The sequence below is a fragment of the Alligator mississippiensis genome, chromosome 14 (genome assembly GCF_030867095.1).
Source record: "Alligator mississippiensis isolate rAllMis1 chromosome 14, rAllMis1, whole genome shotgun sequence".
NCBI lineage: Eukaryota > Metazoa > Chordata > Crocodylia > Alligatoridae > Alligator > Alligator mississippiensis.
The window spans coordinates 25,781,271-25,853,359 of record NC_081837.1 but is presented as its reverse complement, the minus strand read 5'-3'; positions in this window follow the sequence as shown (position 1 = coordinate 25,853,359).

Here is a 72,089-nt window from a genome sequence, read left to right as displayed (position 1 = left end):
CTTTCCCAGAAATCCTTAGCACCCCCACCTCAGACAGCTCATTTTTTTTGGTCAGCTTCTGGAAATGGGGGAGATTTTCTTTTTAAAGGGTGGGGTGTGGGGGGGAGGAGGGGGCAGAAGGAAAGAGGGCAGGGGGTCAGACTGTCACTTAGCACAGCAGACCACACAGCTCCAAATGGGCCATCTTTATTGTGCCACTGCCGTTCTCTTGGTCCTCCCTGAGACCCCTGCTTACTCTCCATTCTGTCCTCCCTCTGACTCCCCCTTTCTCACCAGCTCTCCTTCCTCGCTGCAACTCCCTCTCTCACTTCACAGATCTCTCAGAGCCTCTCTCTTTCTCCCAGGACAGCCACTCTCTCAATATAGCTGTTACAAAACTGTATTATTACCCTGTGGACAGCACTAACCAAAATGAAAACTTAGTTGGGGGAAAGGAATTAGAGAGCAGGGTCTGTGACCTGCTGTCATGCCTAGACTCCCTCTGCTCCTGGGGTGAAAAGGGCATATGGGATGAGTATCCTGCTAATGATACTATTTAAGGGAACTATCTGTATCAACGCATGCTCACACTGAGCCCCACAAAATATTTCCCATGACAAATGCCGGAGAGAACTCAGCCCCCTTCACCTCTTTTGTCACACCTCTGCATCCCTGATGTTTAAAATCCTTGTTATTTCCAACCTAAATGTATTCATGGCTGGTCTATCTCCATTTGTTCTTGTGTCAACATTGTCCTTGAGCTTAAATAGATTTTCTCCCTTCTGGTGCATACCCCTCTGATGTACTTAAGGAGAGAATAAGCTCTGAGCTGTCTCCCACTGGAGACACTGCTGCCAGTACAAAGAGGATTCTACCAGTTTCTCTCACAACCCAAAGCTTCAACATAGGACTGGCTGGAAAAAAAATGCCAATTATTTTTCATTTGGAGATTTGGAAAGAAAGTGAAAAAAATCAATTTTCCAAAAAACAAAGCCCTAAAGTGCTTCCTTTTTCAAAAGCGTATGCCTAAAAAATATTAAATTCCAGCAACAGTGTTCCAGTTCCAAAAATCAAGTGTCAAATATTTTTACAGTAAATTGAAAACTTTCCCTGAGATGTAATTTTGGATTTTATTGGTAATAAAAGGAAAAAAAATGAGTTAAAAATAGTTTTAAACCAAATTGCCGTTAGTCATTATATTGCAGCTGCGATTGAACTCTCTATAATCAGCGTGATGGAAATCTTTGCTGTCCATGGAGTTATGCTGACTTACATCCACTGGCCATCATTGATTCATTTTTCTTAAAGAATCTATGTAATTTTGATCAGGCAAGAATGCATTTGAGAAGGCCAAATATCTTTTATTGGACCAACTGCATGATTAGGATAGACAAAGGCAAGCTTATGGACATTACACTACCCTCCCTCAGACCTCTTTTGAAGAGGCAGTGGCATTTGTGGGGTGCCCCCCTATGAAAATTGCCTGTATTGTATAATATAATAAAATGTGAGGGTCCTTTCCATTGCAATTATTGCAACAACCTACACACATTCTAATATTGGCCCATGCAGGAGGTTAATAGTGCCACTGGCTAAGAAATGGGACACCTTTTGAATGAAGATTTTAATGAAAAATGTTCCTTTTGAAACAAAATCCATCTTTTTGGCAATGATTTTATTGAAAAATGGGATTTTTTTTCCACACATTTTTTACATCTTTGGGTTGCTTCTTAAAACTACAAATTTAGTTGAAAATGGAAATGTCGAAATATAGAGACTGGTCTTTGCATACATGTATACATATATAAACACACACACACATGCATGCATGCATACGTACATACATACACATGCGTGCGCGCGCGTGTGTGTGTATTATGCAGAAATAAAGGAGCAAAACCATTACAGTCGCAACGAAGAAATCCATACTGAGGTAAATTGGTACATAATATTAGTATCCAGAAGATAGCCATTTTGTAAGGGAAGTACATGCATTGTACTAACTACAGTGTAACTGTGGCAAAGTTATTTTCCTCATGTTTTGGAACAACACTGTAAATAATGGAATAGGGTTTTGTGGAAAATATTTGAATAAAAATGTATAGCAGCTGTCCAGTGGTTTAAAGTGGCATAGCTTCGCCCGAGCCTTGCTGGGGGTTGCAGTGCTGTGAGCCTCAGGCATTGGTGGAGGGAAGTGATTTTGTCATTACTCCTGTTTTTCTGATTGTCCGTTCAGGCTGGGATTCATTCCCTTATCTGTACATGCACCTCCCTAACTCCTTGTGTCTTAAATTAATATAATATTGATTGGAGGGATTACAGGTCATTCTCATTCTTGCATCCCTCACCACTTCTCTAACAGCTTCATCTAGGCGAAGTTTGACTGCTTTCAGCTGAGAAGCCCTGTCTGGTTGCTATAGCTACCAGAAGCTTTATTACTCCAAGGGAGAAGGAAAACACAGACTTCAGACTAAAGCCATTTCATGAAAACTTCTCTTGCTTTTGAAAATCTGTAGATGAGCCCACATTTTCAGTTCAAATTCTCCTTGGACCTAACACCCTGACCCCTGTCTCCAGGTTTAAATGATTTATTAATTGGCTTTCTCTAGCACTCACAGCAAGAGTCCACAAGCACCTCTCACAAATTCCTGAATGCATCCTCACCCTTTCTCTTGATGGAAGGGATGTGAGAAAGAGATGGCACGGAGGTACACAAAGATTATGGCTTCAACTTGAGTGCTCACTCAGAAAGTCTGTGGCAAGGCTGGGAACAAAGTTGATCTATAACCACAAGAATATCCTCCAAAAGTGCAAGTTTAGTCAAAGGTTCTACCAGTGACCTACCATACACTTATTCTGCAGTAAATGAGATCTCCACTGATTTCAGCAGCAGATGCTGATGCTCAGCACCTCTAAGAACCCAACCCACTGTATCTGGGCACTCAGAATCAATGGCTACTTTTTAAAAAGTGCCATGGAGCTAGATCCAAATCACTTATTGAACAATTAAGTATGATCCTACTGCACTTTGCCTGAGTCCTCAAAAATGTTTAATACAGGAGTTGGACAGTGTTTTCTGACTTAGTCTGAACGCTAAGATGATGGAGTGTTATGAAATCAGGTGTGTTCACTGTTTTTCAGGAACTTGAGCTACCTTTGTATTTCTCAATGAAGGAAACATTTCTTCCAGACCACTGCAGGAATCAGACTCGCCCTGAAGCATGAGTTTGACGACCTTCATCATCTGGGGATGGGACAAAGGGTCTTGTTACATGATCATGTTGAGCGGCTCCTGGAGCATTTAGCCCCTGGATTGTCCACACTTTAACACTTGAAACTAGTTTTAAGCACTTATTGGGCATATTTGCATTCACTTCTGACTGTGCAGTTGGCATGGGTTGTTTCCAACCCTGTGTTGCCATGGCAATGAGCTACTGTGCTGTAGCATCACTGTTAGTGCTCGCTGACACTACGTCACTGTAGTGATGAGCTACATCGCCATAGTTCATTGCTACGGCAACATAGCATCTCATTAGGCGGCTCAAAATTATACCACTCCAGGGCAAGATTATCTGTGATCTGTTCTACCCAGCTTGTGTTACACTAAGGTGTTTACCTTAGTCTAAACACCTCACTTCCCCGCCTCCCCCCACCTTGGCCTGGATTGGCCTCACTGCCTGCACCACCCCTCCACAGCACCCTAGATCCTGGCTCACTGCCCCCCCCTCCCCCCCCCCCCGCCATTAATTTGTGCCTGCCCACTCTGTCTGTACCAGGGGAGCAGGCAGGGAAAAGTTAACCTGCCTGCTTGAAATGACTGGTGCTCTTTGGGTGGCTCAGCCCCTAGAATACCAGCAAACCAGCAGCCCCAGTAGTGGTGGCTGGACAAGTAGGTTAACCCTCTCAAGCCTGCTTCCTTGAGACAGCGAGCCAGGCAGTTGCATGCAGGGGTGGGAGGGAGAAGGGAAGGGGGCCGTGCAGTGGGCAAGCCTGGAATGGGAGGTAGTGGGAGATTCTTACCTTTCAGTCCTCCAGGCCCCTGCTGGCCTGAATGCATGACTGCTCCAAATCTGAGCTAGCACTAACGCTGATCAGTATTTGTGTGGTCCATAGCAAAAGGTGCAACAAGGCCCAAAGTTTGAGAAGAGAGAGGGGTTACCTGGGTTTTGTAAAATATAATTCCCTTTAGCTCCCTCTTTCCAAATTTGTTTGAATCATCCACAGTTATGACTAGCACAACTATTATAATGATTATTAATTATTTTAATTAAGTAGTTCTAGGGGGACCCAAGCCCTTGGTGATCATATATATTTGGCTATCCAAGCTTTGTGAAAGAAAATAGAATCTGTATGTTACTGGACAAAAGCTGTGATTTGCAGCAAGTTTTTGGAAACAGCTCCAATGCAGAATAAATAAATCAATATATTAAGTCAATAAAGGTATAAAGGAACATGTGAGGTGGCCTTGCTGTTTTGAGGTAACTGTCCCTTGTCCCTCTACTCAGCAAACTCTGCTGAACAGATTTATTAGTTTTAATTAACAAGCAAAATAAATAAATAAAAAAGCTGGGAATACATCCAAATTCCAGTTCACAAAATCACTGATCTTTCTTCAAGATTGAGAGAGAAAGTGGGGAACTGACCAGAATATTAAAGGAGAGATCTGTGTGCCAAGAGAACCGTTCCTTCACCAAGCTTGAGTGTCTGCTGTTAGTACCAGAAAAGACTTGTTACAAGCTGGTTGAGGAGTCCCTGCTGAGTTCAGTTTTTTGTTTTGTTTTGTTTTGTTCCACCAAGTTTAAGGCTGGTTGAAACATTTTCATCACAACTTTTATTTTGGTGGGAAATTGGGTTTGGAATTAAACCATTACTTTTGCAAAAAAAAAAAGTGTCTGTTTTCCACAGAAACGCTGATATCTTTTTCTTGAAAAAGTGGACATACGAACGTTGCTTTTCAGTGAAAAATGTGATTTTTAAAATTCTGAACTACTGTGTGCTTAGAGATATAGGTTTACCATAGCCATGAGATTTTCATGAAGTGCTGTTTCACTTCATAAGAGAGGAGACCGTGATGAATCATGATGTACTCTGACCAGGTCCCCTAGGCCATAAAGAAGACTGGAAGCATGAGACACCTAAACTATAAGTCCTCTGCTTAGGGCATTAAGCTGGGAGGGAGGAAATCCTATGTACTGGTCACTGATCCCTGGACTGATGCTGTATTTTTGTCATTGGAAACTTTAGGAATAGGTTAGACAAACATTTGCCTGAGATAGTTTAGACAGGGATGGTGCTTCCTTGAAGGGCTGGACTACATGAGGTTCTGAGGTCTCTTCCTATTTTCTTTTATTCTAAAATTCAGGGATGTTCCTTTCCTGGTTTTGTTCCAGATTATTCACAAATACAAGCAGCTAGTTGTAAAGTATGGATTCAGATCTGGAAAGAGATGTCTCCAAAGTTCAAGGGTATTTGGAGCTGAGGCTATGTTTTCATCTTGCCTCTATTCCTCACAGATGTTCATTAAATGAATTTTGCAGAAAACACAGCATTTCTCTTAGGGAACAGCAGAGAGAACATTTTATCTTTGACTTCAGCATCTTCAACAAGTCCCTCGGGGAAGAGCACAAGCCAGTTTTATTAAAAATAAAAAACCCTCATGAATAGAGCTAACGCTTTGTCATCTGTATGTAACAGGAGCTGCTGGAGTCACTGAACACACTTCAGAAAGGCGCTTGGGGCGGAGCAGAGCTTAAATAAATGGCTGTAATAAAGACAAGCTATTCCATATAGTGACAGATCCACAGGAGCCATAATGTCACTTCCAGATAAAGCCCGTCTCAGGGCTCAAATGCACAGACAAAAGGAAATTTCACAATCCAGCTAAGTACTACAGTGTGAGGCCTTCATGAAACTATGGCTTCATGAGGTAGAAGACTATGAAGGTCTGCTCAGTAGAGACTGATCTTCATCCAAACTTCGGACTAGATGCTGATTTTATGTTCAGATTTGGAAAGGTTTCATTTGTCTTTTCTTGAGCTTTCCAGATTGAGTTAACAATGGATATGTATGTTTCAAGGGCTGACTCTGCATGTTGGCTAGCAGGAAATACGGGACATTTCAGAAGAAAGTTTTTGCTCTTGCCATTTTCATCTCACTTTTGCAAATGCAAGAGGCTCAACTAAAACTCTAAGTAAGGTTTCATGGTAGGGCTATGAAAAATTTTGCTGGCTGTTTCGTTTCAATACTGTTTCGTCTCGTTTCAAACTCCAAACAGTGAAACTGAAATGAAATGAAGAGCTTCAAAACAGCCTCAAAATGAAACGAGGGCAACCAAAACGTTTTGGAAGTTTTGAGACGTTTTGAGTTTCAAAGCTCAAGCTGAGCTTGCCTGTAGGGAAACAGGAAGTAAGAAGAGGGAGGGGGAAGAGGGGGAAGGACTGCTCTTCCATTAGCTGTGTGTAGCTGGCCAGTGACTGTGATCCTTCCCTGAGGTCTCTTCCAATCCCACTGCTCTGGGGGAGCGATGCAAAACACACAGTCACATTTCATTAATTTTGCGTATCAGCAGCCTGACGTGCAGTTTCCCAGAAACCCCGCTACCTATCTCCTTGAAACTTGGCAGGCTTCATGAACTCAGAAGGGGCTACCATCCCTGCAGGTTTAATCAAGATCAGGCAAGACATGACGAAGTTATAGGCCGTTTTGTGCTTCCCCATTATAGCCTATGGGTGAAACGTCAAAACAGTGTCAAAACACTGAAACAGTTTCAACGAAACAAAATGGAACAGTGCCTTCGAGATGAAACAAAACTCAAAACAAAACACTGGCCCACTGAAACTTTGAAATGGAAGTTGAAACAAAATGGTGCTTATACCCGCCTCCACTCGACTAGGTGTCCTCGCGCTGCATTTGCCCAGGACCAAGGTTTTGTGTGCCCTGGGTTCGCAGGTGCACCCCGGAGGTTACCCCGGCTGGTATCAGGGGGACCCCTGAACTCGCCTGTCATGACTTTGATTGAACCTTCAGTGGGGGGGTCTTCCCTTGGGGTATCCCTCGGCATTGGCGCGTTCCTCGGCGGGTAATCTCGGGGCTCCGTCCTTCCCTACACCCTGGCCACTCGCCACCTTAGGCCCTACCTCCTATGGCCTCAACGTTGTCCTTGGTTTGCTTCCCTCTCGCCCCCAGTGCGCCGGCCGTCAATAACGGTCTTCAGTCTGGGCATACTGCCTACTGGGATGCCAGCCTGGCCCTTCTGACCTGGTACCTGCTTCTCTCCAGTGGTCCGTGGGGTAGCCGTATCTATCACTGGCTCCCCTCTGTATGGTGCATCCGGTTACCTCACCGATGCTACCTCTTCCTTCACGGCTGGCTTCTCTGCTGCTCCTGCCGCTTACAAAGCAGCTGACTCCTCCACCAGCTCTGCAGTTGGGGATCTAGTCAACTCCTCCCCTGGCTCTACTGCCAGCGCTGCAGCTGGTTCCTTCCCCAGCTCGGCTGCCTGGGGCCCCGTCGGCTCGTCCTCTGGCTCTGTTGCCGGTGCTGTAGCTGGTTTCTTCACCAGCTATGCTAGCCAGGATCCCGTCAGCTCCCCTTCTTGCCTTACTACTGGTGTTGCCACCGGTTTCCCCACCGGCTGCGCTGATAGTTGCAGCGCTGACTCCTTCCCCAGCATTGCTGCTGGTGGCTCCGCTCCCTCTCTCAGAGCCGGGTCTGGTTCCGCCTCTTCCTCTCCCAGACTCTGTGGGTGGTGGCTGATCTCCCGCTCGCTGAGGCTTGTCCTTCCAGCCTCCTCCACTCAGCTGCCCCATTGCCTCGGTGGGGCCGCCTTTTGTTCCTCCCGGAAGGCGTCCCCCGCCCCCGCTGCTTTGCCGCAGCTGGATAAACGCCCGTCTGATAACCCGCACCGGCGTTCTTGGCGCGTGTGCCTCCTTCAGCCCTTCTGGCTCTGCAGGAGGTAAGCGGGACCCTTTGCTGCCCCAGGGGCCTTCCGGCGTCCCAGCTCCCCTGGGACAGTGCTCTTTCGCACAGCCCTATGATGGATACAGAACCAGTTTTTTAGCCAAGGTTCAAGCACAAGTCACAGTATTGGATCAGATCATCTTGGAATACCTACAAAATCAGAGGCCCAGTGATGTGGACTTTCTTTTTATAAAGATAAGGGACATGGGTAGAACTCAGGCCTTTCATAGATTCATAGAGTCATAGATGTTAGGGTGAGAAGGGACCTCAGTAGGTCATTGAGTCCAATCCCCTGCCCTGGGCAGGAAAGAGCACTGGGATCAGACAACTTCAACTAGATGCTTGTCCAGGTTCCTCTTGAAGACCCCTAGGGTAGGGGAGAGCACCAACTGCCTTGGAAGTCCATTCCAGATTCAGGCAACCCTTACTGTGAAGAAGTTCTTTCTCATGTCCAACCTAAATCTGCTCTCTGTCAATCTGTGGTGATTGTTCCGAGTTACTCCAGGGGGTGCCCTAGTAAATAGAGTGTCTTCTATTCCCTGCTGCCTTCCCCTGATGAATTTATAGGCAGCCACAAGATCACCTCTCAGCCTTCTTTTGAGAAGGCTGAAGAGATCTAGGTCCCACAGTCTCTCCTCATAGGGCTTTCTTTCAGGCCTCTGACCATACGAGTGGCCCTCCTCTGAATCCTCTCAAGATTCTCCGCATCGCTCCTGAAGTGCGGCACCCAAAACTGGACACAGTACTACAATTGCAGTCTGATCCATGCCGCATAGAGGGAAAGCATCACCTCCCTGGACCTGTTTGTCATGCATCTGCTAATGTAAGATAAAGTGCGGGTAGCCTGTTGATCACTTCATCACATTGATGACTCATGTTCATCTTGGAGTTAACTATAACTCCAAGATCCCTTTCCACTGGTGTGCTGCTGAGAAGGTCATCCCCCAGCCTGTAAGTGTGTTGGTGTTTTTTTTTTTTTGCCCAGGTGCAGCACTTTGCACTTGCCTTTGTTGATCTGCATCCTATTTTGTTCTAGCCATTTTTCCAACCTGTCCAGATCCACCTGGATCTGTTCCCTACACTCTGCTATGTTAACTTTGCCCCATAATTTGGTATCATCTACAAACTTGGACAGGGTGCTCTCTATCCCCTAGTCCAAGTCACTGATGAAGACATTGAATAGCACTGGTCCAAGGACCAAGATTTGCGGGACTCCACTGCCCACATCTTTCCAGGTTGATATCAACCCATTCACCACCACTCTCTGGGTGTGACCGCCAAGCCAATTTGCCACCCACCTGACCATGTAACCATCTAGTGGACTCCAAGATGAACATGAGTCGGCAGTGTGACGAAGCCATCAAAAAAGCCAATGGCACTTTATCGTGCATCAGCAGATGCATGACGAATAGGTCCAAGGAGGTGATACTTCCCCTCTATCGGGCTGGTCAGACCGCAGTTGGAGTACTGCGTGCAATTCTGGGCGCCACACTTCAAGAAGGATGCAGATAACCTGGAGAGGGTCCAGAGAAGGGCAACTCGTATGGTTAAGGGCTTGCAGACCAAGCCCTACGAGGAGAGACTAGAGAACCTGGACCTTTTTAGCCTCCGCAAGAGAAGGTTGAGAGGCGACCTTGTGGCTGCCTATAAGTTCATCATGGGGGCACAGAAGGGAATTGGTGAGTATTTATTCACCAAGGCGCCCCCGGGGGTTACAAGAGACAATGGCCACAAGCTAGCAGAGAACAGATTTAGATTGGACATTAGGAAGAACTTCTTCACAGTTCGAGTGGCCAAGTTCTGGAACGGGCTCCCAAGGGAGGTGGTGCTCTCCTCTACCCTGGGGGTCTTCAAGAGGAGGTTAGATGAGTATCTAGCTGGGGTCATCTAGACCCAGCACTCTTTCCTGCTTATGCAGGGGGTTGGACTCGATGATCTATTGAGGTCCCTTCCGACCCTAACATCTATGAATCTACATCACAGCCTGTCAGTTTATTTACGAGAATGGAATGCAATACTGCATTGAAAGCCTTCTTAAAGTCTAGGTAGATGACATCTACCTCGACTCCTGCGTCTAAGCATCTTGTGACTTGGTCATAAAAAGAAATGAGGTTAGTCAGGCAGGATCTACCTGTAATGAACCTGTGCTAATTTCCTTTCAGCATTATTTCCCCTGCTGGGCTCCCACAAATGTGATCCTTAATGATTTTTTCCAGAGTTTTCCCAAGGATAAAGGTGAGACTAACTGGCCTATAGTCTCCTGGTTCATCCCTCCTCCCCTTCTTGAAAATAGCGACCACACTGGCCCTTTTCTAGTTCTCTGGGACCTTTCATCTAACAGCAAATGTTCCCATGGGTTCAGTGAAGCAGTAGTTGAAGATTTTTCATTAAATCTGTTGCAACAGAAAATTAGTTTCAATTTTCAGCTAAAGTTTGGGTTTTTTTTCTTTAGTAGTGTATAATTTCTATGGACAACTTGATTTAAAAAAAAAAACAAAAAACAACCTCACACTAAGAACTCCAGAACTGTGCAGGGAGCAGTTGGTTACTGCCCCTCCCTGTAGTCACAGAAGGTTGTATTTTGTAGAAGCCTGCTGCTGCTCAAGATGTGCGGAATATCTTCTCAGGTGGTATCAGTTGCTGTCACTTTTGATATACAGGCTGCTGGGGTCTCTGTGTTCTGGAAGGCTGATGCTAGCAAATACTTTTCCAGATTACAAAGATGACAAAGAAAAAAATGGCTCAGATCCTTGTTCAGTGGTGAAAGCTCAGAAAAGTTTTGTGTCCTTGGACAGTGTACTGGTTGGTCTGATTAATGGTCAGCCCAACTTAGTGAAGCTTCTCCTTGACAGGTAAAGATACTGTGCATTTTATTCATATTCCCTCTAGGTCTTCTACAAGAGACAACTTTCCTAATCCCTGTAATTATACTTGTGTGTCCCCCTGTCTCCTACCAATTCTTATCTCTCTCTCTCTCTCTCGAGATATTCAACTCTACTTGTTTTGTTTGCAAAACACCACCTACACTTTATTTTTACATTTTTAATTTCTTATTGGATCATCAAGAAGTCATGAGGCCTCTTTCCCCCTCACTGCTTTTCCACACCATAGCTTACCACAGCATAGCATAACTACAGCCTAGCACAACCAGAACGTCTACACTTGCTTACTGTTCCACAAATACACTTGCTTTTTAGTTTTTCTCGTTCATGTATGCTTGTATTTAATTAATCTTGTAATTATCCCACTCCCCTCCTCTCCCATTCTACAGGACAAAGAGGAGCACCTCTATATTGGGGTGATCTTGGTCTCTGGAAGACATGGGAGCCTTTGTCCTGGCTGTACTCCTCCTAGCCCCCAGGTGGAGATAAGCCAGGGGAAAGTCTGCAGCTATTCAGTCTTCCAAATCTCCCTGGAGTGATTTCTACCTGGTTGTTGTCAGGTTATTTTTTTCTCTCAGAACAACCATTTTTGCCCCAGGAGAAAAAGCTTGAATGTCTTCACTTTTGGTTTCCATTGGAAGACTGGTGATTCTCCCAGTAGAAAGTAAATATATGTACCTGGCCAGAGAATATCACCCAATGATGCCCACAAGTAGTCCAACAACTTGCAGTTGAAGCAGAGAATTGGTGCCTGTGATGGCATTAGTTGGTCTGACCTGTGAAGTGCTACTTACCCAATAAATTGCCTTCTCTCCCATTCATTAGTATTAGCATCAGTGCCTTCCAGCTAGTAACCTTCTTCAATTTATTCTTTCCTTGCTGCCACAGTCCAGTGACTGTTGTGGGGTGATTCCTCCCATGTGTTGCACACATGGTTGATTTTGGTCAGTGACCTGATCTACCACCAACAAACCACTATGGAGTTGTTACATTAAGTCAAGTATTCAAAAATTGCCTCCCAGCCTCCTGCTCAATAGAAATCAGGTTCCTGACAAGATCATTGCTCATAAGAATCACAAGAATGCCGTACTCAGAAACAGCACAAGGGCTTGCCTGTCAATGTTCCACATTTTCTACTTCATATTGCTCTTCCATACCAAGTTCATGGTAAAGAACAAAGCAGAGCAAAGTCATTGGAGCATCCAAAATATCCTGATACAGTTCTGCTTGGGGCAAAGAGTCAATTGATTCTCTCCAAACCTGTCATAGCCAAGGAGGATATCTGGAGACAGCAAAACTGTTTACCTATCCAGCTACTCAATAAGCCACCACAGCAGGAAAAGTATGAAGAACTAACATGTCTATTTAATAGGGATTCTTCTGGGCCTGGTGTATTGTAGCTTTCATAGAATCATAGAATCGAAGGACCAGAAGGGACCTGCAGGATCATCGAGTCCAGTCCCTTGCATGCGCAGAAAGTTATTGGGCTCAAGTGAGCTCAACAAGGTTCTTATCCCGCCTCATCTTGAACACCTCCAAAGATGGTGACTGCACCACCTCTGCTGGAAGTATGTTCCAGATTCTGGTAACCCTTATGGAAAAAAAAGTTTTTTTCTTATTTTCAGCCTAAATTTTCTCTCTATTAGTTTGTGCCTATTGGTCCTCGTCCTCCCTTGCGGTGCCTTCCTGAAGAGGTGCTCACCTAGATCTTGATGCTCACCCCTAACGTACTTGTAGGTGGCTATCAAGTCACCTCTCAGTCTTCTCTTACTCAGACTGAACAGGCCCAGTTCCCGGAGTCTATCCTCATAGGGCCTATCTTCAAGGCCTCTAATCATATGGGTGGCCCTTCTTTGTACCCTCTCAAGCTTATCCACATTGTTCCTGAAGTGTGGTGCCCAGAACTGGATGCAGTACTCCAGTGGTGTCCTCACCAATGCCGAATAAAGAGGGAGAAGCACCTCCCTGGATCTATTGGCAACACATCAGCTGATGCATGCCAGAGTTCTATTTGCCCTGCTGGAAACCTCATTGCATTGTTGGCTTATATTCATCTTCTGGTCAATTGTGACCCCAGGTCCCATTCAGATGCTGTGCCAACCAGTGTAGCACCACCCATCATGTAGTTATGGTGAAGGTTCTTCTTACCCAGATGAAGAACTCTGCACTTCTCCCTGTTAAACCTCATCTGATTCCATTCCACCCATAAAACCAGTCTGTTAAGGTCATCCTGTATCTTTACCCTATCTTCTGATGTGCCCACATTTCCCCACAGCTTAGTATCATCCTCAAACTTGATCATTGAGCTTTCCACCCCCTCTTCCAAGTCATTAATAAATACGTTAAAGAGCACAGGTCCAAGCACAGATCCCTGGGGGATACCACTAGAAACGGCCCTCCAGGATGAGGCCATCCCGTTGATTACATCTCTCTGGGATCAGCCTCTAAGCCCGTTGTCCACCCACCTCACTGTAGACTGGTCCAGCCCAGAACCCTCCAATTTAGTTCTTGTGGGAAACAGAATCAAAGGCTTTACTAAAGTCTAGGTAAATGACATTAACCTCATGTCCCTCATCCAAATGGTTAGTTACCTGGTCATAGAAGGACACCAGGTTTGTCAGGCATGATCTACCCCTGCCAAAACCATGCTGGTCACTTCTTCATACCCCACCAGTTACCATTTTGTAATTCATGGCCTCCTTAACACATTTAATTTTTTTTTTTCCCCCAGGACCAAAGTCAGACTGACCAGTCTGTAGTTTGCAGGGTCATACCTCTTCCCTTTCTTGAAGATAGGTACCACGTTGGCCCTCTTCCAGTCGTCCAGTACCACTCCTGAGTTCCATGACTCTTTGAACAGCTTTGCCAGTGGCCCTACTATAAGCTCTGCCATTTCTTTCAGGGCTCTTGCATGCAAGTCATCTGACCCAGCAGTCTTGAAAACATCTAAGTGTTGTAGGAGATCCCTCACCTGTTCAGGACTGATTTCATGTAGGCTGTTATCTTTCCCATATTCCCTGGGCCTCTAGACAGGTGAACAGCCCCTATTTGATTTCAAGAATACTGATGTGAAGTATGTATTTAGGAGCTCTGCCTTTTCAAGGGGTGCAACTGTGGGCTGCCCCTCCGTATTCAGTAGGGGTTCCACAGTGGAGCTTAATTTTTTTTTTTTGCTCCCTGTGTATCTATAGAAGGACTTTTTGTTGTGCTTTATTTCAGTTGCCAGCTTGATCTTCATGCCTGTCTTGGCTTTCTGTGTCTTATAGCTTCAGACCCTGGTGATATAAATGTACTCCTCTCTGGTTGCTGAACCATTCTTCCAATGCTTGTAAGCTTCTTTTTTCTTTCTCAATAGTTCCCTAATATCCCATGTTGAGCCAAGTGGGTCTCTTGGCTCCTTTTCCACTTTTTGTCCATGTGAGGATGACCTCTTTTTGAGCAGTGAGAATTGCCCCCTTCAGGAAACACCACCATTCCTGAACTCCCAAATCGTCCAGTCACTGGCTACAGAGGGCCTCTCCAATTAGCCTCCTGAATTTGCCAAAGTTTGCCCTTCTGAAGTCTAGGACTTCTGCTCTACTAAATGATTTCCCAGACTTTCGATGGATGGTGAATATAATCAAGCGTGATCCCTGTCACCCAGAGTACCTCCAATCCTCAGGTCGCCTATCATGTCCTCCCATTTGGCCAACACTAAATCCAGAGTGGCCTTACCCCTATTAGACCCTTCCACAACCCGCATCAGGAACATATTGTCTGTAGCTGCCAAGGAGTTGGCTGACCTGCTGGAGCTAGCCAAATGGTCCTCCCAACAGATGTCAGGGTAGCTGAAGCCACCCATGACGGTCATGTCTTTAGTACTAGCTGCCTCAATCAGTTCCACAGAGAGTGCCTGATCTCTCTCCTCTTCTTGGGAGGGAGACCTGTAGTAGACTCCCACCATCAGGTTTCCCTCTCCTGTTCCCCCTTGTATCTTGACCCAGAGGGTCTCAAAGAACCATTCCCCTGCTATCAAAAGTGACCTGCAGGGAGAGGTAACACTTTTTCACATATAGGGCCACACCTCCTCCCTTCTTCCGAACTTGATCCTTCCGTTAAAGCCTATCACCCTCAATATCCACTGCCCAATCATACATGTCATCCCACCAGGTCTCTGTCAACCCAATGAGATCAAATTCCTTGTCTACCAGAATGAGTGCTAGTTCCTTCTGTTTATTTCCCATGCTTCTGGCATTCCTATAAAGACACCTGAGTTCTCCCCTAGTCACTTCAGTTTTTTCTGTCACACTGCCAGTGTCTCAGGGCATTAGTACCTTTCTGGATATCCACTATGCCCTCCCCTGTGTGATGTGAATGCCCTCCCCTGTGTCATCATGCCTAGTTTGAAGCCCTCCTCAACAAGTGGATGATTCTTGTAGAGAAGAGCTTCTTCCCTCCACTTGTCAGGTGAATACTAGGGCTGTGCGAGGATTTGGACAGAGCTTCGCATCCGGAGAAGCTTCAGATGCTTTGGTGTCCAAAGCAGCATGTCTGGATCAAAGCACTGGCCTTGTTAGGCTTTGCGAAGTGGTTCAAAGCTTCCGAAGCACTTTGGAAAAGCTTCAGAGCTGCTTTGGAGATCCAGCCATAGGGTATAATGGGGAAACAAAAACCAACAAAGTTATAGATATTTCGTTGTCTGATTTGGATGAAATTTGCAGAACTTGTAGTCTCTGCTGACAGCATGAAGCTTGCCATGTTTCAAGACAATTGGTGCAGGGGTTTGGAGGAAGTTGCACCCCAAATTCTTGAAAGCAAAACTGATGTCACGTGTAAATGTTACGTCACAGGGGAGTGAAAACTGCAGGAGTGATGGCTTTGGTTGAGGCCACAAAGCATGCCAAGTTTCAAGAAGATTGGTGCAGGGATTTTGGGGGAACTGCACCTCAAGCTCTGGACAAGCCAAACTCATGACATGGGTGACACTGTGTGCGTTGAGGAGCAGCAGGGTGACAGCTGCAGGGATGGAAGACCCTGCTGCAGCCACGAAGCCTGCCAGCTGTCATGGAGATTGGTGCAGGGCTTCTGGGTTCTGGGGCCCTGCACCCCTAGCTGCTGACAGGCAAAACTCGTGACACGGGTGCTTGTGCAACTGACTGTCTCTGTCTTGGGGCAGTTGATTGTCTGTATTGATTATTTCCTCTCCTTAGTCTCTGCTTTTGTAGGTGTTAATTGATGGTAATTAACTGAAACATCTACTGCTTTGCCACTGACACAGACAAAAAACTGTATTAGTGAGCTTATCAGCCTGATCCAGGCTGGTGATTCTGGGTCCATCTCAATGAAGCAAACATTGCTGTCCCTTTGAATAAGTGGCACATTATGTAAGTGGCCTATTAGACTTATAGAGCTGCATGTCTCTCAGAATAATTTAGAGCTTCAGGTACCTTTGTTTGTGGCTACTGTAACCTTGTAAATTAGGGTGCAAGACATGGAATCGCCCTACGGAACCCATGCTTAAAATTAACTAGGTATTCTGGCACATGGGATCCATCTAAACCAGCCACTGTAGAAGATCAGAATTCTCTCCACTGATGTTGTTTTCCTGATCTCCAGATCTGTTACATTGGAAAGGACCTATGCACATTACATTTGCAGCTCTAAAGTGAGAAGAGTACAAAATTCACTAATCTTATTTTTTTTAAATTCCCATACTGAGGTTAGAGTATGAAGCCGAAGAGGAGAGAAGGGGAAGTTGCATAGTTTTCAGCATGATGTACCCCTGCAGGGATAGATTGTTACTTTGACAAGAAGAAGGGGGTATCTTCACCCTGTCCTTCCTTCTTCAACTGATCCCAAACCACTTGCTCATGATACGGGCACATACTGGGCAAGCGTCTCCTGTTCTGTCCCCATGGCTGAAGCACGGCTACCTACTACTCTTTTGGGCATTGCACAATAGGGCCCCAGTCTTGCTTTGTCCTTAGGCAGGAGGGTGGCTACTGATGCATTCCCAGAATACAGTGCATCCCCATGGTGACAGGGGGAGGACCACCAGCCCCCTTGGGCAATCAGCAGTGAGGAGTAGGGCTGCCACCTCCTCAGCCAATCAGCAGTAAGGGGCAGCACCAGCATAAGATGGCCACCTCCCTCCCTCACTTCCTATCTGGCTGGGAACCCTGCTACTCCTGGCTGCGCACCACCCTATCTCTAGGCCTAGCCAACAGAGTCATGAGGACAAATGATTGACATGAACTGAAAATCAGGACTTTTTGCAGTCTGTTCCTCATTTAGAAATGGACAGGGGACAAAGTATTTAAAAACAGGGTGGTCTGGTATAAAACAGGACCAGTGGCCTACCCTATTAGGCAGTACCAGAATAAATCTGATTAATAATAAAAGAAAGGACTTGCTCTTCTTTTCTGGAGTTAGAATGACACTGATATAGCCTGACATACTGGGAACAGAAATCACTTCTATGCTTTGGTGTGTGCATGTTTGCCCCTTCTATAGGACAGTCCAAGATCATGACATCAATTCCTTCACTGTCAGACCTTTCCTTCTCTTAGCCTGGTCTAGTTTCCCCAGCAATTATGAACAGCCTGGGGTTAATAGGAGCACTTTATTGTGCCTAACAAGCCTATTCATGGATTCAGATAGAGAGCAGCCTGCTTGGTCATGTATCCTCTTTAGTTTTCATTGAGCAATAGGAAAAGTGCAGGGAAGACCTTTATTGTATTTTTAGTGAAAGACAAAAAGCCTTAATAATGGCCCTCTCTGCTTAGCTGGGAACTCAGGGACCCTGCAACAGCCCATAATAATTATTGTAAATAAAAGGGGACAAATCTAGCACACAGTATGAGCAGTTAAAACGAACCCCAGGGTGGAAGGCATGTCTTAAAAACAAGATATACAGAGTGTTTCTCTATATATCTCCTCTTCTCTCGCTCTTTTTTCCCTCTTCTTTCACATACCCAATTCTCTTTCACTGCATGGGGAAACATGAAATGCTGAAGGTTTCTCAGCAAGACATTACATTAGACCGTACTTCTTTACTAGGCCGTGACCGACTTCACATTTTTCATTACCTACAGCCATTTTTTTCATGGAGACTTGGCAGCAGGTGGAAGGTTCCTGCTTCACAACTCCAGAGGCTAAACCTCTTCCCTCAGGGTGACCTCAGCCACTACCATGGAAGACCATCTCTAGGGGGGTGTGGGCAGTTTGCTTTTCATGGTATTTGCCCCTGTTCCCTATGGCCAACTCTTGCAATTTGTTTGTGCTAACCTCTTGATAGTCTGTGTTTTTTCTAAAGTCCCAGCTCTTGGAGTTGAGTTAGTACATAAGAATTCAGCTTTTATTTATGGAGGGGGAAAAAAGGTTTCTGCTGTGGTTATGCAGAAAAAGCTCAAAAGCATGAATCCCAAAAGCTGGTAAATGAGAGAGAACCCTGTGTTTTATTTTATTTTTTTTTTTATTTCATGATTTTAAGCCAATCTTATGATTTTTTGTGTTTTTGGAATTGAGAGTGCTGTCAACAGCAACCCACCCACTGAATTTGCTGCTTCAAAAACAGCCCCCTATTTGCCAGTGCTATTTGCAGGCTTCTTTTACAAATTGCAAATGATGAAGACACAAGCACTATGAGACTAATCCAGAGCCAAGCTAATCTTACTGCCAGGAAGATCTCCCTGATGCTACATTTGCTTTCTTAGTTTCATGAGGCATACATTTTAAGAGGCCATTATGGTCATGTTATTCTGGCTGCCTGGGTAGCACACGCTAAATGACTTCAGAACTCACTCTCACTCCCAGCATCCTCATCAGCAATGATAAACTGGTCTCAAGGTATCAAAATTGCATCTTACTGCACCCTCATTCACCTTAACTTTCCAACCATTGGTTCTGTCCTGCCTTTGCCTGCAGGATTAAGGAGCTCTCAAATCCAAAGTATCTGACTTTGTAACTATCCCCAGGGCCAAGCTAACAAGATCGAGCTCCTCAAGTCTGCCTCCCATCTCATTTCATACAAGTACCCAACTTGTAGCCCTTTCTAAAAAGCTGATAAAACAAAAGCTAGTTTTCCCAGCTCTTATGAACATCCTGGGATTAATAGGAGCACATTATTGTTTCTAACAAGGCTATTTGTGGATTTGGCTAGAGAGCAGCCTGCTTGGGAATATTTTGTCTTTAGTATTTATTGAGCAGTGGGAAAAGTGCAGGGAAGACCTTTATGTGTTTTAGAGAAAGACAAAAAGCTTTGAAAGGTTGAAAACCCTGGGATTTTTTTTTTTTCAGATTTTCCACAAAAAGCTTCTATAGAGACATATCAGTTCTCCAAATCCACTTTCAGTTAAATGAAAGAGTACTTATAAACAGACAGAGCCCATTTTTTAGAGACTTCTGTGGACACATCTACACAAGATGCTAAATGTGCAGTAGACTAATTCTACTGTACATCACAGCAAAAGCTGTGCTATTGCACTAACACACAGTAGAATTAGTCTGCACATTAGCATCACTAAAAAGGCATGTGCTGGTGCTACTGTGCAGTAGTGCTGGTTACTGCACATTAAGTTATTACAGGTACTAACTTAATGGGCTGTAACTATGACACATTCATGCACATGTAGACGTGCCCTGGGTAAACTTCTACAAAACCTTAGCAGCTGGCTCTAATTAGCCATTACTCCTCTGAGAGGCTGCAGGCGGTGGGAGAGGCTTGGGGCTCATATAAACCAGACACAGATCATCTTTGTAGAGAGCAGAAGATAGAAGGGTTGGGGGGAGTTTTAGGCTAGGGACTACTTTCTTGGATGAGTAGGTGAAGAGATAAGAGAATATTTAAGGAAATGAGCCTGAAAGACTTGGTGTATGAATGATAGAAAACTAAATGCTAATCTGCCTCTCACTAACATCTCCTAGGTCCCTGATGGCTTCCTTTCTCTAGTTGACTTACCCCGGCACACTAGGGGGAAAAATAAGTGAGAAATTAGAAAGAATCCAGTTTCAATTTTTTTTTTTTTTTAATTTCCTCCCTCATTTTCTCTCTCTTTCATTGCTTTGACTGAAATAACACACTTATGTCAGAAGTCTTAATTTTGTTTAAAAAATGAGTGGAGAAAAAAACTTTGAAATGCTGTTAAGTAACTCTGCCTGCTACATAATTCCTTCCTTCCTTAGTAATCGCTCTGTTCACAGTTTCTGTATTCCATGGTAAATACTGCTATCATTGAGCTATCAGCTATTTTTGAAGTGTTGTTTTTATATAAGTAGGAAAGCTCTGTCCCAGTTTCCTTGTTTCTAAATTATGAGGTTTGATTATTGCTGGAGCAATTTGAAAAATAACTAAGCGATAATCAAAAGAACTATCTTGCTTAAGACCATTTCATTTCTCTGTGTAGCATTCAATTGGATAGCTAGATAAAGGTGTTAAAGCCCTGTTCACTGATGCTGATATGAATTCAGTGAAACATATTAAAGTGACATCAGTGGAACTCAGTCCTTTCTCAGACAAATGCATGTGGAGGTTAAAGGGATAAGGAGTTCAGTCCTTGGTTTCGGTCTGTGTTCAGAATCCAAATTACAATGCATCAAGAAACCATGCTTCAGACTCATACAAGAGATATTAAAGCTGGACAGTGTTGTACTGTTATTAAGCTCCAGGTGCTAGATTGTCTGTGGTTGCATTACTTATTACCCTAATGGTAGTATACTGATTTCCAAATAACCACTTCTGTAGTGCTTAGGTCTCATGGGTTTCATTACGGTAGTTTCCCTATTTCTAGCTCTCATGAATTTCACAGAAGGTCTTGCTTGGTACACCTAGTCTCTCCCAAGTAGCCCTTGATCATATAAATTAAGGGCTGGAAGGGACCTCAAAAGATCATCAAGTCCAACCCCCTTGCTTTGGACAGGAATACGGCTGAGATCAAATGGTCCCAGCAAGGTGTTTTGTCTACTTTCCCCTTGAAGACTTCCAAGGTTGGGGACTGCACCACCTCTGTGGGAAATCTATTCCAGATTCTGGTCACCCTTACTGTAAAGAAGCTGTTACTTGCATTCATCCTCAAACCATCCTTTAACCCAATGGTTCCCAATCCCAGGTCACGACCCAAGTAAGGGTCATGGGGGCAATCCTGTCAGTGCCGCACAGAAAATATGAGCCGCACCACGTGCCGGGAGCTCCCCAGCCCCTGCCTTCAGGCCACCGCAGCTGCAGTCCGCTCTCAGCACCGGGGCATGGGGAAAAAAAAGTTGGGACCCACTGCTGTAACAGTTTATGGCCATTGCTCCTTGTCTTCCCCTGGGGTGCCCTAGTAACAGTTTTTCTCCCAGTTCCTGATATTCACCCCTTACATACTTATAGATGGCCACCAAGTCCCCCCTTAGTCTTCTCTTCCCCAGACTGAACAGTCCCAGATCCCTTAGTCTTTCCTCATAAGATTTGCCCTTCAGGCCCCTAATCATTTCTGTGGCCCTTCTCTGGACCCTTTCAAGATTCTCCACGTCTTTTTTGAAGTGTGTTGCCTAGAACTGGACACATACTCCAACTGGGGTCTCACCAATGCCAAGTAGAGGAAGTATCTTTTTTTTTTAGCCCTGCTCACAACACATCAGCTGATGCATCCCAGTATCCTATTAGCTCTGACTACAGCATCACACTGGCAGCTCATGTTCATCCTGTGATCTACCATAAGCCCAAGGTCCCTTTCAGCCATCGTGCTGGCCAGGACATCTCCTCCTAACCTATATTCATGTAGCTGATTACTTGTCCCAAGATGAAGTACTTTGCATTTATCCTTATTAAACTGTATCTGGTTCTGCTCCACCCACCTTTCTAGCTTGTCCAGGTCTACTTGGATCATCATCCTATTTCCTAGTGTCATTGCTTTTCACCATAACTTACTATCATCCACAAACTTGACCATTGTACTTTCCACATCCCCATCTAAATTGTGGATAAAGATGTTGAACAGCACAGGGCCAAGAACTGAACCCTATGAGACACTACTGTCCCACAGGGACACTGAACCCTGAATCCTTGAAGCTAGACCTGGGTGTCACTTCAAATCAGTGCAAGTCCCATAGTTCCTTGGATTCAGAGCTTGGGTCTTTACATCACTGAAGTCTCTGTGGTCTGACCAGTAACCCCCAGTTATCTCAGTCCTGGCTGTACTGTTTTTCTTGCGAAGGAAACTGAGCCAATTGGGAACTGAATTGCAGCAAGGTAGAAGGCCTTTCAAAAAGCAGGCATTTATTGGTCACATTGCAGCTGGCAGAGCCCTTGGCTCAGAGCATACAAGCTGCAACATAAGCAGAGTCCATGTCAATTGGAATGAAAAGCCTGATGGACCATGTCCCCCTGCAGTCCACGCTCTCTCCCTCGCATCCCCCTTGGAAACAGTCCAAACTTTCACTGGGCCTGTTTTGATCCTTGCTCCTGGGTGTCAGTTATAAATTAATCTCTAGTTCTTGAAGCTTCCATTGCATTCACCCAGATGTTGCCTTCATAGATGAATTGTCCTAATTCAATTCCTCATGGTCCATTCTCTACCACCTCCAATGCTGGGCAGCCATGTATAGAAAATAGTGCTTCCCTCTCCCCTAGTCTAGGGTGCAAGTCAATTCATTCCATCCCAGTGTGTAAAAGCAAGCAGTCAAAACAGGGGAATTTAGGCATACACAATACTGTCAGAAAAAAATACAAAACAGTACCCCCTTCTGTTACACTTGGATAATGGCATTGCCCTGCCTCACAAGGCTCTTTTAAGATAACTACAGCTGAAACCTTTGTGGGGTCATATAATATGAAAAAGAGGCTGTGTAATTAGGATCATAGGGCATATCTTGTAAAAGCAAGTATTACATCCCTGTGTCTTTCACTATACTTCACTTCACTCTCCTTGAGTGCTGTGCAGGATAAGGCATCTGAGTTGTCACCCTCCACCCTAGAAGTAGAGGTTTTCCAGCAGTGCTGTGTAAGGAAAGTTAGTGAAGCAATTAGGATCCTTTGCAGTAAGTATAAAAAATCTTCCTGTTTCCTACCCCATTAATTCTTTTTCCCCCACTATCAGGCACATTTGAATTTTTGATTTGTACATTTGGACATAGATGATGTTAATTACTGGTTGAAGGTTGATATAACCCAATTCCATCAAAGCATTAAGTAAAGAGATGTCATGTCTAATGAACAGATAGAGAAACAGTACAAACCCTATGATTTTCCCACTTTATCAATATTTCAGCTTTAGACAATATATTATTGAGAGGACCAAAAGAATATTTTCTTAGACCTGTCAATGAGCATCCATGTCAATTCCAATACAGAGAGGCTCTGTCTCTCTACTAGCCAAAATGTGGTTGTACCAGTTTAAAACTGGAGCAGCGTCACAGCTCTGAAGCAACATTAAAAGGTCTCTATTGTTCTTTCTAAGTATATCATCAAAATAAATGTGGTTATTTTGTTGGCTGCAAAGGGGCTTAGAACAGGCCCCGAAGTTGAAGTAATTGCAGTGATACATGCTGAAAGCATGATTAATTTTCCAAATCAAAAGCAATTCTGGTTGAGCATAGTAGGTCCCTGTCCTTGACAAGGGCTCCTACATCAGTACAATTTATGTACCCAAGCTCCGTCCACTGGCAGATCCTATGTGACACCTGTAGCTACAGTCCTGTTGATATGTAGGCACTTGAAAGACTACTGTGGAAGTTAGTGCCACAGACTCCTACACTTCTGCTCATGTGAGTTAAGTCAAGCATATGCCTAAGCATTTACGAGAATTCTAATTCTTACCTGGCCCTGGTGTAAACCAGGAGCCATCCCAGTGAAACCAAAATAGCTCCTCTACTCTAACAAATGTCAAAGCAAGTAGACTCAGAACTAGACCCGAGTCCAAATTTGATTGTAGGCACTTGCTTGGCAAATCCTGGAGGGAATGGAATGGAGTCACAGGTGAACATCCTGGATTTGTTCTTTAAGCACTGAGAAGAGCACAAGATCAGAATGGATCACCTGGGTTACCCAGTCCTGTGCTTCACAATTGCAAGAACCATGTGATATAGGTTAAGTCCAAAAGAACATCCACTCTATCCACCTTCACACCATAAGCCATCAAACACCACCAAATCCTATAGTACAAAGGACAGTGTAAGACCTGTAGTACAAAGGCATGAATGCCACATGCCCCTGGAGGCTGGGGGGGGCATGGCAGCTGCCTGCAGGCAGTGGCAGTGCCAGCAGTGGAGGCGTGGTGGTGGTGAGTGGGGAGCTCCTGCAGGTGGCTGTGGTGGTGTCAGTGGTGGGGGGGGGTGGTGAGTGCCGAACAGTGGTCGGCGATCACCCGCAGACACCGCCAGCTACATCAGCGGCGGTCAGTGGCAATCGGGAACCACCTGCAGACCAATGGCAAAGTGGGGGTTGGCGAGTGGTGACCACCTGCAGGTGCTGCTGGCAGCATCAACGGCGCTTTTTGCAGGGGGTGCACTACCAAGCTCAAGGGGTGCATGTGCACCCCCTACACATTGCCAATGTACAAAGGACAGAGGCCTCAAACTGCAGTGTCCCCAGGAAAAGAGCAGGAGAGATGCAAGGCCTGGGAGCCATCCAGTAACAGCCCATGGGACATCTTATTTGATTCTAGATGGCATTATTCACAGTGTTGTCTCAGTGCAGTCAATGTTAAGATTTGGTCGTGAGGAATGGCAGCTCAAATTCAACCCAAGCTCCTTCACATGCTAGCCAGTGAATGTCAATCCCCTTATCAGTTAACAGATATAGAAATCAGGTTACATACTGCTCTCAGGAAGTTTCCTGTTTGTGCTTAGTGTTTGCACCACTGTCAGAAATCAATGAGAGCTGCAAATGCTCCGTGTCCTCTGGAAATTTGATTGTCCAGTGCTGGTGGCTTTAAAGCATCAGATCCCTTTCTGTCATGCAGCCTGGACAAGCACCTCAGTATGCTGATTGATGCCTGCTTTGTAGGGACAAGTCCCTTTCTCCTCATAACCATAAACGGTGCCCTGTGTTACTCTTTGCCCTGGGCATCATTGCAGGGCTGATGAGGGATACAGAAACTAATGGGACAAGACAGATTTGCATTCTCTCAAGCAGAGGCAAGTGTGCCCTGTTTTCTTCCCCAAGAAGTGTGGCTTTATTAGCTTCCCAAGATTTAGGATCCTGAAGCCAAAGCTATGATATCCCCTCCCTTCTTGCCAGAGGGCCCGTGCATGATTAATCTATGCCTTGCCTCTCACTTAATAAGAACACGGCTATAAATGTAATCATACAGTTTATGGGCTGCACAGATTTGCTGGCCTCAGCTAAATCAATAAGGCATTTAGGGTATTGGTGGCCACTCCTCTGTTTCCTTCCCTGAAGTATGCTTCATAGTGATAAAAACATCAGTTTAGTGACTTGAGAGGTCTCCGAATCATAGCAGGGGTAGAGAATAATATTAACCCTCTGTGCTGCCATCCATTTGATTTTCTATTGCTATGGGGTGCAAGCATCAGGGTGTATAGAAGAGAGATCAAAGGTCAGTTTGAGCCTCATAGTGGCCTATCAGGCTAGAATGGTTCATTCATATCAGTTACTGTAGCCACAATCAGTGGCCTTTGAGTCCCCAACATCCATGACCAGATACTGATTTGCAACTAATTTTACTAGGAATAACATTTAACTCCTTTCTAACCGTTAGTTCTAGAGCTGTAGCGAGATGCCTTAGCTGACCTGCTACCTTCTCAGGAGATGAAGCTGCGGTGAATATAATTGCTTAAGAGTGGCTTTGTAATGAGGGCACGTCAGCTGGTCATCTGTGAATACTCCAGTGTTTGTTTCATCCATCTTTCTGCCCAGGGAAGTCTGATGCTGCACAGCCAGAGCTTAGGACTTCAGGATCCTTTTATGTTTCAAACTATTGACTTCAAGGAAATGCTTGGAGTCCAACTAATTTCCTGCTCCATATGCTGTAGGTCAGTGTTTGTCAACTGGAGGTATACATACCCCTAGGGGTACTTAAAAGGGTCATAGGGGGTACGCAGAACTCCACATGTGTGTACGCAGCTGCGGCACAGCATGTGCTTGGCCAGGAGCACAGCCCGGCCACATGGAGAGCAGCCAGGACCAGCTGATAAGTTTGTGTGGGAGGAGGTAGTGGGGCTGGGGCAGGGCATGGGACTGAGTTGCGTGGGAGGCAGCTCCTGCCACTACGCACACCCCGAGAAAGTGTGGGGGGGCGTGTGCCACAGATCTGTGTACAGGGTGGGGCAGGCTGGGGCCAGGGCCATGCTGGGCTCTTCCCAGCAGAGTGCTGGGCCAGGCTGCACTTGGGGCCAGCAGCAGCAGCACTGGGGAGGAGATCTGGGGGGGCTATGGCGAATTCTGGAGTGGCTGTAGCCCTACCCAGCCCCTCTCCTGTAGGCCCCCATGGTGAGGGAGGGAATGGGCTGGGGTGGAGTGTGTGACAGACATAAGTGGCTTGTCTGTGGAGCCACAGGGTGTAGTGGCTCCCACTGCTGTGTGCATCCCAGAAGGGTATGTGGGGCGTGTGCCCCCAGATCTGCATGCAGGGCATGGTGGGCTGTGGGCCACTGAGGGCTGGGGGCAGGGCAGTGCCAGGCTGTTCCCAGCAGGGGTGTTAGGCTGTGCTGTACTGGGAGTGGGGAGTTGAGGGGAGCTATGGCAAATTCTGGGGTGGCTGCAGCCCTCCTCCATTGGCCCCCTCTCAGCACCACCACCACCTGCCCCAAGCTCAGCCGGGCCCAGCCTGGCCCCCACCGGGAAGAGCCCAGTGCAGCCCCAGCCCTAGCCCACCTGTGCCCGTGCACAGATCTGGGGCATGCGCCCCCATACCCTCCTGGGGAGCATGCAGTGGTGGGACCTGCCACTACCCACACTTCCCAGATCAGTTGCTTGCAGCTCCGTCCCATGCTGCACCCTGGCTGGGCAGTGCCTGCCTCTGCCTCAGCCCCAGCCCCACTCCCTCCTTCCTTCTCTCCCTCCCTCCTTCACCATGGGGGCCAATGGGAGTGGGGCAATGGGGTTGGCTGCAGTCACTCCAGAATTCGCCGTAGTCCCCCAAACCCCCCACCCAGCACCACTGCTGCCCGCCCCGAGCACAGCCTGGCCCAGCCTCGCACCAGGAAGAGCCTAGTGCCCTAGCTTGCAGCAGCAGCCCACCTGCCCCCCATACATAGATCTGGGGGGATGCACCCTCCATGCCCTCCTGGAGTGTGCACAGCGATGGGAGCCCCCACCCCCTATGCCCTCTCCGGGCAAGCTGCTTGTGGCTCTGTCCTGTGCTGTGCCCCAGCTAGGCACTGCCTGTCCCTGCCCCACTCCCTCCCTTAGCATGGGGCCTCAATCTGCCCCCGCCCCTCCCCACCCCCCTGAAAAATAAGAAAACAATGTAACAGGATACATGAGTTAAAATTTTGAGACAGGTTGTTAAAAAAGTTTGAAAACCCCCTGCCATGAAAGTATTGTGCTGATGTTTAAGGATGAAACTAGTGCACAGGGCATTGAGCAGGTACGAAAATGATAGCTAAACAAAACTGTGAGTGCAAGATCTTGTGAAACGGTTCTAGAGCAATCTGTGATACTACCAGGTCTTGGAGCTATGACCCAGAATTGGGGTAGATAAATGGTCAACAGTTCAATGGTTCTGAAGTTCAGAGGCATGGCAAACTAATGATGCTGCAGTCATGCCATAGGTTGGTTCAATAGCTTTGCATTTCATGGCACTGAAGCTCAGGTAGCTTGGTATAATGGTGGCATTGCAGTGCAGGGATTTTCAGGTCAGTGGTAAGATGACTAATATCACCTGCTTATTAGTTTCACAGCAGGTCAGCTTCCTGACCACTACTGTGCCAGCACAAACTTGTTGCAGCAGAAAGAGCCTTGCAGGGTGGCTATTAGGGCTGTGTGAGATTTTGACGGGTGTTTTGTTTCGAAGCTGTTTCAATGCAATTTGAGCTCAAAACAGCAAAATCGAAATGAAAGGCTTCGAAACAGCTTTGAAATGAAGTGAGGGCACTCAAAATGTTTTGAAAGTTTTGAAACGTTTTGAGGTTCAAAGCCAGGCTTGCTTGCAGCTAAACATAAGCTAAGGAGAGGGAGGGAGAAGACTGCTCTGATAATGATATGTGTAGCTGGCCAGTGACTTCCCTGAGGTCCCTTCCAATCCCAGTGCTCTGGGGGAGGGACAGAAAAACAGCATAGAAAGCATTGCTTGAACTGAGATTTCTCTGTGCCTTCACCCTTACAAATGACACAAGTTTTGCTCTGAACAGTTTGAGGTGCAGTTTCCCAGAAACCCCTATACCTAACTCCTTGAAACCTGGCAGGTTTCATGGCCTCTTAAGGGGCTACCATCCATGCAGTTTTCATTTGAATCAGGAAAGAAATGACAACGTTATAGGCATTTTTGTGATTCCCCATTATAGCCTATGGGCAAAACATTGAAACGCGTTGAAACAGCGAAACAGGTTTGACGAAATGAAATGGAACAGTGCTTTGAAACAGTGAAACAAAACACTGTCCCTTCAAAATGGCGAAACAGAAGTCAAAATGAAACAGTGCTGTTTTGAACAACCCTAGTAGCTATCCAACTCAGTGCCAAGCTGGCATTACCAGTAGTTGATATGGTCTAATACTAAACCCCAGAACTCCCTGTGTACTTAGTAGTGGTGAATTCGTGGATTTTGAATGACTCCATATGTTCAGTGCTCCCCTACCAAAAAGTAACCTAAGAAACTGTCTGTCTGAGAGGCTCTCAGTGCACACAGGGAAACAGATGCTTAGACTGCCCAGGAGACTGAAAAGGTATTTCAGAGTCATGTGACACTGCCTTGCCATGCCCAACCCTGACCCACTCCCCAAGTCTTGCTTTGTGGTAGTTGTGATTCACTGGAGATGTTACACCTTCGTTGTTCTTCTCACTTATTTCCTTATTGTGGCTTTGTATTACAGATGAGTAGTTCCCACCTTTGTCTTAGATTCAAAGTAAGAGAGCTCCTGCCCCTAAAGACCCATGGTCTAAAGAGACACCCCCTAAGATTACAGTCACTGTTTCAGAACCGGAGTAATGTTCCTAGGGCTGTGAGAATTCCACAGAACAGGCAAGAATTGACCTGTGATCTCCACCCATGACATATGCCACTGGCTTAACCACAAAACCTTTCTCTACAATTATCGGTGACATATTTTTGTGGAGAGATGTCCAGGAAATATGGATTTTGCAATATGGGAGGACTGAGGGGCCAGTGAGACTTCTGGTCCCAGGTATGGTATGGGAGCTGTGATCATATTCTAGAATCCAGCACACAGTTGAGGCTTTTAGTACTGCTGATAGGCCACATGACAACATCTGAGAAGGGATGGCTTTAAACTTAGGAAAAGGTGACTAAATAACTTGCCTTTCTCCTGCTTGGATTCTTTCCCTTCTCTCAGGCTTCCTTTCTGCTTCCATCCCTAATATCTGTCACTGCCTCTGATGACAGTATGATCAGGAGAAAGCTGGTCAAAAATGCTTAGTCTCATTTGAAACAAGTTTTGAATTTCCACACATTTTTATAAGAAAAAAATGCGGAAAAAAATCAGTGTTTGGTTGCTTGCTTTCCTATTTTCTGTCCCTCCCTAGTTTTTTCTGTACCATATAATAAGAAATAGCTGTACAACTTTAAGCTCTACTTAGATAGACCTAGTGAGACTGGAACAACAGAGGTTGCTTCTAATAGGGTAGAAGTCATATTAGCAAAAGCGTGGAAGCAGGCCAGGACTGAAATAGCTAATGGTGTCTGGAATTCAGGATTGAAGTGCATCAGCTGAGCTGTGTTTAAGGACCCCGGGGCTGGAATAGAAGGATGGCTGCAGGTGAGGAGGACTGAGGTATATTGGATGTGTTCCAGGGCCAGGAAAGTGTGAAGGTGGGAAGCAACTGGAATACAGGGACATTTTCACAGCTATCTGGAGCAATGCCACAGCAGAACTTGCTGCACTTTACCCATGAGAAATGTCCCTGGTTCATAAACACAAAATAAATGGGACAAGGCAGAATGATTTTAAAGGAGTGGTAGTGTAGGAGAAGACACAGAAAACCGTATGGGGAGGAGTGGAACATACAGCCGGAAGCCTGTTATCAGTGGCTTGTTCATCAGGTGGGGTGTTCCAGGAATCCCTTCTCTGGTCAGTTCCTAGAGGTCAGAGGAAACCATGCCAGGAGCACACTTGTGCACGTAAAACAGACATTTCTCTTTTCCCAGCACTCAGATGATCTGTTCTATCTGTTCTGCAGACAAGGTGCATGAATAAAACATGGGGGCAGCCACTGTGCAGTATCAAGAACATCACCTAAGGTGATGTCCTTCCTCATAAGCCTGGTTAGTGTTGTTAAATCTCCCTGTCACAAGGTATAACAGTCCTTTACATCAGGGTGCCAGGAAGCTGTGCTGGTGTAGGTGGGAATCAGTGGACTGACACAACCATTTTAATATATAAAGCACAAGCAGAGAATCAGCTCCAGTGCTGGAGTCTTCTCCTTGTCTATTTTCCTGAGCTACAGCCATTTCCCTGATGTTCTAGCCACTAAGCCCTCTGCAGAGACCCCAGCCTGGGAGAAATAGATTCCTGTGATGTGTGACGGTCACCATCTTGACCAAGATACCAGGGGTAGAACCAGGGTTCTCCAAAGCTAGAAGCAGGTGCTTGCAGCGGTCTGAACTAGACAACCATGGTGCCCCAAGTAGGCTATAAGAGACTTGTGCCCTCTGTGGAGAGGACAGAAAATGGGAGGACTTGTAACTAATGCAGATAAGGACTGGATTTTCCATTCTGAAGGAAATGCTACGATTTCAACTCCTCTATCCTGCAATAAAACAAAACTGAAGTTTTGGAACACAATTAAAAAAAAACAAAAACGTTTAGGTCAACAGAAATGTTGCATTTTGATAAAGACAAAAACACTTTGCCCTAGTGTTGTTAAAACTTTTTTTGAATCAAAGTCGATGGATTTTTAAAAAAATATAAAATCAGCTTTATATGGAAAAATCCAAACCTTTCATTTTGGTAATGTCAAAACATCCTATTTCTCTGTTTCTATTTTAGCATTACAAAAAATGCCTTGTTTCACTTTTCTAAAACACAGTTTCATTGACATTGACATATTTTTCCCCTCAATGATTTGATTCCCACAAAAACATTTTGCATTGGAAAATACATTGCAGCAAAAAACATCCAACTGACTTCATTTATAATATAATATAATATAATATACCTTCCCAGTGGTTTGCCAATAAACTAGGTACCATTTACAAGTTATTAGTAGGGTGATCTCTTTGCAATGAGGCCATTTTGTTCCTTTGTATGGATGTACAGTTTGGGTGCACCTGCACACATGCTTTACTGTAGAGTTGACTAATTAGCTCCACAGTAAAGCATCTACTCATGTATCCCTATTAGGGTGCAGTAAATTAGCTTTGCTGTAGGATAGTACTGTCTGGGAAAAGTACTATCCCATGGCAGTTATTTAGTGTGCTGAAACACACACGTAGTTGGTAACTGGTAGGGGTGCACCAATAGAGAATTTTTGGGTTAATACTGATGGCCAATTATTAATGAGCCATATCGATCTGATTGATACTGATCCGATTCCTATATGCAGCTGGGCAGCATGGAGAGCAGCTTCCAGCTGCTAAGTCTGTTGTGCGGGAAGGGGCATGTGGGGAGGGCAGATCTCCATGGTGTGGGAGGGAGTGGGGCTGGGGTAGGGGCACATCAGGGGCAGGCACTGCACAGCTGGAGGGGAGCGGTGGATGGAGCTGAGAGTGGTATATCTGGGGGGTGTGCAGGGGGGGAGGGGAGGGTTGCTCCTGCCGCTATGTGCACCCCAGGAGGGCATGGGGGGCATGTGCCCCTGGATCTGCATGCAGGGTGAGGGCAGGCTGCCACTGCAGACTGGGGCAGGGTGGCACTGAGCACTTCCCGGTTGGAGGAGAGGTTGGGTCAGGGCTGCGCTCAGGGTGGGAAGCGGTGGTGCTGGGAGGAGGGTTACAGGAGGACTGAAGTCACCCCAAAATTCACCATAGCCTTCCTCCCAGTGCCGCCACTGCCTGCCCCCAGTGTAGCCCCAGCCTTGGTCTGCCCTCCCCTCATACCCCTTCCTCTGATGGGAAGAGCCCAGTGCCACCCTGGCCCCAGCCCACGCCAGCTTTCCTCCCTCGCCCCATGTGCAGATCTGGAGGCACATGCCCCCATGCCCTCCTGGGGTGCACATAGCTGTGGGAGCTGCCCCCTGCCTCCCAATGAGACAGTCACAGCTCCGTTCACCACGCTGCTCCGGCTGTGCAGCGCCTGCCCCTTCTCCAGTCCCAGCCTCAGCCTCAGCCCCACTCCTCCCTCCCTCACTGCTTGGGCCTCTATCTTCCTCCTCCCCAATGCCCGTTCCATCCCCATGCCCCTTCCCTCACATTGAACTTACCAGCTGAACCCGGCTGCTCTCCACACTGTGCTGCACTGCATCTGCATGCTGCACTGCATCTGCATATGCACAGGGCATTTACCAGCCACATTATCAGCCATATCAGTCAAAAAAAGTCAATTGCCAATACAGTCAATTTTTCTTATATCAGCGCTGATCCAATATGGAGCCAATGTATTGGTGCACCTCTAGTAACTGGGGCTGGCTGGGGCACCAAGATGCTACACTGTGGGGGTTGCCTGCCGGCTAGCCCCACACCGTAGCACCCTCATGTACCAGCCAGCCTCTCCGCAGAACACTGAGCCAGGGCAGAGCAGTTTTGGGCTGACAGGCTGACCCCCTGCACTCCCTGCCAGCCAGGGTTGCTCTGCCTTGGCTCAACACACTGCAGTTCTGGGTGCATGTGTAAATGCTGTGCCTGGGAGTGATAAATTCCTGTGTGAACTGTGCCATAGTTTATTGCTACGTGCTAACTGCACATGTAGATGCACCCTCTGTTGCTTAAAGCATGAACAAAAGGGAGTCAGAAGAGATGATTTATATGCACAATTCTGAGTCTCTGGAGATGAAATGCACTCCTCAGCAGGTGTGACATGAGGCCTAGTCACAATAGGAACTGTATTTTAGCATAGGCTTTATGGGATGTAGTGTCTTACACAAGCCTAAATTCACACTCCACAGCCAGTATTGGTAGCATTTTAACAGGCGTAATTGAGTTGTACAGGTTCTCAGGCAAGAGTCAAGCACATAGATTCTGATGGGAAAGCACAGATGCCACAGCAAAGATTGGATTCCTACAGCTGCTTTTATAATTTATCTGATTTTAGTGTCTACATTTCCTGGGATTAAACCTATTTTCCCAGGTGATATACATATTCTTACTGAGGTCAGTCCCTGCCTTGAAGATGTTACAGTCAAAATAGGCAGGAAAGGAAAGTGGGAAGGAAGGATTATTATCTTTAATCCACAAATGAAGAGCAGACTGTATAAACTGGTGGCAAAATTTCGCACAGCCCTACCTACGACATGCAAAAATAGCAAAAACGCCCTACAGTGTGCCACAAGTAAAACCCAGGGACAGAAGGGCAATGCCAATGTCCTTCTTTTCAATGGCAGAGAAGCAATTGGTTAACAAATGATGAGAGGGTTTTAGGAAGAAGGGATCTTTAGGGCCAGATGCAGAGCTAGCCTGTCATGATGCGAGTAGCCTGTCTCTTTAATTGGGTTTATGACTGTTTAGCACAATCGGAGGTGACTCAAGTAGCTAGTTTACAGCAAGGAATCTGCCTGTAATTTATCCCTTAATTAGTTCCATACCTTTGATGTTGCGGAACTGAAGATCTAGGACTATTTTCTTTAGTGTTAGACTGAGATTATCCACAGTTTGCCTCCTGGTCTGCTGCACAGCTTTGTCACAATAAACTACAGTTGCTAGGCTAGCCAGTTAGCAGCATAATCTCTGTTAAATTACCCTAATCTTCATTGCTGCTTGGACAAATATTGAGGTCTGGAATACGTTTTTAAATCAGTTTTTCTTCCACATACCCCTTTGTAGCTGCCCTTCACTCAGTCAGGCCCATCACCATATTTGGGATCAGGAAAGAATTTTACCCCATGATCTGATCAGTAGGGACTATGGGGGATTTTGTCTTCCTTTGTAGTGGGTGCATGACCTTCTTCCTGGGATCTCTTGAGTGTTGTTTTTTTTAACAACCTTTGCAGCTGAAGGCTGTTGGCTGCTGTGGTCTCCTTGTTTTACCTGTGGCAGGTTAGGGTGTTATGCCTTGGGTTTTGTGTGGGTTGACAGTGTATGTTTGTTAGAGGTTAAAAAATGGATTTGTATAGGATGGTTTGGATAATCCTGCCTCAGGCAGTGGTTGGACTAGATGACTTCTTGAGGTCTTTTCCAGTCCTATTTCTCTATAACGCTATTGAATTTAGTACTATGTCTGATTTTAGTCAGGGCTACTTTTCCTTAGATACAGAAGCCTAACTAAGCAATATCCTCTAATCACAGTTTAAAATACACAAGTAAGCTTTATGCAAACCACTTGCGAACCATTAAAAATATCAACCAGTTCAGGTCCCCAAGAATGCCTAGACCCAAGATTGAAGTGTTTTTGTGGCCATGATGGTCCCAGAAACATACAAGAAGCAGGGTTTCTTTTTTTCGGTAATGCCTTTCATCATTGGATCAACTGTGTAGCTGGGACAGATGTCAGATAAGCTTTCAGCCACAAAGTGCCCGTCAAGTCTAGGGAAGGGACAAGAGAGAATGCTTGGCTGTTCCCCTGGATCCTGTACAACTGTTACAGTTTTGTCTGTCTGTTGGGGCCTCATTTATTTGCCTCCCTTGGTATTTTCTTTATTTTTTGGCTCACATTAAAAAGCATATTGTTTTTAAAGTATGTATTGCTTTGGGCATTGTTTTTACTGCCAGGATTTTTACCCCAAATCACTTAATTCCAAAGCAGGCCAGGCTTTTGTTCAGGGTTGCTTAAATGTATCAGCACCTTGTCTCTCCGTATAATAGTAGTTTATATTCTTTACCTTTAGATAATAGCTATGAACTTTGTTTATTAGCTGCCTCTGAAGGGAAAATGAATACATCACCTTGAGGACATTCCCCAGGGGAGGTCTGCAAAGGACTGGGAGGGTTGGTAGTGAGTGTGGGGAGGTTTTCTCTGAGAAGCTGGTGGAGGAAATACATGAGTTTTGGATACTTCATCACACTAGCTGCTACTCCTAAGCCTCTACCCTGTGAAGAAAATGTGGTTGTTTCCTCTGGGGTAAGGGGAGGAATCCCCAGCTGGGATTACATTAAAAAAAGACCCTGATTTTAAAACAAGCTCTGATATGTTTATGAAAGGGATCAGGTGATGTGGTTGCCTGCAACAGCAGAGAACTGGACTCATGACCTAGGAGTTCCCTTCCACTCCCATATATTGGTACAGTAAAGCATTTAATTATTCAAACAAAAATGAAAGATGATGTGCATGATATGTGGTGTCAGACTCTCCTTAAACAACGAAAAGTTTGTTAAACAAAGCAAGTACCACCAAAAGCTTCCACAAAACTTGAGTTCCAGAGTTGCTTCCTTGGTTTCTGAGACAACTGATTTTACACAGTACCTTTATAGCCTCCTTCATTAAATTCTCTGTTCAAAGTATATCTTTTGGGCGATGTTCCCATCTACCCAAAGCCTCACAGCTGGTCCACTGAACATCAGTGAAAGCCATTCCTGAAGCATTGGATAATGAATATATGATCATATGATCCTAGGAATAAAGGACCTTTGGGGTGAGATTCACTTTGTTACTTTATACTGCATACATGATACAAAGCTGCCATAATCTCTCTCTTCATCTAGGTCCTCTGCATCTAGAGCTAGTCTGAGAAATTCTTGTTCTGTATACCAGGCTGTGCATACACAATTTAAGGTTGTACAGTTTATCTGATTATTGTTAGCTGGTGGAAATAAGCCCTGTCTGCTCCCCACTCATGGAGGGATAAATTCAACTTTGTGCAGACTGCCAGCATAAAGCCTAAGTACCACTTAAGTCCCACTTAATCCATACTTTGAGGATTTAGGGATGTAATTATTTAAATTTTTTAAGAAATTAACTAATTTAGAAATCATCTGGTCAAGAGCCTTACAGAAATATGAATATCTGAGATGGGCTGAATGGAGGTGCTGTTTTCTACTAGTTCACCTTGTGGGCCTGATAAATATCAGGGCTTGTTAATGCTATTTTGAGTTCTAGAATATTTTTCTTTTAGAAAGAGTGGAAGACACAGTTAATTATTAAAGGACAAGAGAGGATTGGAGGAAGAGCTATGTGGACAAGGCTATATTCTGTGGGTTTGACTCATAACTGATATTCCAACTTCTTCCACTGAAATAGGATTTTAGGGTCTGAATCAAAGCCCATTGAAATCTCATATCAACCTTGCTGGACTTTGAAATTGCTCTTTCTGGGCCTGATCCAAAGTCAGTTGAAATCAAAAAGGGGGTCATTCCATTGCCTTCAGTGCATCTTGGATTAGATTCCATCCCTGAAAGGGAATAATGGTAATAGCTCAGAGATTGACAAAAACACGAGCCGGGCTCGCAGAACTACAGGAGTCTTTTCCCTAAAGATTCTGTTCCAATGCTGTCATCCCTGAAGTGGTTTCATCATGCAGAAATAATCGGAGAATGCCTGGAAATTAAAAACAAACAGAACAAAACCAACAATCATGATTTAGGGAACATTTTGCCATTTAAGTTTGGGGTCTATTTTAGCCTGGCACTTGTTGATTTTATTTGCAGTGGAAATAAGATAAATGTGACACCTGTTTCATTTCATCTCCTGTTTTTACAATTTGGTACCAGAGAATCTGAGAGAGATGTTAAATCATGTATCTGATTAATGGTTCTCTGGGGGAAAAAAATCATTTAACACAATATAAAGCATTTTTGATTGAAAAGAACTTTAAATTCCATCTTGGAGCCAGGAGCAAAAACTGAAATAATAAACTAACTAAAGCTCATGTCCATTCAGATTATAACTACTAGCCTTGAGGGGCTTTATACATTCTTTTTTCTTGTTTTAATAGAATAGTTCTTTTACCTCAAAATTCAGGAGTAGGCACTGAGGTGAATGAAGGAAGATAATGAAAGGCAAAGAAACCAAGGGGTAAAAGGAAGAAATGGATTTTATACAGAAGAGAGCAGAGAGTTGAATTTTTGTCTCCTCTGGTCACAAGTTGTACTGTGTTTCATTGTCAGAGTTGTGTGATAACCATTTATTAACTCAGATATTCATGATTATAGATGGCATGGTGATTTTTGAGGAATCTTTCATTGTACAACTGTGGATTATGGCTGATGTCACACAATTCCTGTGTAACGAATGCCTCAGGGATTCTGGATCTAATATTTGCTATCAGCATTGTGCATCGCTCAGCTCTAGAACATTGGAGAGCTGTTAACTAGGATGTCTCCCATTGACCTTTGGAACAATGTTGGGGATGAGGGAGATGCTTGAAACTTAGAGAAAACTGATTTTGCTTAATTCCTGTGCAGGAAACTGGGGTATAGAACAGTGGAATTTCCTAGTAGACTGAACAAAGAAACAAGGGATTGGTACAGCCTTGTAAAATACAAAGGCTGGAAAGTTAGAAGACTCCAAGCCACAAAGAGCTTAGGTGGGAGAGGAGAGAAGAGCATGCTTTCATTGCAGGGGAATCTGTTTTAACTGAAGAACTAGCTAGGGAACAAGACAACTAACTGCATGAGAGAGACTCTATGATTAGGGAGGAAGGCATGTGTAAAAGCAGGGATCACAGACTTCTCAGAAATAGGGATCATGGAGTTCTCAGTTGTCTTGTAATTGTTTGGAGGTGTAGGTCAAAATGGCAAAAAAATGGAGGCAAAGATTTGCTCTATTTTGGCTAGCTCTGTGCTAGCTAAAGTAAAAAGCAACTGGGTTAAGGAAATTTAACAAAGGCTGTCTTTTTGCTATCACCTATCTCTCAAACTGAAAATCCAGTTGCTGGGGAGCCTGGGTGCTGATAGAAGTTGGGCTGTGAGGACTCATTTCTAAGATGATAGAAACCACAAATTAAGCCAGACAAGCCAAGAAAAAAAGGCTACATTGCAGCTTACCCAGACCTAGGAACAACTGATGTTCTATACCAGGTCACCCCACACCAGCAGCCCAGTGAGTGCCCAGCCCACTAACAGCTGAAAAGGTTGCTTACAGCCTCTTCTACCAATGTGCCTACAACCATCAGTACCAGGTATCATAGAATCATAGAAGTAGGGTCAAAAGGGACCTTGTAGATCTTCAAGTCCGACCCCCTGCCTGGGCAGGAGGGAAACTGGGCTCAAGTGACCCCAGTCAGGTAGGCATCAAGCCGCTTCTTAAAGACCCTCAGGGTAGGAGCCAGCACCACTTCCCTTGGAAGTTGGTTCCAGATCCTAGCCGCCCTGACTGTGAAGTAGTTCCTATGGATGTCTAATCTAAATCTACTCTCCAACAGCTTGTGGCCGCTATTCCTTGTTATCCCGGGGGGGGGGCGCTAGGTGAAACAAGGTCTCCCCCAAACCCTTCTGGTCCCCCCGAGTGAGTTTATAGACAGTCACAAGGTCCCCCCTCAGCCTTCTCTTGTGAAGGCTGAACAGGTTCAGGTCCCGTAGCCTCTCACTGTAGGGTCTGCCCTGCTGTCCCCAGATCATGTGGGTGGCCCTCCTCTGGATCCTCTCAATGCTGTCCACATCCCTCTTGAAGTGGGGTGCCCAGAACTAGATGCAGTACTCCAGCTGCGGCCTGACCAGTGTTGCGTAGAGAGGGAGGATCACCTCCTTGGCCCTACTTGAGATGCACCTGTGGATGCACGATAGGGTCCGGTTAGCCCTGCTGACCGTGACCTCACATTTTCGGCCCATGTTCATCTTGGAGTCAATGATGATTCCAAGATCCCTTTCCACCTCCGTGCTCTCAAGAAAGGAGTTTCCCATCTTATAAGTGTGCTGCCGGTTACTACTGCCCATGTGCAGCACCCTGCACTTGTCAGTATTGAAACACATCCTGTTTTTGTTAGCCCACCCCTGCAACCTATCCAGGTCTTGCTGCAGTCTTTCCCTCCCTGCTAGCGTGCCCACCTCACCCCAAATTTTAGTATCATTAGCAAATTTGAACAGGTTGCTTTTCACCCCGTCGTCCAAATCGCCAATAAAGAGATTGAACAGTGTGGGCCCAAGGACTGAGCCCTGGGAGACTCCGCTGCCCACTTCCCCCCAGGTCGAATACGACCCATCCACCACCACCCTCTGAGTACGACCCTTCAGCCAATTAGCAATCCACCTGACTATGTAGGCATTGATGCCACAGTCACCTAGTTTTTTAATGAGGATGGGGTGGGAGACAGTGTCAAAGGCCTTGCTGAAGTCCAGAAAGACTACATCCACGGCGACACCTGCATCCAATGCTTTTGTGACCTGATCGTAAAAGGCAATCAGGTTGGTCTGACATGACCTGCCCCTAATGAAACTGTGCTGGTTGCCCTTGAACATCATCCCCGATGCCGGCCCATCACAGATGTGCTCCTTGATGATCTTCTCAAAGAGTTTCCCCAGGATTGAGGTCAGACTGACAGGCCTATAGTTGCCCGGGTCCTCCCTCCTCCCTTTCTTAAAGATGGGGACCACATTGGCTATCTTCCAATCATCTGGCACCTGGCCTGAGCACCACAAGCACTTGTAAAGCCATGCCAAGGGCTCAGCAATAACCCCCGCTAGCTCCCTCAACACCCTGGGGTGGAGAGCATCTGGACCTGCTGACTTGAACACATCCAGCCCCTCTAGAAGCACTCTAACCCAGTCCTCCTCAACCTTAGGTCTTAAGGCATTCCCCTCGAGTCCGTCTTGAAACACGGTGGGGGAGTCCCGGTCCCTACACAAGAAAATGGAGGTGAAGAATTTGTTAAAGACCCCAAATTTAGACGCCTTCTCCTCTGGAGCAACCACCAGATTGCCCAGCTCATCTTGCAGTGGCCCCACATTTCCCGGTGCCTTCTTCATCCTCCCTATATGCTTGAAAAAGTACTTTTTATTATCTTTGATCTTGGATGCTAGTCCTAGCTCTATGTCCGCCTTAGCTTTCCTAACTGCCCCCCTACAGGCCTGAGCAGTGGAGGTATACTCTTCTTTGGAGATAGTCCCCCCCCTTCCACCGGGTGTATGCCGCCTTTTTGGCAACCAGGCATTCCCAGATGTCTTTGGTGAGCCAGGGAGGCTTTTGGGTACTCTTGCCCCCCTTGCTTCTTGTTGGGATTGTCACCCCTTGGGACCTGAGTATCGTCTCCTTAAGGAACGACCACTCTTCTTGGGCACTGAGTTCCCCTGCCCTTGAGAACCCCAGTGCCTCTCCCACCAATCTCCTCTATTCGTTGAAGTTGGCCCTCTTGAAGTCTAGGACTACCACCTTGCTGCAGGCCCTTGACACCCTGCGCTGGATGATGAATTCCAGCAAGTGATGATCGCTGTCACCCAGGTGGTCAAAGACCTGAAGCCCCCTTACCAGATCTTCGCCTGTGGCCAGGAAGAGGTCCAACAGGGCATTTCCTCTGGTGGGACTGTGCACCTCCTGGGTTAAGTGGAGGTCCTGTGTCTTGGCCAGGAACCTCCTGGAACGATCCGACCTGGCTGACTGCTCCTCCCAGCAGATGTCCGGGTAATTTAAATCATCCATGACAACTACATCACTTGCCTTAAGTGCCTCTGCAAGCTAGCCCAAAAATTCTCGGTCCAGCTCCTCCCCTTGGTTGGGGGGTCTGTAGTAGACCCCCACTGTTAAATCCCTCTTCCCATGACCCCCTTGTATCTTGACCCAAAGCACTTCAGCTTGCCCCTCCTCTGACCCCATTTTGCTGGCAGAAGAGGTATTTTAACACCTCTTGATTATTTAGTCACTTTGTCATAGGGATAAGCCTCATGTGTCCAGGGGATGGAACTTTCTTGGTGACTGACCCCATAATGTGTAATGAACACCTGCATCATAAAACCTCCTACCTTCTGCTCCAAATACAAAGTGCATTTCTCCTCCTCCAGTATAAACATGGGGCAATGGACGATATCACCCTTCCAAATTACACCAAAACAAATTATTCCACTACAGACGCAAGTTTGCCTTGGGGAGAATATTTAACAGATATTGGCTGTGTTGCTTAAGCTGAATCACTGATGCTTGGTTTGTCAATACAGTGAGGGCCTGATCAATTTCTGAGGAAGATTACTGGGAAGACTTGCATTGCCTTCCATGGGCTTTTGAAGCCTGCAGCCTTTTCTAGCTATATGACACACTGATCTTACCTACCAAGTTCCTATCCATGCCTGGTTTTGGGGACACACAGCTGTGGTGTTGGTACACCCACAATTAGACCAGGCTGGAGAGTTTCCATTACAATGATTTTGTGACACACTGGGTGTGTTTACACAAGACTCTGACTGTGCAGTAGCTGAATAACACTCTGCAGTAGTGGGTCACAGCACCAACAGTGCTAATACACTGCTGCGCAGTATTATTAGGCTGCTGCGCAATAGTATTACTTAAAAGGTGCTCACCAGGACTAATGCGCAGTAGGCCCAGTTACCGAACATTTATTTAGTACTTGATTATGAAAGTACTAAATAAATGCACAGTAACCACTGTGCAGCAGCGGCACATTTGCAACAACCTCCCTCCTCACAGCTTCTTTTCTTCCTCAGTACCCAGAAGAAGAGTTTACTTCCAACTAACTGTCTACCCATTTTGGGACCAGGTTGAAATAAGAAGCCCTTTGTCCAAGATCACAGTAGAACAATTTTGATGCTCAGAGGCAGCAGTGGATGCCTGGATTTTTGCTTTCATGTGATGCTTGCAATTTTAATTTATTTATTACATTCATTCTTTTGTTCTTTTTTTATTTATATTCCTCTGTAGATTATTTTTCCCCATCACAATCAAAAACTGCTGGCTGGTCTTTTAATGTCCAATGAAACAAACCAGCAATTTACTATTCCCCCCTACTAGAACATAAAGAATGACAGAGAAGAAAATATTGTCACAGTTGTGTTAATTCTATCAAGAGGGTTCTAATGAGCTATTTCCCTGTTCAGTGAATTGTTTTTTGTTCCCCCTCTCCACCCTTAATTCCTTGACATCAAGGGCTTGGAGTATATTTGAATGCAGAAAAGTGAAAGCAAAATGGGAACAGGCGTGCTCAGAATAAGCTGTTTGCTTTCCTCTGATTGTTGCCATTAATAAAACATTACATTAAATCAGTGCTGGAAGAATATAATTGGGACCATCCATCAAATTTCTAGAGGGAAAGGACTACTGTTCATCAGGCAAATGGAGCAGTCACTACTGTTCAGGCTGCAAGCGTAAATGGAGAAGAGCGGCGCTGTGAAAGTTGAGTCCTGATTGGCTGAGCATTTAGGGCAGTGTTGTCATCTCCCAGTAAACTATTTCATTCTCAGAACATTCTTACGTTGGGTGAGAAAATGGAGCAGTGGTGGGCGGTTCAGGGGTATCTACATTGGGGCATGAATAGAAGGTGAGGAGGCAACAGGGATTCCTGACACTGACTGTGATTGGAGAGGAGTCACTCTGCTCCCTGAACCTTTGTGTCCCCCTATATAAAATGGGCTGGCCCTTCTGGGCATTGTGACACTTTAATGCTTTGCTCCTGAGCTGAAAAGTGTTATTAATACCCATTCATTTACCCCTAGGTTGCAGCACCCAGAATGGATGGCAACAAAAGGCATGTTAGAGGCAAGGAGGGGAAAGGAAGAAATCAGCAGTGCTGCAAGCCACTGTCAGACTACTGGTACCATGGAACCTGCACTGCATGGCCAGGGCTTTAAGGATCCAGTGACTGGGGTCCACAGCTACTCTTTTCCACCCAAGGATTTTCCTTCAATGTACAGCAATAGAGTGGCTTAGATGCCTCCAGGACAGAGCGGGCTGAGGCTAAACTAACACATGGGGCTATGTCACCTTATGGGCATATTCACTGCTGGGGGATAGTGGGGTTCCCTTAACTTTCCATTGCTACCTCCCATCTGTTCCCTCTATTATGGATCCTAGACACTGCAGAGATCTCTTTTTGGCATCTCAGAAAGGAGGGAAAGGACTGAGAAGTGTGGCTGTTCTCACATCCACATGACTAGGAGACATCCATGCATGGAGAGGACCCCCAGGCACAGATTCACCAAAAGACTCAACCAGACATTTGAAACTTAAACATTTTCTGCGCATTTCAGGACTGACTCTAATTACACTTTCCTCCTTCATTGTTTAAAGAGACATGTTGCCCAGCAGCTAGAGCATTAGGTGGACCCTTTAAGACATGGTTTCTATTTTCAACCATGCCACTGGAATGTTGGGTGATCTTTGGCAAGTCATGTCCCACTCTGCCTCAGTTTTCCCATCTGTAAAATTAGACTAAGGACACTGACTTCCTTTGTAAAACAAACATTTTATCAACCAATTTCAGTGTAAGGTGAGGTCTTGTTACTACAAGGTGTATTAATAGCAGTCCCATTACAATTAATGATCCATTAAAAGCATGCCTGGGAGGGGAGATGGATACAGGGTTTTTGCAGACAGAGTTGTAAGGGTCACAAATACTGCTGCTGGGTGTTGAGGACTTCTAGAGTATTTTAATAGTCATCCTGGCACATAAGCTGGGTTACAGCCTCTGGAAGAAGTGAAACTACTTCACAGCCTGCTAATGTGATTGGAAAGGTATGGACTTGTTTCTACACAGAACCTCAAAGGCTTTTCAACTGTGTTGAAAGAGGTGAGTTAGGGTGGGAGCCTACAGGGCCCTTGTACACGTACTCAGCATTTAGTCACTAAAAATGTTCTTGGTTTAATTTTTCTTTTTAACTTTAAGACAACTAAATAAATAACATGGACATGATTTACCATGCAATGGCTTATTATGCTATAACTAGTAAAATGTGCTAGGGGCATGTCAGAACAAGTTTACCCTCCTGCCCTTTCAGTACTACTTCACTGCCAGGTGATGTTTTAGGACAAGATTTGATATTTGGTTGGTTTATTTTCTTGGGTCTTGCTAGGTTGGTTGGGGGGGGGGTAATTGTTGGCGGTTTTGTTTGAGAGAGACACATTTTTGTGGGGTTTTGAGCTCAATAGGCCGTGCTGCCTTCTTCCCCTGCAAAGCCTCTCACTTTTTTCTGGGCGCTTATTGCTTGTTGCACGGGGTGCTGCTGGTTGGGGAGGCAAATCTTTCCATGCAAAGGTCCACAAGAGTGATCCTGCCTGCCTCCCACTCACAAGTCTAGATTGATATTCAGGGTCTGTACTGCAGGCCTCCCAAAGAGGCTGCCTCCTTACCCAAGCCTGGTCCCAAAGCAGTTCTGACCCCTGCTTTTTCTGCACACTTATTGCAGCGGACACTGGATGTGGGGTACACTTAGGGCTACACAAGGGTACACAAAGGGTCTGGCTGACTCTCCCCCCCGCCGCCTCCCTGTGTGTTGGCATCTGGGTATCATGTACCCAGGCTACCCAGGCGAAAGCCTGAATGGAAACATTACTACAGGAATTGTTATGTAAAACAGAAAGCATCCTGTGTCTCCTGTCTGTTGTTTGTATCCTCACATCAAAAAGCAGGATTTTTTCCCAAAGCTGAGAACCAGAGTGGGGGTGGCCTGAAGTTCTTACTGAGGCTGATTAAGATTCCTTGGCTACCAGGGATCCTGGTGCCAGGACAGCTTCCCCCAAAGTGGGGTTGAGGGGGCTGTGATCAGTCTACTCCCTCTCCACATCCCCTCCCTGCTGCCCCTGCCCATCACCACACAGTGGCCAGCATAAGCTAACACCTCCACCCCTGCACAGCGAGGCAATGGTGTGGGTTGAGATGAAGAAAGAAACACCCCAGGCTCAATCAGAGGAAGTTTCTTATCACTTTGTCTATTTGCATGTCAATCTTTTAACTGCTGCATTGGCAGATCATTGCCTGCAGTCATATCTCCCCAGCCTACAACCAGATCCCTTCAATACTTGTTCCCCTTCCTGTCCTCTACCCCACAAGCTTGTCCCTCTTCTCTGGTACTCCTGTTCCCTCTAATCTTATTTTTGTCCCCAGCAGTGTGTCCCTGTCCTCCTCTGACCACCCTCTGCTTGCCATTGCTCTGCCTGACAGTCATACTGCTGCCTCTTTCTGGGAGTGCAGGGTGCTGCGGGTCGGGAGTGAAGGGCACCAGCTGGGCTGGGGGTGCAGGGTGCTATGGGTTAGGAGTGAGGGGTACCAGCTGGGCTGAAGGGGTAGGGGGCTGCAGGTAGGGAGTGAGGTGCACCAGCAGGGTTGGGGTGGGGAGGAAGGGGCTGCAAGGGCAGGGGGCTGCAAGCCCACACCAGCCACCAGCCCCCCGTGTGCTCATGCCACAACCCCCAGACCACTGCAGGCAAGCCAAGCTTAATTTGTGAAACTCAAAAAGTTTCAAAAATTTTGAAACGTTTTGACTTGCCTCGTTTCGTTTTGAGGCTGTTTCCAAGTTCTCTGTTTTATTTCAATTTTGCTGTTTTGAGCTCGGACAGAGTCAAAATAGCATCAAAACAAAACTGCCGGTGAAATTTCGCACGGCCTTAATATATACCTTTAAAGGGAAGGCTGTTACTCTGCTCCCCTCCAGGACATTATTGTTACACTTGGTAGAGATCTCATGCCTGTGTGTGCTCGGTGCTGTTAGCATGATTAAAGAAACCTCTTTGTTAAAGTGGCTCCTGCATCAGTGAACTGAACCAAGTAAATGACACCTTGCATAAACTTTTTTTCATATAGTTATATCTTAAGTTTTTTAGATTATAAGCATGTAAAGGACCACTAGGCCATCTCTTCCTGCACAGCACAGATCAGAGAATCTCACTTGGCTCTCCCTGCATTAATCCCTGTACCTTTTGGGTTTCGCTAAGGCATAACTTCCAGAAAGGCCTTCAGCCCTGATCTGATGGGAAGAGATGGCAAATGCCTCACTTCTCTCAGTAGATTTTTCCAGTGGTAAATCACTTTGGCTGTTAAAAATCAGTCACTTATTTCCCATTTGAATTTGTCAGACTTTAATTTCCAGCCATTGGTTCTTATTAAGTCTTTCCCACTAGTTTAAAAAGCCCTTTAGTACCTGGTATTTTCTCTCTGTGTGGGTACTTAGACATAGTAATTGCATTACTCCTGAATCATTTGGATAAGCTAAAAAATACTGTGCTCCTCTAGGCTCTGAGTAAAGCACTTTCCTAGCCACCAAATCACTTTTTAAAATCTTTTCTGCACCTTCTCCTATTTTTCCACATACTTTGATGCAATATTTCTGCCTCAGTCTCAGCAATGCCACTGGTTAGAAGTGGCTCCTAGTACAGAGCAAAAGACGCCCAGATCAATTAACCTTCTCTGTTTTTCATGTCTGATTTTTCATCTTGGAATAAACTGAGAACTAGGACAAATAAAATGCCTACCAGATATATTGTACTTAATATCCAGTTAATAATAGTAATAACAGTACTAACTATGACAATAATAATAATAATAACAATAATAACACTAATAGAAAGAACTTGAAAAATTAATGTAAATGTATTGGGTGCTAGCTTAGTTTTGAAATATCGATCAGATTATAAGGGCACAATCAAAGCTAAAAATATCAGCATACCTCAAACCATGTCATATAGAAGAGCCTGGGAATCATTTTAGAGAATAAAGAAGAAAAAGAATGCTGAGTTTCTCAAAATATTAATACATAACTAAGCAATCTAGAAGAGGATATTACATTAATGGCATAAATGGATCATCATAAAAGACCATTTTTGACATGCCAGTGCTTTTACTTAGTTACATTACAGAGATCAGAAATGGAAAAGGCCTTCTTAATAGGGGATGGATTTGGATGAATTCTACATTTGTCATTCAGGTGATATTCTTGTTAGAGTCAGGCAATTGCTCTGGATAGAATAACTCATCCTTCTCCTCCTGCATGAAAAGGGGAGGGTAGGCTAATGGGCATAAAACTGACAACATGGAGGAAATCTCAGGTCAATGTCTACTTCAGCCATGTCTTTGGGTAAATCACTTATATTAATGTTCTACATCAGTGTACTACTTTGTAAGACCACCAAATGACTCATCTCCCTGTATGTGTATGTACAATGAATAGGGAGTATCAGGACTCCAGACACAGTAAAACCTCCCTATACTGAGCTGTGGGAGTGAAGGTACGAGGCAGAAGGAATATTATAGCAAAGTTAGGACTTCTCATGGGAGGAGTGTCTCTAGATTGTATTAAGTAGCATGTGTTCTGCTATTGGTGGAACACTCCATGCAGAAAACAGGAGCAATTTGCAGTATGGGCCTGGGACCCACAATCAGCTGATTGTTGATCCCAGCCCTGACACTGTACCAGAATCTTGAACCAGCTTGAGTGCAGTGCAAACATGGTTTTTAGGAGCTTCAAACTTGTTAGGGCAGAATCTTGAACCAGATCCCAGTGTAGTCCAGTGGCTCCAATGACAACTGACTGATTGTGACCACCACACTACACTGCAGTTTGGAATCAGCATAGATATGGTACCAGGGTTGGGACTCACAATCAGTGAGCTGGAGATTGTGTTAGAGATGGTAGTCTTCTTCTTGTATCCTTGTCATAAACTAGATGTTTTTCCAGAATCATGCACATTTGATGACTGCTTCCATTACTGCAGCAAGGTCCTTATTCATACAGGTCTTACCAAGAAGTCAGCAAATGAGCATATAGTCTGCAGTTCACCGCCCTTACATATATTCATGTCATTAGCGTAGCCCCATTTGATCATGTTTGTTTTTGATCTTCCCGTTTGCATGCGCAGGTGATTCATGCATCACCATGTTGGCCAATCTAGATCTGCCCCTCTTGGAAGATCCTCCTGTGGTTCCAGTCCATTTCAGACCACCTGATTGCACGTCATCTTTCCTTCCATAACCTCAGTTGTATCTTGTCAGCTGTTCATGTCCAACAGTGCAACATTGGTCACAAAACTTTCATGTTTTAAATCGTTTACTTCTGCGTGCCATAGAGTGGATTCCTAGAGTCTTCCATCTGCCATGAACTTTCTTTTTGGCTCCTTACCTTTCTTTTGATGTTAGGTGGTGCAATGCAAGCACCTAATAGTACAGGCTATCCTTTGGTTTTGGCTTTAGACATCCTGTTATTTCATGACAACTGTCATTTAGAACTGTTCTTGGCATGAACAGATCATTCTCATACTAGACATGCATACTCTGCTGTGGAGTTAGACAAGGAAATAACAGTGGTTCATAATGTGGCTGGTCTTGCTCCCCACTTTGAGGTGACCAACTTTCAAATTATGTTGTTGGGGGTGCTAACTTTCCCTTTTGTCTTCTCTACATGTGCTTGGAAAGAAAGCATTCAGTCCAATGTAACCCCCAAGTACATAGGGTTTGGGTGATTAGTCAGTGAGATTCCACCCCAGATGATGTTTAATTTCTCCTTGGCTTCTCTATAGTGTAGGTAAAAAGCTGTGGCATGTGTCTTGGTTGGGTTGGCGTGAAGCTGTTTCTTATTGTAGTAATCTGAGAGATTGTAGCAAACATTACTGTGTCTGCTCAGAACGCGTTCTAACTCTTAACACAGTGTAGCACTGCTTCCTGCATGTGACAAGGCCCTCAGCCCACATCCTGGAAGCACAATAGTGCCAAGCACTTCCAGTCAGCCCACTCCACTGACAGATACACTGTGGTGCCTGGTTCACAGCTTCAACAAATCACCAGTTTGTGCCACTTGAGTAATTGGTTATCCAGACACCTCAGATTAATTACTGCTACTTAATCCCCTTTGAGGGTATTTAGCAACAGCCACACATCGGCTGAGTTTCCACTGTGAGGATTATTAATTAAAACCATTTGTTCTCTCCTAAAAGGTGATAATTTTGTCAGTAATATTTTGTGCTGTGCAGGCAGCTCCATGGAGTGTTGTTGTATTGGACACTTCTTGCAGTCCTGTGCTGGACAAAGGGACAGTGCAGGCTTCGGTATAAGGCAAGGCTGGAGTACTGCGAATAGGCTTATCAGGAAAGTTGGGCAACATTCAAACCAGGGGGAGTACTTGACCATTCTGGCCCCGTGAACAAATATCTTTCTTTCATGGGCAACTGGTGCCTGTTGAGTCAGGTGGAGCACATGCCCCCCCGACACCAGTCAGTGATGGCAGATGCCCATGGCCAATCTCGCTGACCGGGGGTGGGGGATCCCCCAGTGACCAATCTCACTCACTGGTGGCCACTTTTGCTGAAGGCCCTGCTCCCTGGCTAGTGCTTGTGGGGAGGGCACTGGTGCTCCCGCCTGCTCCTCTATCCATTGCCTGAGTGGGGAGCGTGGCCTGAAAGGGGGTGCATCGGTACTCTTACTTGCACGTGCACCCCTGTACACCCCTTACATGTCACCACTGCTTTCTTTTGCTTGGGAGTTGCAAACTGTGCACTGCAAGGGTTTTATGTGCAAGCATTTTATATACAAAGGTACCTGTGCTCAGAGATATCCACATTGACAAACTACACAAGTACATGCTGTGTACATGTGAACGTTCACATAAATAATGTGTGCTGATAAGCCTGTATGCACATACACTTGCTATGCACATGCTGCAAAACACATCCACATACACACGCATTCACTTTCAGCATGTCCAGCTACAAGCACATTATAAGCATGCCAAAAATATACTGTACATGTATACACTCATGCTGCTAATCTGGGAGCAACCAGCTAGCAGGGAGATATTGCAGTTAGAAGAAGAGAATAAAGAAAATCTTTGTATCACTGTTCTGTGTTGTACGGTACCTGACACAATGGGATTTGTAGTGATATAAGTTATAATTTAGCGTTGCTCCTTAACAGGAGACTGAGGGAGTTGGGAATTGGGAATTGATCCGTCAGGGAGTAGCTAGTTAGGAATCTGTAATAGACAGGCCAAGGGTCTGCAGTTGTTGTGTACTGCTGCAGAATAAAACCTGTTATCTTGTTCTCATTTACACGTCTGTGTTTATTGAACCCCAGAATCGCTACAGAATCCTGGTCTGTGATGGTAGCTCTCAGACATTACTGCAGAATTATTATTATTGATGATTATTATCTACTCCGGCATCAGCTATTGAATGCTACAAAGTTGGATAGTTGAGGAGGAAATACTATATTTACAGCAGATCAAAACATTTTCCACTGTATTTTTTTTTCAGACAAAAATTCCCCTTTCAAATTACATGAACACTTGTGTGAACAGGAAAACTGAAACTGCACAATTTGAGAAGCTGTGAATCAAGAAAACTGGAACATTCAGAAAAGGAAAACTTCTTAATTTCTCTGTGTTTTCTCATCTGCCTCATTCTTAAATGATTTAAACCAAAAAGTACTTTTTGAATTGATTTGAAAAAAGAAAACAGAAATCCTTTGAATTAAGGAACTAAGACTTTTTAAGGTTCTGGGTTTTTCCTTTACTTTCTTAAAAAAAAAAAAAAAAAGTGGTAAGAGAAACCAAGGAAACCAAAATTAAAAGTTGGGGAAAAATCAGAATGAAGCACATTTCACATTTCAGCTTCATAAATTTTTTTGCAGAAAGAATTCTCATTTTTCAATCCATGTAACTGGGTGAAATTTTTAGTTTTGGTCCTCTTGAAAACTATTTTTTTATGAATTTATATTTAGGGGAAATAACCAACTAGGTAGTGCTGTGAATGAGTACTTTCAAGATTATAAAGCTCTCAGACATTACAGGGACAGAGCCACAGAAAGACCCATGAGAGGTTGTGATGTGAATGATAAAACTCCCTGCTACCTTTAGAATCTATCTGGAAAGAATGGCTTGGCACAGTGAATCCTTCTAATCCACATTTCCCTTTTAAAGTCTAATACTGGATTCAAGCTGCTTATAAGCTTGCTATTGGATGCTACTGGGATCCAAGGTCTCTTCAGGCAATCATAAAGCATCTCCTTGTATCCCAGGGGTGGGAAATTATTTTGGCGGGAGGGCCACTTAACAAGTTTTGGTGAGTTGTTGAGGGTCTCACCCATAAAATCTTTTACAAAATATCATTTTAACAAATTATAGGTAAAAAGAACAATTCACATACTAAAAATCAAGTATTTACCATGACACATTTTAATTTTATTTCAAAAAATATTTTTGTCCTGATTTGGGGTTTTTTGGGTGATGTATATAGAGATGATTGCACAATAGCTCAAAATGAAGTATTACTTTTGTATATTGTGTGTGGAGATGTTTGTGTATGTGGCGGGGAGGTGTGGAGTGTGTTGTGGAGGGGCTGCCCGCTTGTTAAGTCCCCAGAGCTGGCCTGAGGTTGGGAAAGGGGTGTGGGTGGGTGCCATGTGCAGCAGAGCTTACTCGGGCTGTGCAGGTGTGGTTCCCCCCACCTCCCATCTTGCCCAGGGCAGCCTGTGCCATATTCCCACCTGTGTCCACCAGATTCAGCCCTGGCCAGTGCACACAGCTTCCCAAGGGGGCTGCTTCCAGTGCAGCTGCAACCGTCCAGGTGCTGCTCATTTCCCCTGCCTCCAGTGGCTCCTCCTCCTCCTCCTCCTGCTCCTGCTGCTCCGCTTTTCGGGGGGGGGCGAGGTGAAGCTGAAGCTGGATGGCTCCTGCCCTAGTACATGGGGCTCCAGTTCTAGCTCCTGGCCACCTTCCACCCACTCTGCTAGCCTCTCCTACAGCACCAGAATCAAATCAGGGTCCGAGCAGCTAATTGATAGCCCCTTCTCTATTTGGAAGTGATCTAAGACCTGTGCTGCTGTTTAGCAGACTCTCTCTCCTTGTGTGGTAAGCTAGTTTATCTCCTGTTTAGCTAGGGAACAGTCTGTAAACTCCCAGTTTCCCTTCCATGCTGGCTTGCTCTGATCCGCATGCTTCTGCCTTCTCCTTTGATATATGACTCTCTAGGAATCCAGTCAAACCCAATATCATTTGCCTTCCTCTCCTGCCAGGTCCTGCTCCCCTTCCTGGATGCTGACACAAGGGCTCAAGGCTGAGGTGAAATATCAAGGGTGACAAGTCTGTCACCCCAGATCTGGAAAATGTAATTTGAGTGTGAACTGCAATCCTCTCTCTCCTCAGGGCACTACACAGTGATAGGAGGGGGAATGAAGGAAACATTGGTCTACCCTCTCTGAAAGAGCTTGTGTAAGACACTCAGGCTGAGGGCAGAGGAAACAGCAGGCAGACACTCACTTCACTGGATGCACAACGCAGGCCTTGCAGCAAAGCTGAGCTTCTACAGATGGATCTCATCACCTGCCTCCACTATGGGTTGCTGTTTGGAAGAGCTTCAGAGAGCATGAGCAGGTGTCATTTATACCTTCATCCATTTCTCTCAGATCAGTAATGATACTGGCTCAGACTCTAGTTATCACCTCTGTGAGCCTCAGGTGCAGTAGCTCTCACAACAAACCAGAGCTGCTGGAAGAAGCAACTGGCAGGAGAGAGTAGATCTAAGTGGATCCAGTCCACTTCTAACAATCCCTGCCTCTCTCATCACTCTCAACCTCATGGGTGCAGGTAACCCGCACATCTGCCTACCTATAGGTGGGCCTTGTCCTCTGCTCAGTTGACAACTCCCAGACCGTACACACAGGGTAGACAATTTCTAAGGCTCTATGATGATGATTCTGCAGACCATGTAGCTACCTGGCATGATTTCTTAAATGCTGTATTAGAAGGACCCACTTTTTTATTTAATGTGCCTGGGATGCTACTATGGTTGCTGGAATTTAGCTCTGGATACAGAGACAGAGAACTTCAATATTGATGTTATTAATTGGAGAAAATATGGTAAATCACCAGAAGTACATCAGTCCTATTTTCATGAGTTGGTTGATTTGCTGTTCCCAGAGCTTCTGGGTTTGAGACACTTAGTTTTACTCTGGGCATCTGAAATCACTGGTTGCTTTAAAAATTGTCAGCCTATGGGGTGTAGTCATCACAGTAGCATAGGTAAGTGAGAGTGACTGTGGCACCAGCTAGCAGCAAAACACAGAAGTGCCCAGGTATGTCCCTGGGCCAACATGACACACACACAGCATGGCAGAACCAGAAAGGGCTCTTCTGATGCTCCTGTCTGGGTTGCAGCTAGGGTTGGTGATTTTTTTTTTTCATTAAAGCTGCTCTTTGATGGAATATTGGGTTTTCCAACTCCATTTTCAAGAGGAATGGCTGCATTCAGCAAAAAAAATTGATTCTTTGTAAAAAAAACCCCAAAACTGAGCGCTAAAATATTTTGCTTTTTCAAAGAAATATTTTGGTTATCAGCTGAAACATTGTGCTGAAACATCTTTTTTTTTAGAGATAAAAATCCTCTAGTTCCAGTTTTTCATCCAAGGATTGCCAGTTTAGGTGCTGTCACCATTTCCTCATATAATAGATGCTGTCACAAAAGAGAACACAAATACATTTGTTTCCTGTTCTTTGGAGGAATGGAGCCAATCTGCAGAATGAGAACGCAGGGCTGGGGACAAGTGAAAGGCTAGGAGGATCTGTTTCTTGCATTTTTGGCCTCAGAAGTAGCCCCCAAACAACCTGCTTTTTCTAGCATCCACTTTATCACACCAGTAATTTTTTTTTTTATGTTTAAAGTTCAGCATGTTGATAAGACCTATCATCATAACCCATTCATCTCCACTCTTTCTTTTTCCAGATGTCCCCTCCTCATTTCTGGCAGCCCTCAGCCCTGGTTGGCCTGGAGTCCACTCTTGTCACTCCATCTCAGCTTTCATCTCCACTCTCATCTGATCCAGGAAAACTGGACAAGTGGGAGGCAGTTTCTGGTCTGAAAACCTAGCTGTCTCTTACAAGAACAGGCTGCCTGGGACTCCATTTCCTTTCAAAGCCTCTGTGAATGACAGCCTTCTGAGAGCTTCTAAAAGGGTGAGGAACAGCTCTCAGGATGCTTCATTGCAAAGGAAGATAGATGTCCTCACAAACAGTGAGAAGGAGGACAAGTGGAGGAGAGACAGGGGAATGGAGGGAATGTAAATCCTTAGACTGAGAACAATCCCCAGCTATCTTCATAGCACATGATCTTCCCATGAAGCCCAGGTGTGAACCTTAGTATGGACTATGTGACACTAGTGCCTAGAAATAAAGGCCAGTTCAACAGTCTTTTAGACTGAAATCTCTTCAGATAGGGGCTGTTTATTAGTGTGCATTTGTATAACATTTAGTACAATGGGCTGACAGCTAGACGGAAGCCTGAAGATGATATCAGAATAAAACCCCCAGGGACAACAACGCTTTGCAAAGAGTCATTCAAAAGTTTCCATTAACTCTGTTTTTAGCCAAGGCTACACGCTTGCCACGACTGTTTCTATTCTTGTTTCTATTCCAGGGGGTACTTGGAAAGGGGTTAGGGGTATGTGTGGGTGGGTGGGGATAGCGTGCCGCCACCTCCCAGGAGCAGGGCCAGGGGGGCGAGGGCAGCAGCTCCCCTTTGAGGGCTGCACAGGCACCACCCAGCTGGCTGGATGAGGGGCAGTGGAAAGCTTGCACACAGCGGTGGCCACCCCCATCCACCACCCTGCGCCACCATGTGCAAGCCCCTCCCGCTCCACATCTGGCCACTGCCACCCCCCGCCCCCCCTGCTCTGCCAGAAGTGTACCCAGAAAGGGTACACTCCTTAAAAAAGGTTGAAAACCCCTGTTTCTATTGTTTCAGTTTCTATTCTATTTTTACAACCAGGATATATCAGCACCAATGTTAAGTGGGACAAGAGGCTCAAAAACACCATTCTACATGGCAGAAGAACTTTCATCCAGTCAGGGGACAGAGATGCTAGCATGTGACTTACCTGACCAATTGCAGTTAAGCCTCACAGCTAGAATTTCAAGTGTCAAACACTTAAGCTGATGACTCTGTAGAGGAAAAATATTCAAAGTGATTTCTGCTAAATAAATCTAAATGAACACAGGAGAATCATAATCAGTTCCTGGATACTCAGCAATCAGAAAAGAAGGCACAATCCATTCCATTTGAATTATTTTCTCCAGACTAGTCCATAGAAGTGCGTTGGAACTGAATTGAACCACTCAAAGTGTTTGTTAAACTTTTCTTCCAATAAAAATGGCCTTTTTCCCTAAGTAAAAGTTTGTGTTGAAAAGAGTTGGTTTGATTTTGTCCAGGCTTTTTTTCTTTTTTTTCAAAGAAGAAAAGAACAAAAAGTTGGGAAATTTCCTTGATGATCTTTCTAATATTTTCTTTTCAAGATCTTAATTTCTTTTGAAAGGTTTCATAGAGAAGACGTACTAGTTGCTATCCAGCTATCTGCTATTGCTTCAGACACACAGCTAACTCATACATTCCTTTTTGCAGTATTTAAGGCTAGAGATTAGACCATATGAAACCTTGCAATCAAGTGCAGGGATGTGTTCAATTCTGGGCCAGTGAGATGAACAGTTCCCTGTCCAAATCATCCCATCCAAGTACCGGTCTAACCTGTTCCTAAAACTGCACAACAACGCTGTCACACAACTATAAGGCACATTGCCTGAAAGCACCAAGGGCACCCTAAGCTGGCACAGATAAAAAGCAGGGTCAGGTTTGTATAAAGCAATCTCTAACATTACTAGTGGGAGAAATGCAACCAAGAAATGTATCGTTAGAGGAGACTTTAACTTCCCAGACCACAAACATGACTAATACTGTTAGGACCCAGATATTTGTTCATGTGAGAGCTGACAGATTTCTGCACCAAATTGTCACTGAACCCCAAAAGTGGTGATGCTATTTGAGGCTTGGGTTTAATAAATAGTGAGGATTTAAAAGAAACGTAACCTTAGCTGGAGTGATCATGAGTACATTCAACTCAATTTAAATGGAAGGATAAAGTAGAAGGTTCATAACTTAAACAGGCAAATTCTGATCAACTAAGGGAACTAGCTGATGAAGTCAAAAGTGCAAAATCTCTATGTAACTTTTATTCACAGCGAAAAGAGGAAAAAAGAACTTGTAGAGAAGTTATTATCTTAGAAAGCATATGAGTGCTAAGCATAATCTGACAAGGAATGGATAAAAGCATCTATAAAAAAAATATTTGTAAAAGTTCAGAAAGCGTTAGGATAAAGTGAGGACTGTCACAAGGCAATCCGAGTTAGCTCTTGCACCCTTCCATTAGGAGCAGAGGGGCTAATAACTGAGCTAGTTTTAAGATGCAGTCTGATAAATTTATGAAGGGGATTACGTGATAAGGCTGTCTGTAATAGCAGAGGATTGAAGTTGGTGTCCCAGGAAGTCCCTTCCTTTCCTGTGTTCAGAGGAGGTGATAGTATGTGACTTCCCTTTAAGAGCTCCATCCAGGCTGCACAAAGTGTGGTCCCAGAGCAGGTGGTTTAAGAACTGGGCACCTTGCAGTTTAGTTCCATGATACTCCAGTGACCCAGGTGGTGACAGGTTTCAAGCAGTTTTTCCAGGTCTCCAGCATGGCCTCTCCCAGAGAGATGCTTGGCTGTCCAATCATCAGAGTGAGAGGCTCCTTCCAGTAATGTAGACGGAAGGAAAACATCTCCTTCCAGCATGTTTCCTCTAAGAACCAATGGCAGAGTCCAGCCACTTCTCTGCAGCTTCTCATGTGTCAGGCTCAGGTGCATGAATATAAAACATTTTCACAAGAGCCTCAATTTTCCACTGGCTGAGCCTGGTCCTTGATAGCCATCTGCAGTTCCCCTCTGATGCACTCAGCAAACTCCTTCAAAATGGATTTGGAAGTATTAAGCAGGTTGGGGCTGAAGGCACCATCAGGCAAAAAAGCTTAAGTCTATATTTGGCTTCCTTTTCCTGCTGGGGAGTGCGCAGCCAGACTCCAGGCCAGATCCAGACATGCGTGGTTTGTGGCACTGCAAACCTCTTTGCAGCGCCACAAACCACACATGTTGCATGTTAAAACATGCGGGGTTGGGGCAAAATTTGCTACCACGATTCCATGGTAGCAACCCCCCTGAAAAAAAACAGCACAAAGCACATAGAAGTGCTGTGTGCCAGGAGAAACCTCATCTCTGTGTGCTGCAGACCACTCTGAGCCCCAACAGAAGCGCTCTGAGCTCCAACCAGCTGCTCCCTGACTGGCTGGAGTGCAGGGTGCCTTGAAATGGGGGAGCAGGCAGTCCTGGGTTGGCTGCTCCCCTGTTTCTGCATGCCCCAGCACAGGGGCTATATTGCAGAGCCCCCACGCTGAGGCACGTGGAGCCTAGATCCCCACGTGCAGGCACTTTGTGTGCTGCGAAGCCCCCATGCTGAGGCACCCTGCGCCCTAACCAGCCACTCCGAGACAAGGGAGCAGGTTGCCTTGGGCTGGCTGCTTCCCTGTCTCTACGTTTGGATCCCTGGCTGGCTGGGGCACTGAATGCCTCAGTATGGGGGCTGCCTGCTGGCTACCTCTGTGCTGAGGCACGCTGTGCCACAGCCAGCCCTCTCCTGCAGTACACAGAACAGTGGCACAATGTATCCTGCTGCATACCATACGAGCAGGGGTATGCACTGCAGCACAAAGTAGCGGCACAAATTTGTGCTGCTGCAAATGCATGCCCCTGCTAGTGTGACCGTAGCCCCAGGGCCTTACTTTGCTTTAAAACTTCCCTAACATCTTCATAATGTTCTGCAAATCATAAATAAAGTCAGCAAACATTTTGGAGCTTGGTATCTCTGTTTGCACAGCTTTAAAGTAAGGTAAGACTTTAGTGGGCTGGGAGGACAAAACCGGAACCAGCTGGGCAGGGATGGAGAGGAGATAGAAGTTAAGTGCCAGGGTCAGACAGGAGCTTGCTGGTGTGTGTGATGCCTGAGCACTGATCATAGTTATTTCCTTGATGGTCTCCTGATCGATGGGGGAGAACTGGTGTACTACCCATCACAATGGCTTGGCAGTGAGATTGGGTTGGACCTATCCACAGAAACTCAGCTCCCTGCCCTCTCACCCTTGTGCATGTCATAATGGTAGGATCATAAAAGTTATAGTTGTTATCCCAGCACCCAGGCCCTCCTAACCATGATATTCAAGTAGTGTAGGCAAACGGGAGGAGTAATATTTACACTTCCTCTATGTAGAGAGCTTATACAATGGCAATGTGCAGGAACCATGGCTGAGACTATCAGTACTGTTATCTGTACTACTCTGGTGGCTAGAGATCATGGACAAGATGTGGGGCCCTATTATGCTGGGTGATGCCCATTCTTATAAATAGGTGCAGCCCCTGTCCTAAGGAGATCACGATCTAAATTTTGGGTCAGTGCAGAACCCTGCTTTCCCTCCCATAGACTCTGATACATGGGGTTATGGAAGGGTACCAAAGGATCTCTCTATATGGGGACATGACAGGTGCAAGTGACTGCATGTGCAATGCCCAGTTGCCGTTAGAACCAACAGGCACCAGGCCAGGATGAAGCTGGGTGCTTGGCAATGGCAGGGACAGCAAGAGAGAGATCACTCCTGAGCAATGATATGGGATCCTTCCTGGACTTCTGGCTGGACTTCTGGGGCAGACAAATAGGTTGGATCCTGAAAGGAAATGTAGCAGCAACCCCTGTTACTGTGCCCCTTGGAACAGTGAGAGAAGCTGATATTGCTTCAGAGAACCAGGAATAAGATTAGCATGGGAGAGGAAACAGCCAGATCAGGGCCCTGAACTCACCTCACAGCCCAACTTCAGAGTGAAAGAAGCTGGAATGAAACAATGTGGGATTGACCTACACACTAAAGAGATTCGTCCTGTATGGCTAAGTGTGGGCTGAAGGATGAATGCTGCATTGGACACCACTGAGGGAGATGATCTGTGAAAACTATATAAGGGCTATTTCACTGGGTTTACTCCTGAGAACCTACCATTGCGTACTGTGCTTTTGTGAATGTGCTGTCTCTCAGAGAGGAAATCCTGCCTCCTTGAAACTGGATGGTTCATGCTTTGATAGGGCTTGTGACAGAAAAATTTGACTCCTGCTTCCTGGGACATGTTTGTCTGACCAAAAAGTCAAGGGAGATGAAGGGTGGGAGGAAAAAGAGAGACAGAGAGAAGAACACTCATGTCTCCTGCTTCCTACTCTGTTCGCTTACCTGCTGGACCACACTGCTTTCTGTATTGGCTCTGTGACCAACTGGCTCATTGACCTACCATCCTCTTTTCTCCCTGTTGTACTCCAGGGGAAGAGAACAGCCTACCTCCTCCCCACACTAGATCAGCAGGGCTGGCCAGCACAAGGAAGAGCAAAGCCAAGACCCTACCTATTCTAGGCCCCTTTCTACCCACTCTTTCCATGCTACAGGGGTTAAGAAGCAGCAGTCTATCAGATTTCGGTTATCCTCTCTCTGTATAGATTGAAATTCCAAGATGGTTACATAGGCAGAAGTAAGGAGACATCATTTGACTAGAAAAATCAACAAGACACTAAGCACAAACTATTAGCCTCAAATAGAACTGGAGGCCTACTCCTTTGAACTTCAGTAAGAATGTGAGTTCTTAAATCTTTTAATCGCTTTTGAAAATCCCAGCCAAAACTGTGAGGAAGGAATTAAAACTTTCTTCCCAAGCAAATAACCTGGTAATCACCATGATGGGAACGAAACACAGGAGTAAGGATCTGTAGAGGATGGCATCTGGCACTTGGCTGGGTTCCACATTGTAAAGAGTGACAGCAGCTCTTTATCATGTTAGCTGGCTTTCTGTTTTCTTGCAGGGTTCAGTGCCCAGAATACATATTTGCTCCAACAGGTGGACTGCTGATAAGCAGCAGGTAAGTGAGGATGTGAAATTCTAGGTAAAACTATTTTCATTCAATCATTTATTGGTTGAAAAATGCCTTTTCAGCCCTGCCACAAATTTGGGCCCAATTCTGTGGGGTTTGGAGGAAAAATAATTATGGGCTAGATTCATAGAGTGGGAGAAGGATTAAGCATCATTCCTTTCAAAAATGGGAGGAGACAAAAGAGGCAGTAGCATCTTCTCTTCCGCTTCATTATCCATTGATTAAATAATGCTTGTGTATGTGGCAGGCAGCTCTGTCTGACCAAAAGCAGGAATTTGCACATAGGTCTCTAATCTGACAGGAGAGTTCTCTAACAACTGGGCTGTGGGGTATCGTGTGTTGAGCCTTAAAATCCCTTCTTTTGAAGCTGTTTTGCTTTATCAAAACAAGTTTATATTCAGTACAGCAGTCACCTAAACATGATTAACCTGTATCCAGGCACACACATGAAGTTGGGATCATGCTGCAACTAGGAATATTGCCTGGTAGCTGCATGCACTTTGAGAATGCATTTGGGTTATAAAAACATAGGAAAGGAGGCCCAGGTGGAACCTCAGGAGGTCATTTAGTCCAGCCCACTAGTCAAGGCAGGATCGTCCCTGTCTGAACCATCCCAGCCATGCTGACGCAGGCAAACAATAGATTGAATCTGGGTAGGTTTTCTTCCAACCCTTGCTTCTCCTGAATATTTCCACTTGGAGAAGCCATTGGAGATGAGACATTATTTTGTTCTTCTCTATTTTTATACATTGTTCTACAGTTTCTCAGCAATTATCCATCTATCACATACATGTAATGGGCTAATCAGAGAACCCTGTGCTCAGTTTTAACACAAACTAATGAGTTAAATTGAATCATTCCCATTTTTGTTCTATCACTCAGATATTTACAGCTTCTTTTTCTTTCCCTGGAACAAATGCTTCACAACAGCAATGTCAAACATATGGCCTGTGGGCTGGATCCAGCCCACAAAACTCTGTCATCTGGCCCACAGAGCTCATGGAGCAGCTGGGAATTCAGGGGCAGGGCCAGTGGGTTTCAGTCTGCCACTGAAATGAGGAGTATGAAGACCCTTTAGGGACATGTTTTGGCAGTGGGGAGTGAGTGATGGCTGCATAAACCCCCACAGCTCCCTTTTGCTGCTCACCCCACTGCCCAGAGACAGGTCTAAGGACACCTGAAGTCCTGATCCAGACCAGGGGGGTCAAATCAGTATGACACTCTTGTTCTACAGAAGATGGTGCAATAAAAGTTAGAGGGAGGGACATTTCAGGAGAGGGTGGATCTGTCCTGGACTTTCTAACCTCATCTCAGCCCATAGGCTTTGTGTTTTTAGCAGCATAACAAACTTAAATGTTAGTGGAGTTATTTTGATGTTAGAACTAATCTGGAGGGCCAGATCATCAACTGCTGTATTGTTAGGCTTGGCAGGACTCAATTGTTATCAGTAAACATTGATAAATGTCAATTTGTAGTTTGACTGCAACTCTCAGAAACCCCAGGGGACTGGGAATAAAAGAAGAGGAAGTGAAAAAGTGGACAAGGGAGCTATGAGCAGCAGAGCTAGGACTGATGGCAGCTCCGCTGCTTAGCTAGCAGCAGTCGTAGAGTAGTTATGTTTGTTGCAGCGGGTGGCACTGTAATAATAGTATAGTGATTAATAAATTGCCTGCTCCCCACATCCCTAATTTTGCCCAATCCTGAAAATTCAATTCAATAAAAATTGAAGAATCGTTTAAAAATAAACATCAATATTACCTGCTGAAATTATGTAAAAAAATCAAATTCTGCTAAGCCAATGTATTTGTCAGAACCCCACTAATGTCAGGCTGTGGCCTTAGCTTTCCTGGCATAGCAGCTCATCCTGGTCTGCCACCTCCTCAGGAGAGCGTTGCACAGACAGAGGTGGCCAGTACCCTCCAGCTGGGCCTAGCCATACACCCACTGTCTTCAACTGAAGTGCCCAGCCAGGGTCAGCTGACCCCTCACCCCTTCCAATAAACCCCTGACCCAGAAGAGAAAGTGTTTGGGCAACAAGGTTTAAATCTGTACTCAGGCTGCTGCACTCTTAGTTTATGCTGTTAGTGGCTTCCCGACCTGGCTTGCCCATGGACCCTGCATTTGGCCTGGCGCAGTTCTGGTTTAATATCCTGGATACCTAAACCCATGCACTGCCTGGCTCTCTGGCTCTGTTCCCTAAACTGATCTTCTGACTTCCCTGTGCTCCAAATTGACACGCTCCCCTCGGACCTCAGCTGCTTCTTCTGACCCGGACCTGGCTACCTATGACCTACCATGACAATTAAGTCTTTTGGAGCTAATTCAATTGTCACTAGTTGTAGGTCTGGTCCTGATTTTCTCTCTTACCAAGGGAAGAGTGTTTTCCACCCTATTACTTCCGGAATATGACAGGGTCACACAATGAGCACTTCTGCTGTGGCCTCAAACTTGCAAGCTCTGGGCTGTTAACTGTGTGCCTTAGTACCCACACCACCACCAAACTCTCTTTACCCAAGATGGTTGGGATGAAACAGCAGCTCTTACTACTGCCTCCGCAGCAGTGGAGGGGTGGACCACATATTGATTGGGGTGGGCCTGGGCACTGGGAGCAAGGCAGAAAAAGTTACTGAATCACCCTTTGTTCTAAGAGCCTGTCCATCCAGATTACCCCCAAGCTGTCTGCTTATTGTCAGGTGCTCCTCAGCACAGCCGGGAGCACCTGTTCCAGCTGCGTGTTGGGCTGACCCACTCTTGCAGGAGGCAAGGAACTTGTATTGAGATGTTCCCCTCCAGCAAGTCACCTCAGCCCAGGCTCCCCTGTGGGCCCAGCAGGGTTGGTGAGAGAAAGGCAGCTGTGTACATCTTAGCTCCGATTTCTGTCAAATGATTTAAACACGGTAATGGTTCAGCAGTCTGTGTTGACAACCACTGCCTTGGGAGTGGAGCTCTGTTAATTCACTTCCAGCTGGGGCACTGACACAGAATAAATCTGGATCCACCAATACAACACATGACTGATCTCTTCTTCTTTTGTCTCCTTTTTTTGTTTTTTCCTTCCCAACCAACCTTTTTGTTTTCTTTCTTTGTTTCCCCGGTCACCCTTCCTTACCCCTTCCCTCCATCTTGCTCTTGCTAGGATTCTCCTTCATTGTTTCTCAGATATGGGATATATCTGAGAAGCCCCAGAAGTGGGCTGCTGTTGTATAGGCATTTCCCATCTTTTCTAATAGAGGATTCTGTCAAACCCTTTTCATGCCCTGGTCCCTGTTTAGCAGGGCTGTGCAAAACAGCACCATTTCATTTTGACTTCCGTTTTGCTGTTTCAAAGGGACAGTGTTTCATTTTGCTGTTTCAAAGCACTGTTCCATTTTCTTTCGGCAAAACTGTTTCGCTGTTTCGATGCGTTTCAATGTTCCACCCATAGTATATAATGGGGAATCATGAAAATGCCTATAACTTTGTCATTTCTTGCCTGATTTGAATGAAAAGTGCACAGATGCTAGCCCCTTATGAGGCCACAAAGTCTGTCAAGTCTCAAGGAGATAGGTGCAGGGGTTTCCAGGAAACTGCACCTCAAGCTGCTGACAAGCAAAACTTGTGCCATGTGTGACTTTGTGTGTGTGTGCGTTAAGGCGCAGCACGATGAAAACTGCGGTGATGGTAGCCCCTTATGAGTCCACAAAGCCTGCCAGGTTTCAAGGAGATAGGTGTAGGGGTTTCTGGGAAGCTGCACCTCAAACTGTTCAGAGAAAAATTTGTGTTACTTGTAAGTGTGAAGGCACAGAGAAAGCTCAGTTCAAACAGTGCTTTCTATGCTGTTTTTCCATCCCTCCCCAAGAGCACTGGGATTGGAAGGGACCTCAGGGAAGGATCACAGTCACTGGCCAGCTACAGTCAATATCAGAGTGGTCCTTCCCCCTTCTTTTCCCTCCCTCTCCTTAGCTTCTGTTTAGCTGCGAGCAAGCCCGGCTTCGAAACTCAAAATGTTTTAAAACTTTTGAAACATTTAGTCTGTCCTCATTTCATTTCAAAGCTGTTTCAGAGCCCTTCATTTAATTTCAGTTTTGCTGTTTCGAGCTCGAAACGCATCAAAACAGCTTCAAAGCGATACACTCGTTGAAATTTTGCACAGCCCTACTGTTTAGCTCTTATTCATAGATTCATAGATTCATAGATTTTCATAGATTCATAGAAAATCTATCAAAATCTTATCAAAGGGTCTGAACCAAATTATGTGAAGACTATGTTGCTTGAGACTGGACAAGAAAACAAATCACTTCCTTTTTATGATCCCAGCACTGCCTGATACAGGGATTCCAAGATCATTGGCTAGCACTGCCTAAAACTTTGCTCCATAAGAGAAGCTCAAAGCAAATCTCTTTCCTTTCCACTTCTCCCTGAAGATTTGCTACAATGTTGTTGGTAGGTCCCCCACCTTCCCTGTGGCTCAGTTGTCATATTGTACCATTGTCCCATAACCCTCTGCCACTTAGCTCCTTCTTGGATTCCTCCAGGGAAATCCACCTTCCCCTGGCCCATCCCTGTGTGGGAGGTTTAGTATGGATATTTCCTATCAGCTCCACCTCAGCTTCCCCAAGGCTGTACCTTACATATCTCTGCCTCGTTTGGTAGGGAAGTATAGAAATCTGCATACGAAATTCAGCCTGCTGACTTCCTCCCTTCCAAAACTTAGTATTTAGTAGAACAACATATGGACCTCCTCTCTGAAGACTTCAGTATGATAATATCCTCTTTCTAATGCAGAAGGAGCAGTTTATAGTCAAGAGGCTCCTCTAACAGATTCGAGTGATTTTTTTTAACTTGGTGAAAATGACAAATTTGCTAATACTAACATTTTTTGCAGCTTTGTGTTAATTTTCGCCATATTGCTTATATGGGGGGGGGGATAGGGGGAGGGGAGGGGAGGGGGGGAGGAGAGGATATTCCAAAGATGAAAAATGCCAACACTTCCCATATGGAATATTTTCTCATTCAAAATGACTTTGAAACTTTTTTCAATATCATTTTTTTTTCCAGTTTGGCATTGAAACAACGCCTTTTTATTTGAATCAATTTTTAAAAAAAAATATTGCTTTCACTCAATTTTGGAGAAAAGTTTTCTTTAAGCTTGACCTTTCCTTCCTTTTTCATGTCCTTATGACAAGGCATTTAGCAGAATTTGCAGATTTGTTGGAATCTGACAGGTCACACTATGAATGCTTCTGCTTTGGCCTTGAACAGGTAACCTCTGGGCTACCAACCATGCACCTTAGCACCTGAACTGGCATATAATGTAGACTGCCTCCTCCTGGTGCAACCTAGATAATGCTAAATAATCTACAATTTGATGACACCAAACTGTCCTTTGGACCTCACAGCCAATGATCACAAAGACAAATGAACACCAACAGACAGAGCTTTCAGAACTGTAACATCAGGACCTCAGTGTGCATTTGGCATTTCAATATTGAGGGGATAAGTAGAGCCAAGAGTGAATATTTGTCCAAAATTTTGGCAGAAAATTTCATTGATGTCCTTGCCCTTCAAGAAACTCACTGCTGATGATCATTGGCTACAAAATAGGGGGAGAATCTCTGGATTAAGGCTGGCTGCATCTTTTAATCATTCCATGTATGGTATGGCAATTTACATTAAAAATAACATTAACAACTATAAAGTCATATCAGCAAGCTACACTAGAGACATTTACATAGTTTCAGTTCAGTAGTTTTCATCATATGCTAAAAAAGCACCTGCACTACCCCAGCTTTCCTAAGCTTGACCCAAACTGAGCTTTTATTTTATTTTTCAGAACTGCCAATGAACTATGTTTGCACAATTCTGACCTCTTGCCTTTTCTGGTTGAGCATTTCCCTAGGCCTTTGGGTTCAGGTATATTTGGGTGTGGGGTGTATGTACCATAGACTGTAGCCACTTTATTATCTCTGATTTTTCTATGACTATGTGGCAACTGCCTTCTGGGGCAATACATCCTGGACCCCCAAAGAGAGAGGGATGCTGCTGAAACATGAGCAAATAACCATGGCTTCTTATCTGAAGGTCTACAACGCCATGTATGTTTTTTGACTTTGGCACAGAGTAGGAAATGTTATAGTTATACACGTAGAAGATTATGCAAGCAATGAAAAAGACCTGCAACAACTCCAATCACATTTTAGCACTGCTCCTTGGGACTGTCTCAGTGGGCATCTTCCCTTTCCAAAGTACATCCCACATCATCAAGTGGGATGATGTGGCTGAAAGTTTCAATCTCATGACTCCTTCAGTTTAACAAGTCAACAGTTATGGGAAAGCAGTAGTAAGCAGAGGACAAAAAGAGGGCTATGTGCCATGGATGTGAAGTGTGATGTGACCAGAGCTCACAGACAAATGACTTAGAAAAAGGCACTCCATATTGCAGAGTATAACTACTCTAATGACCACAGAGGCTAGAGTTGAAGACAAGATCTGTAGACTGGAAAGATGCACATTCTGGGTCACTCCATCTAAACTGGGATTAGGATCCCAAATCCCAATGTTTTGGTGGATGTAGTGTTAAACCAGTCATCAAGTGATGGGCATTTAACCAGCTGGTGGGTCTCATTCCTATTCCTGGCAAGTGCGTGTTCCCTTTGTAAACATCAACCAGTTTGTGCACATAATTTGCTGAATACTGGAAATTAGGGCTGTGCGAAGCTTCGGGTGGTGATTTGATTCAGATGAGATTCGACCTGATTCGGTGGCCGAATCTCCAAATCCAAATTGAATCAGGGGATTGATTTAAAGGTCTGAATCGATTCAAAGCTCTCTGAATCTTTGGCAAAAATTCGGAGAGCTTTGATGATTTGGGCAGCCACTTGAGCTAGTAAGTACTAGGGGCGGGGGAGGGGGGAGGGGACCATGGGAGCCCCCCCATGGCCGCCCCCACCCACCCCAGTTCGGTACTTTAAAGAAAAGTCCCAGTGCTCACCGGCTGCTGCCGGGTGGGGGGGTGATCCCCACTACCCCATGCTGCATGTGGGGCCCTGCATGAGCCTCCCGACCCCCCACTCACTCCTCCAGCCCCCCACCGGTGGGGCCTGCCTGGGCCAGCTCTGGCCCTTTAAGAAAAAAACAAACAAACAAGAAAAGCCCTGGGACTCACCACTCCTGCAGCAGCCTTGGGGCTCATGCAGAGCCCCCCCCATGGCATGGAGCAATGAGAGGCAGTGGGGATCACCCCCCCCCAACCGGCAGGAGCCGTGAGTCTGTGGGGGGGTTTGGAGTTTTTTTTTCTTAAAGGGCCAGAGCTGGCCTGAACAGGGCACCCAGGGGGGGTGGGCTGGGGGAGTAAGGGGGGAGGTTGGGGGGCTTGTGAACAGTGTGGGGCAGTGGGGGCAGCAGGAACCACCCCCCACCCAGCAACACCCGCTGAGTAGGGTTTTTTTTTAACAAGTGCAGGGGGCTGTGGCGGGCGGGCCGGCTATTGCTGGACAGGGAGAGTGGGCGGGGGATGGGCCTGTCCTGGCTGATTTAGAGATTTGGCCAATTCGAATCGGAACAGTGATTCCAATCACTGAATCGAATCACTGTCCCCTGAATCAGCCGAATCTGAATCCAAAGCCAATACTAGCTGCTTCGCACAGGCCTATTGGAAATTTGCCTCTCTCTGGACTCTATTTGCATTCTCAGCAGAGAGACTGAGGACTGAACGTACCATCGGCCCCTCAGGAGTGTGGATGGAGACATACTGAAGCTGTAGTATCCAGAAAACTTGGTTGTGATGCACCAATCCTGGGGATGAATGTGGCCTTCAGCTGCTGGGGTTTTCACTCCAGCTTTCATGTCATTTGAGCAAATACATTAAGACAACTAAGTGGGACTATGGATTTTGACATTGATCTGTTTAGAGGTAGCTCTGAGTCAGCAGCTAAAATCCTAAAGCCTTGCACAAAATAAGTGTAATCTATAACACCCTTCTAGTTCTTTTTCTGTCTCTGTGGGGATATTGACGGTGAGGAATAAGGGTTTGTTTTTCTTGTGTACGTGTGGTGTGGGGGTGTACATGTGTGGGGGGAGGGGAATCTTTCCCTTGCAGTGCCAATGTGGGGACATGGTGATAGGAATGCAATGGAGCCACAGCCACATAGGACTTGGAGATCATCAGTGCACTGTGTGCCACACCCGTTTGGCTCATAAATGCCATCCATTATAGTGCTGTCTCTGGGTACCACTCCATTAGATATGTTTCTTTGATTTTTATGTTTTATTTTCATCTGCCTTTCCCATACACTATGGAGAGGCGGTTTTCTGACATCCTCTGTCTCTGTAGGAGGATACCAACCTTCTGGGTGTTGGATCAGTTATCATGTGCTATGTTATCATGGGCAACTTCAACTTGTGGGTATTTGCTGCATCTCTCTTGCAGCCAGAAACAATATATCTGGGTTCTACCTGCCAGGTAGGAGACTAACTTGGAAAGCAGTGACTAAAAGGAGTATGTCAGAGTCATTAAAGAGTATCTTTTCAACAAGAGCTCTCAGTGCAATGCTGCAGCAAAAGGGCAAAGGTGATCCTTGACTGCATGAAAGGGAGAGCACAAAATTAGAGCAGTGGAGCAATGTTGCATCTGTACTCAGCTTGGAGTATTATGCCAACTTCTGGTGTCAATACTTCAGGCAGGGAGTAGAAGTACTTGGAGAGTTCAATGGAGGGTCACAGCAGTGATCCAGGGGATGGAAAGCAAACTGGAAAGTGTGAGGTATAGGGAGTTCAGCTTATTCATCTTATCAAAGAAAAGTTTGAGAGGTACTTGATCACTGTGCAGTGCAGAATGTTTTATGAATGGAAAATCCATCTGACAGAGGGGTGCTGTTCAGTCTTGTTGACAAAGCCATAACAAGATCCAGTTGCTGGAATTTGCAATTGGATAAATTCAACCTTAAAAGAAGATGCACTTTCCTGGACAGGAAGGTAATTATATTGGGATACTTCCTCAAGGGAAGTGAAAGGCTCATTATCACGTGGAATCTTTAAAATTATATTAGAGGTCTTTTAAAAAGATATACTTTAATCTGGCTTCTGGGACAAATACCACATTTACTCGAATCTATGATAAGGCTTTTCCTCCCAATAAAGATCCGGGGGGTTGAGGGGAAGCTCCTCATCTTAGATTCTCATACACAGTAGAGGGGTGGGGGCAGACAGCTGCTTTGGATCTGACCCTGGCCCTGAGCCTAGGTCAGGGTCAGATTAAGACCCACAGCAGCCTCCTACCTCCCCCCCCCCCCCCCTTGCATGTCTCCATTAAGATACAACTATAATCATATCTCCTACTTCAGGGTTTCAGCTATTTGCAGAGAGGAGAAGTTTCCTCAATTGACCAGATTCAACTGACCAGATGTTATTTTGACCCCCCCCCCACCCCATTTTTTTTCCCTTTCCTTTCCTCTGAAGCATGAGAGATTGACCAGTGCTGGAATAGGACCAGTTCTTGGAGCTGCTACCCAAGATCTCTATTCTCGGTCCTTCAGTTATGTGTCTTGCTTTCTTCCTTAGCCAAAATGATCTCTAGATTTGGGGTCAGGAAGGGCTTTCCCCTTCATTCAAAATGGGAGAGACCTGGGGTGATCTGCATCCCTTTGTAGGATGGAACATGTTTTGCCTGCTGTGATCCGCTGGATAGCTCTCTCCCAATCAGTTTTCCATCACTGCAGGGCATGGGCATTGGTGGCACTTTGGCTTCCCTTGTCCTCTGCCTCTTGCACACAACATTTTGGTCTTCTGAGGACTGAAATGTTTTATTTTAACTAAAATCTTTGGGTAAAACTTAATAGTCTGTGACAGGAGGTCAGGATAGATAGTCCCTCCTGGCATTAAACTGAGTGACATTATGAAACCCTTTGTATTTTTGGTTCAAGGCCTGATTCAATGCCAGCTGAAGCCAGAGGAAAGATACCCATTTACATCTCAGGATGTTTGATCATGACCTAAGACAGAGAGGAGGAATCTGGAGCTGACATCTCTTTATCTGTGCTTGCACAACATTCAGCACAAAGAAACTGGGCTTAGACTAGGACTGTTGGATGTTCTCACAATGTACATGTTTATTAATAATAGCAACGACTGTTGTTATTTTAATGATCATTATTATTATGATTGCTACGGCTCATTATCCAATGTGCTGCCAGATCAAGCGAATCATTCCAATGAGCTGCACTGTAAAACCTGGCAAAACACATTAAAAGAAAAGAAAGAGAAGTTTGTAGAACAATAGCGGCGTGATAAAAATATCTGTCTCCTGCCTGGCAGTCGAGCTAAATTCCAGCAACAGACAAGGGGAAAAATTCCCCAAGCTGTTCCTGTAGATCAGCATGCCATACATCGCCCCTTGTGTATGAGTGCCACCCAGCCAGTGTTATTGGAACAAATGCAAAGCAGCTCTGGGGTGAAGGGAACAAGAGAAGGGAAGGGGGAAATTTCTGAAGTCCTTCTATATCACTGTGACAGATTACCAAAAACCTCTGTTGGCTAAAAGTGCTTTGATGCTCACAGCAGTGCTTGCTACTAGGCTGCTTTTACTGCACTGCATTCTGGGGATTATGCAAGCGAGGCCAAGTGAACAGCATTTTCTTTGAGAATGATGTCATTGCTACAAGGCCTTCAGAGTAATGGCTGCCATTTGCTCAGTGTTTGTACATTGCCAAGTACAAATCTGGGGTTTCTAACTGGTGCTTCCCACAAAGAGAATAGATTTAGCTTAGGGAAAGGCCTGCAGCAGATTTCTGTGTTACTTGGAACAGACTCTTTGTGAAGCTTTGGAGAAGCTAGCAACAGAAATAGATTTCCTGGAGCAGACTCCAACATAAGCAGTGTCGTGCTGCATCAGAATGGTGGTCCATCTAGTTCACTGTCCAGTCTTCAACTGCTGGAAGTAATGAATACTTTAGGAGAGTATATGAATGTGATCCATGCCTTGTCGTACCTTCCCTGGCATCAACCACCTTTCCTGTGGCTCTTGTTAGGCCTGTCTGCAGTCCCTTTATAGTATGCCTTGCAAAGCTCCATTCACACTTTTAGCAGTGTACTGTGATCAATAGATCAATAGACTGCTGTGAGGTCTGTTCAGATAACACCCAATAGGGCAAAATTCCCATTCAAGAAAGAGGGAAAAGGCTAAATATTATTTTTAACTAGTTCTGCCAAACACTTTCCAGGCTTTTTAATCTTATTAGATGAAGCCATAATAATGGCCAAAAGGAAGGTGATAGGCTGTCCATCTCTTAAAACACGTATAGTGAGACTGGATGCCTTTCTAAAAGATACGCCTGGTGGAGAAATGACTGAATGGAGGTCTGTGTCTATTTTCAATATTTAGACAAGATGTCTTCCCGGCTGCTTCTGGCCTTAAACTCTTTGAATCTGGGAGCATCTCCCTGATATGTTCAGCAATGCTGGCAGTTAAAGCCAAATGAAATTCATAACAGAAATAAGGCACAAGTTTTTGTTGGATTTTTTTGTTGGGGTTTTGTTGTTTTTTTAAGCAAGAGATGATCCACTAGAATAAATTGCAAGAGAATTGACAGATTTTCCATCTCTTAAAGTCCTCAAAAATAGATCCACATGCCTTTCATGAAGAGTTGCATTAAGTCAAACACAAGTTATAGGGCTCAATTCAGGAGAGACTGGCTGAAATTCTTTGACTTGTGCTATGCTGACTGAACCAGTCTTTTACCCAACTGGGGAAAATTCACCCCTGTGAATATGTGGTTAACTTCAAGAGGTGTGAGAGGAAGCCATGGAAAAGCAGAAGAAGGGAAAGGTGCAACAGAAATGGAGGAGAAAGAAGAAAAAGAAAAACATAAAAAACAGCTCTACAGTCTCTCTGCTGTTGTGACAAACTGTTAGTAACTGATAACACAGAACCATATAAATATAGAGCTGTCTAACAAACTAAAAAGAGGTAGGTGACCCAAAAAAGTTGGCGAGCCATTCCTTTAGATGATCTAATGCTCCCAGCTGGCCTTCAGATCTGTGCATCTATAAGCACAATAGTTCAGAGTAGGGGCTGGGCACTGGGAATCACATGCATTATTCTTTTTAAAGCTAAAAATAAATAAAATGATTCCCTGCTCCCACACTGAAATCACAAGCCAGTCATGAATTATTTACTCTGAAATAATTAATTATTCAGCTTGTTTCTTCATTAGCTGAAGAACCCAAAATCAATTGGTAATTTACATTCCATCAAAAGCACCTAAAAGTGAAGTCATCTTCCTGAGGAATCCAAAGGTGAACCCCAGCGCTAGGCTCCCTGAAGATTCCCCTGAAGGACAATGGCACAGCTCACAGTGGTGCCAAGGGTCATTAAATTAGATCAAGGCCCCTCTGTGTTGGGTAATCACCTAGTGAGCAACAGTCTTTATCCTCTGCCATCTGAGGATATGACCCCCTGGCTGCAATGCAACTATGCTCATTTATATCAGCTCGGAATCTGATCTATC